The following is a 59,526-nucleotide window of genomic DNA, read 5'->3' on the forward strand; positions in this document are numbered from 1 at the left end:
ATTGCTCTGCACAGAGAGACCAGTGACGCAAGCCCTGAGATTTCAGTCACCGGCATACTTAGTGCATTCCCCTTTAAAGGCAAGTCTTATTCTCGCCTTGCCACGCTGTGAAACTTTCGTGAGAAGCTCAGCGCACGTATCGGGATTGACGCCTGAAACGAGCCGAAGTGCTTCTTACGCCTAATGTTACTAGCACTGCAGTGCGTGGTTATGACTGGAAGTCTATTATCACCTGCACACTCTGAATAAGCATATTGCATTCTGGTAGGGGCACCGCCACTATCCCTATATACTAACAAGAGACCTCTGCGTAAAATTCACGGTTACCAAGACAAAAGATCCTTTCCCGTCGCTATTATTTTGCAGCTAAGATTCGCATAAAGCCAAGGAGGCCTACCAATTTTCTTTGATCCAACATGTTAAAAACACTAAATTGCACACTGTGAGAAGTGCGTTTTCTAACGACACATAATGTGTCCTTTTAAAAGGCCAACCCTTTAAAACCGGTGCTACTGAAAACGAGACATCAGCTCCCAAATAAATGCAACTTTTAAGACGAAAGTGTTTTATGCCGGGGTCCACCACGGCTCCACTGACACATTTCCGTCACGAATATGACGTTGTAAAATATAAAGACCAACACAGAGCAAAGAGAAGAAGTTCCGTCACCGGGAGTCGCACTTAGGACCCCTTGATCCCCAGCGCGAAACGATTCCGCCACAGACGGCACGTTCTTCGTCATACTAACGGCGTGCTATTTATATACACCCTTTGCCGGTGGCGGTACTCAGAGATTCGGGGTACATCAGCTTGTTTTCGTTATCACTAGCGAGATGGCGCGATGGGCTCGAAGAGCGTAGGGAGCCTACTACGGCCGGTCATGTAGGCTCCCTAGAAGAGCGCGCTTTAAAGGTCGCCGCCCCACGCGTCGCGGTGAGCGCGCGCGTCTGCAGGGCGTGGTCGCTCGTGCGCGCGCGCTTATTTGTGTGGCGGTGCCTTGTACGTTTTGCGCTCTCACAGCAAGCCTGCGTTGAAGCTACAGAGAGCGCGAAGGTTACTTTGCTTACTGCAGCGGCCGCTTTTGCGAAAGGAGAGCGCTGCTTACAAACAAATAAGGTACAGCTACCACAGTTCGCGCTCATCCTGTCTATACTTGCGCGTTCGTTTCGTGCGTCGTCTTTTGTATTTGACCAACGCGCTTTAACTGTCGAGCTGGGACAGTTGTTAGTTCGCGCTCATCCTGTGTATGTTCGTTCTGTGCGTCCTTTCTGCTTGAGCAGCATGTTGCAAGTTTCTAACTGCTTGCCGTTCTTCGCGTGACATTACAACTTGTTGCTATAGCATTCATTCCGTCGCCCTCGTGGCGAAACAATGCACAACAAACGCTCATTTACGTCTGTGAGGACATGTTTTACTTTCGTGTTATACCGATTCCTATGATAGAGGGATCAGCCATGTTTTTTATATGGTATCAATGAATATTTATTTCATTGCCTCTGAAAACACATTTAAAGGCAAGCGAAAAAATCCTCCATTTCTGGGAACCTATATTTTGCATAAAACCACTGCACAGTTATCGTGGTGTCATCAGCTTGTAAGCTGCTCTTAAAGGGACACTAAAGGCAAATATTAAGTCGACGTTGATTGTCGAAATAGCGGACCAGAAACCTCATAGCGCTACTTTTGTGCCAAGGAAGTGCTTATTTTGAAATAAAATCACGTTTTAGTGGTCCGCATCGCTTTAGCGCACTTCAGATCAACCGCTTGAAAGCGGTCTTTCTCACGTCACTGTTGCCATTCCCAACGTTGCCCGTCTTTACTGCGCGGCGGCGTGCACTGGCGGCGTGCACCATTCGGGCATCGGGCAACACCACATGCATGCTGCATTTTGTCGTACTTTCTGTCAGAGCGACTTTCACGAGCGCGCAATACACAGGCGCGCAAAACACAGGCGGCCGTACGCGATACCGAAACTACCACTGAGACGCGACTGCGTGAGCGAAGCAGGGCGCCGGGCGAAGCGCAGTTCGGCGAAAACGGAACCTTTAACCACGCGCGTCGTTCGCCATAGCAATGTCAAACAGGTTCTTTTTTCCATGAATCAAACAGAAACGAAAGCCTCCGACGTACCACACGAGCTCTTATACCTCCGTGTGGGTCAGACCTCCCTGGTGGTTTAACCCGCCGAGAGGAGGTTACGTTGCGGAGGCTTCGTGTTGGGTTTGCACTTACCCCTCCGTGACCACCCTTTGGGCGCAAAAGTACCGCGGCCCGTATGGTACATCGTGCCCATTTTGCGACGCTCCAATCAGCGATGTAACTGTCACACACCTATTGTGGACATGCACGGGTCTACAATTAAGCCGTCGTCGTCACCTACGTGCAACAGGCCTCAGGCCTGGCCGACCACCCGACCTTGACTGCTGGATTAGTGGACCTCACCACCGCTCGTTACTGGACTTCATACACGAAGCAAATTTATATGTGTATTTCTGAATAAATATTATGCCTAAGGGCAGACTTTCGAGAAAAAAAAAAAAAAAAAAAAAAACAGAAACGAACAAGCAGCATTTTATTACGTCTCTTCATGCACGGAAGGCTCTTTTTTTATTGCAGCTAGTTTGATTACGAGTGATTAATTGTAGTCGGACTCTCTCACGTCATCGCGATCATTTCCGAAATGTCCCGCTCGTGGCACTCATCGTGTGATACATTTGGCCTAATTTCCTGCTGTTGATAATATTGCCATTTCAGCTTTTACTCTGGGATAAATTGTTGTTTGCCTTCAGTGTCCCTTTAGGCATCGCTTTCATTGGTCTCGGTCTTTCATGTTTCATACGTTTTTCTAGGCTGTATTCACTCATGAGTTATACGTTGCGCAAGTGAACAAGAGAGCCAAGTGTGGCATCAGTTCTTTCAGCGTTTATAAAACAAAATGCTAAAGAAATCTTCAGGTCCCTACCGCATGCTATGCGAAGCCATAAAATAATATCATTAACAGGCGTAAAACAACAATTTTTTTTTCGTTGATTTTCGAAGAAATCAAAAATGCATATCTCTAAAAGTATTGATGGTCACACGATTTATTTTTATTCACTCAATCCTCTTCTGCGACTTTCAGAGATCAACAACATCCCAATTCATTCTCAAGGAGAACTTCTTCTTGGCCAAGTCCGTGTGTTTTAGAAAGCATATAATTTCCGAGAGGAGGAGAGGTTGAGCAGACGAAAAGACGCCATTTAGGGTTGCAGAGATAACGTCTTTTCTTCTACTCAGCCTCCGCTCTTCCCTGAAACCATATTTGGTGCTAAAAGGACGTACACAGGAGACGTGGACAATGACACTGGTGCCGCCCATGTCATCGTGCCATCGGACGCTGCACTCACACGACAAAAACGAGTGTTTGGCATCGAAATTTCCCAACGTATGAATTTTCCGGGTGTCTCCGATTTTTCCTGTTGGCCTTAAATCTTGTCCTGCAGAGGGCTTTGATCCCACTTCCTCGAAATTCAACCAAGATTTCGCAAAGAATGTTATCATGCTACAATAATTTTGCATCGCAAGTACAACGCGTCCATCCAGGTCACGTATGTTCATACTTTGCGAACATGGATACGCATGTGAGGACCCCGAGTTCAATCCCAAGCTCCGGAGGAGTGGAGATATACATTCTTTCATTTCCTTATAGCGGTGATCGTCCAATGTGACAGACGGACGGACAGTTTTCTCGTTTAGTCGGCATAGAAATTCCTACACATTTAAAAGTCCACAGTCTCACCGCAAGGGCGAAGCAATAATTACGATAGCAACAAAATGTAATGTTATAAGAAGACTGGCAGCTAACTCTTTGTATCCGATATCGCGTAGCTCTACAAAGCGCTGGTGTAAAAGAATACGGCCATTCCAGGGAGAGATGCTATTTTCGCACAGTCTCTTCGCGTGGAGAGCGCGGCACGTAGAAGGGTATACAAGCCGAACGCTGATGCCTGCCGAGATAGCGCGCGCGCCCTCAGAATGAAAGTTCACAGTTGCTGCTCGAGCGAGACCCCCCCCCCCTTCCCCGTGTCCCTTAATGCTCAATAAAGAGGGGCGGGACGTTTCCCCTCGGCTTGAGCATTCTAAGGCCGGGTCGTTTGATCTCTTCTTCAGCCGCGTTCATCGCCCCAGCTCGTGCGCGTTCACCCGCGGGTAGAACATACAATGCTCGGGGGGCAATGTTATCAATTTGGACTTTATACGGAACGTGACGGCGACGGCAACAGTGAAGCCGACGGCGTAAACCCGTCGAGGGTATCCGTATAATTTCTATCGCAATAAAAGCTCACAGGGCCCCTATGCACTCGCCTGAGACAACTCGAAGGCGAAATCCATCGGTGTGACTATTGTGTCATCATAACGATGATCGTAACCTTCTTCGTCTTCGATGGTGGCAGTCACAATGACGATATTAACATTATTCATTATCATCATTACGATTTTTAGTGCCATTGGTGTTGGCAACAATGCCTACTATTTTTCCCGTTTGATGAGGCATGTAAATCTTACGCCTTAAAATAATTATTTATTAATTATTTACTTAATTACTTAACCACTCAAAGAGGCCTCAAGTGTTTTACAGCCAAGCTGTTAAACTTTCCGTTATGCCGCGTGGCGTAACCTGAAACTATCATCATCATCATAAAACGGCACGCGATCTCTTCGTCCTCTTATTCATCTTCTGCTTCACTACTGGAGCACGTGCGCCGATTTGTCCGGCGTGAAATTGCAATAACTATGATGGGTGAGAGAATGAGCGCAGACAGAGAGAGAGAAAGAAAGAGGAAGATAGATATACATAGAAAGAAATGGAAGAAATAAAAAGATAGAAAGACAGAGAAACAAATGGACAGAGACAGAAAGAAATAGAGAGAATCAGACGCCACAAAAAAGAGAAAGCCACAATATAAAAGTGAAAGCTACAATATAGAGGTGTCCCACAGGGAAATGTGCTCGCCCCAGTTCTTTTTAACGTGGTCCTCCTCCTATCGGCATGGAAGCTGGCGGTAATACACCAGGCAAAATACATCATGTATGCAGATGACATTATGCTTTGGTCAGTGCACCTTGGAATCAGCTCTCAAGTACAAGCTATGCAAAAGGTCCTCGACATAACTCATAACTTGTGCACCCAGATGGGGCACCCAGTTTATGTCGGATGCGAACAAGTATGGACGTCGTATACTGGGAGTCTGGCCTCTGCAGTTAATTTTGGATCAGCAGCCGTTACATGAAGCTTCAAATCTTCGTGTGCTTGCCCTGTAAAATCACGCCGTCCGATCTGCAGGACCTTGGGTCAAGAGTGCCGAACAGCAGGCATCAGAAACATACATCTCATACGACGGATTGCGAAGAAATCTGGTGGCGCTAACTCCAACATGGCTAGCCTCTTTTTCCGTTCCATATTGCAACCGAGGCTCGTCTACAGCGCCCAGTTTATCACCCCATGCTGGCAGAGTGGGCACGTTTAGAGGCGATTAACCACGAAGCCATTGGGCCATAACTGGACTGCCACGTAACACTACGTTAAGAGTACTGCAACACGAGTCCCAACTGACGAACCACTGACGAGTTAGTACACCAGCGTTGCTGTGCGCGCGACCTCAAGCAATCAACGTTCTGTTCGGTTGCTGCATTTGCGCGGTACATGGGCAAAGAAGTTCACCATACACCTTCAGAGACGAGCACTATTGCCCCGTGGAAGAAAATGCAACTCACTGAAAACAAATTTCTTGGTCGCCTTTACAGACCAGTTCCACGGCAGGCGAACGGCCAAGTTTCCCGCCTGCTTCGATGCTTCGTGCCGATAACCTGGATGCCGCCACTGTCGTCGCCTATAATGTTGCTAGAGTGAGTGGCAGCACCATTCATACCACTCTTGTATGCCCAATAATACGAGAGGCTGGCCAGACATGCTGGTATATTGCGGATCCCGCTCCACCAGCTCACCTTGCTGAGCTGGCTGCCATACGTGACGAACTGGCAGGGCTACTACCTTTTCTTCTACCTGACAGATGCTCTCAGCTCATCATTCGTACGGACTCGACGCAATCTATCCACGATATACGACGAGTGTATCGGTCTACATCACTCTCGGATAGTATTCGCCCTCTAGCTGCCCCCGCATCTGTGCGTATACGTGTTTAGTGGTTGCCTCGAGCCGCCTTGCGGGACCTTGTCAAAACTGATTTGGCAACCCATCCACAAGTTACACCACACCCACTACCGCATTTTCCTGAGGACGCTAAAGGACAGATGCTCCGGCAAAAAGAGAGCCTCCGACGTACCACACGAGCTCTTATACCTCCGTGTGGGTCAGACCTCCCTGGTGGTTTTACCGCCGAGAGGCGGTTACGTTGCGGAGGCTTCGTGTTGGGGATGCGCTTACCCCATCCGTGACCACCCTTTGGGAGCAAAAGTACCGCGGCCCGTGTGGTACATCATGCCCATATTGCGACGCCCGTGATGTAACTGCCACACACTAATTGCGGACTTGCACGGGTCTACAATTAAGCCGTCGTCGTCACCTCTGTAAAACAGGCCTCAGGACTGGCCGACCACCCGACCTAGACAGCTGGATTCGTGGACTCCACCACCGCTCATTACTTGATTTCATACACGAAGCAAATTTGTATGTGTATTTTTGAATCAATAATTATTATGCCTAAGGGGAGACTTGAAAAAAAAAAGAGAAAGAAAAAAAGCCGCCAGATCCCACGCATTGTCGGAATCGATGTAATGCGTAGCAGCCAGCAAAGAGCTGCATACATCGTCTTGTCTGTCATTGAGGAAAATGTGTGCCACTCATGTCATTTATGTTCGTTACACAGTAACGTCACGCAATACAAATTTCGGGGTCGACGAAGCTAGCGAAACAGCCACCAGCGCACCATGAGCGTGGCACGTAAGTCGTGCTGTACATGACATGCGTGTCATGATTTTCATGTTAACTCGTGTTATTTATGTTCGTAACACAGTCACGTCGCGCAATACCAATTTCGGGATAGATCAAGCTAGCGAAATGGCCACCAGCGTACCATGAGCGGGGCACGTAAGTCATGCTGTACATGACATGTGTGTCATGGTTTTCATGTTAACTCATGTTATTTATGTTCGTTACACAGTAACGTCGCGCAGTACCAATGTTGGTATATATCAAGCTGAGCGTAGCATATATATCATGCTGTACATGACATGCGTGTCATGATTTGCACGTTAGGACCTGTCAGTTATGTTCGTCATGCGCTCTTGTCATGCCGTATCAGTTTTGGTATTTATCAAGTTAACGAAACGGCCGTAAGAGCACCAAGACTGTGGCATGTATATCATGTCGTTCATGACACGCATATCATGATTTTTATGTTATGACTCGTCATTCATGTTCGTCATACAGTCATGTTATGCCATACCAACTTTGGTGTATACTCGATTAACGAAACGAGCAGGAGAGCATAAAGTCGTAGGCGGCACAAAGTCGTTGCCCCATAAAATGTAAATTGAGTGGCATAAAGTGACATAAAAAGTCGACGACAAAGGCAGGTCCTCAGGTCCATAATGTCTAAGTTGAAGTTGCCGACTAGTAAAAATGGTTTGTGCTTGCAGGTGTTTTATATTGTTCTTTCACAATTAGGATTTATGTCCGTCTATTGTAAATCTTTTCTATATACACATACACACACACGTGTAATGTAAATTGAGTTACACAAAGTGACATAAAATGCAATAAAAAGTGGACGACAAAGCTAGGTCCTGAGGTCCATAATGTCTACGCTGAAGTCGCCGACTAGTATAAGGGGTTCGGTTTGTTGGTGTTTTATACGGTTCTTCCACATTTATGATTGATGTTCATCTAGTGTAAACCTTCTTTTATTCACATACATACATATATGTTTGGATTATAGCAACGGTTTTCTGTATACCGTGACAGCCGATAGTGAGAGCCGGCGGCAAAGGAAGGTTCTAAGGTCCATAATGTGTAAGTTGAAGTCACCGACTAGTATAAATTATTTGTGCTTGTAGGGGGCTTTATATTGTTTCATCGCAATAGTGATTCCTATTAGTCTTTGTTAAACATAACGTTTCGATTTTAGACGGTGCTGGACCTTGTAACATCGCGCACCGTTCGCAACTTTCTTTATTTACACGGGAGGCGCAGTATTTGCAAAATCACTCTTTTGTGTACATCGTGGTTCTTGCGAGCTCTCATTCTTCATATAGGACACATCGTAGGCTTTCTGGCTGTTTTCCGGCACTTTGATCCCATTTTACGGAGCCAGGCGTCCAAACGAATGTGGCAGCACTCGCAATAAAGCAATATATATTTTAAAAGCAGGGCTGTTTACGCCGACCGTTAGTCCGTGCAGAGCGAGCAGAAAACTGTCGTCCTCATTAATCAGCACGCGCTCTCTTCTTACTATTCATTTCCTGCTTCGCGCACAGAACACGTGGGCTGACTTGTCCAGCGTGGAATGCAATAGCTCTGATGGGCGACAGAGAGTGACGAAGAAAGGAAGAGATAGGAATAAAGAGAAAGAGATAAATTCTTGACGAAAAAGATTTCTTGGCGAAGCGGGATTCGAACCCGCGCACCCGTGATCCGAAGGCGAGCGTCCTCACCACTCGGTTACCCAGGCACGCTAGCAGAGGATAGCATAGCATTGTACAGTATAGTATAGCAAGGGGGTGGGAAAGGGTAGTGAGGGTGAGGAGGAAAGATGTGAGGGTGACCAGGAGGGAAAGAAAGAGACAGGATAGTAAGGCATAGCATATAAATATAAAGAAAGAGAGAGAGCGAAATAAATGAAAGAAAGACAGAAAGAGAAAGAAAGGGATAAAGAGAGAATCAAAGAAACAAAGTGAAAGAAATAAAGAGAGAGGGAAAAAGATAGAGAGAGGAAAAGAGAAATAAACAGAGAGAACGGGAAAGAAGCACATAAAGACTCGATAAAGAGAGAAATAGAGAAATGGAAATAAACAAATACAAAAAAGTCATACAAAAAATAGATACCATGTCATATCTGAGGTTTTACACACAGAAAAATATAGAGAGATGAGAAAAAAGAAAGAGAGGAAAAAAATAAAAATAAAGAGAAACAAATAAGGCCGCCAAGCTCCGCACTATCTTCGGGCTTGGCACCACTGGTGAGAAGCTGCGTTAATTTTTTTAGTCAGCTGAACTTGGGGACCGCACTTCTAAGTGATTGCGGTACAGGATATGTGGTAAAGTATATATATCACCCACTAAAGGTGATCTTTTCAGACCTCCCCGTGTGTCTTGTCGCGTAACATCGAAGTACATTTTAAACTCGATCTAACGAAACGCGATTTTACGAATTTCCCAATGGAACGAAGAAATTTTCATCAGCCGGCAGGTATTCATAGGGTACAATGTTGTCATCAACCCGATTTGTCAAAGCTAACTTGGCCACCAAACTCGATTTAAAGAAGTAAGTGAGTAAAAAAGATGTGATTTCATTCGAATTCTTACGCAGTGAGATTTTTGCTTGAGAGTTCGCTCTAAAGCTAACTTTTTAAATGATCTAGCGGCTCAGTCACAATCCTAGATTTATTTCGTCGAGACTTCCTGCTATGCCCATGCACGGGACAGAGGACTCAGCAGTCGTTAGCGCTCTGTGTACCCGATGTCACTGGGGTGGCGTGGTTGCTTTTTTTTTTATTGACATGATATAAAAAGATGATGGTTTCTCTTAATTCATGACTTATGCGACCGATGGTACTGTTTATCTCCTCGCAACTTCCTTGGTCAGTTGTTCGCACAATTAATCACTGCATTCGTTCTCAGTGTCTTTGCGTATCGAGAGCCTCTCCTAGCTTCCCTTGGCCATCTACCTGGCGTGAATCGCCTGTACGTGGAGTCACCCATATAGGCGTGCGCAGAGTTTTTCATTAAGGGTAGCGGGGGGAGTGGGGTCGAAGTTTCACTTCAGCGCCCCACTTCCCACTGGTCAAGCAGGAAATAAAACCAGGATAACAACGGATGCGAAAAGGAAAACGAAAAGCGATGACTTTTTGCTCACAATTGCCTGCGGTTCGTCCCCGGCTTTCCGGGGATGATTGTGGGAAGTAAACAGTTCTTGGAATGCGACATCGTGCGCCCTCGGCAGCCAATAATGTCAAGAACTTGCATGACCATCACCCTGCACATTAAACAATGACGGGACAGTTCTGACCGAGAGGGAGTATGGGGCAGACATTACGCCCCTCCCCCTAGCAGACTCGAAGGGATGGTCGCCCTCCCGACCCCCCTGTGCGTACACCTATAGCGAACTCTTCGCGGGCCGCCCTCGTGGACTTTTACACGCGCAGCCGTCGATTTGCGACAAATACGATTCCAATAACGTCGAAGTCTGGGTCAGTTAGTACATGACGCTGAGGCAAAAACCAGTCAAAAATACGCCGCACAAGGGGAAGAAGTGACACACACAACGACTGGACCCTGCACATTAAAGTCGTTGTGTGTGTCGTTGTGTGTGTCACTTCTTCCCCTTGTCCGGCGTTTTTTTTACTGGTTTTTGCCTCAGCGTCAAATACGATTCCGCGGTAGCTATCTGGAGTCTCTACGTTACAATTGTATACATCGATGTACCGCAAATTTCCTTTCTCGAGTTTAGAAACTTCATAATCTCACACTATAGGCCGAGCATAGCCATCAATTCGTTAAATCGGCTTTAACTGCACAGCGATAAAAAAGCCCCCATGCATATGTTTGGAATGAGGCGAGGAGAAAGGAAAAGTGGTTCTTGAAGCAGGTGGAAATGGCGCTATCTTCTGCATCTCTTTCGGGAGAACGGCTGAACGACACAGTGGAGCGTTTGTTTGCGTTCTGCAATCAAAATAGTCACTTTGTATATACATGGCAGACTCATCAGTGATATAAGAAACGAACAAGCTTAGGGCCCGCGCAGCTTGGGCAGTGCCCAATCCCCCGGGTGGGGGTGTGAGCCATTGATGAAATATTTATTTATTTATGTCATCATCACTATCATTTATTGCTGTCACGTATCTTAGAAGTTCATGTTATTTATATTTTTACCTCTCATTTTAGTAGCGAATGAGCTGTAGTAACATTTTTTTCAACAAATTGGGAGGGCTTGGTCCTGCATATTGAAATCATGCGTGCTACGCAGACCAGTCGACCGCAGCGCTTTTTTGCTTGTGTCGACGCATCTGCGACCAGGTTACGCCCTTTTTTGTTTGCAGGTCGGACGGCACAATACGCTATCCAGTGCACCGTAGTATCTATATAGAAGTAATTGAATATTTCTAATAATAATCCGCCATGTATTCTTCATCATTCAACACTGGTTCTTCTGGTTCTGATTGCTTCCACGTGGGAGCTTTGCACCAACCAGGACCATACGCTCCCGCCGGATCCAGCTTGCTTGGATAGCCTTCGGCTTCATCTTCCAGGCTAGGTGAAGGCACCATCAAGTGGGCCTGGTCCCTCAGCGTGTTACTTAGACGCCTGGCCTCGCTCCTCAACTTCGTGAATAAGTCGTCCTTCTCGTAGGGGTCAGCTGCATTCAACGACAATAAATTATGAAGAAATCTGCAAAATTGCAAGAATGTGAGTTCAGCTTCCCTATAATATATAAATATACTCCACGTTCTGAAAGTGGCGCTGTAGGTATTACCAGTGTTTGTAAAGAAGCGGATGCCTGGTGGGATACGATTGTACAACGGTACTTTAATGAGTAGGATTTTATGAAAATTAGACTGGGGTTGGGGAAGTCACGTTCTGATCTGCATAAACAACGATTTTTCGGAGCTACAATTACTAAACATAGTTCTAGTATTTCAAAGTACGGCACAGAAGCAGGCGTATAAAACAACGATCAACGAGAAATGTGCAACAGAACATAAATTATCTTTATAGCGTGTTGTGTTAAACGTTTGCTACCTCTCGACCCAACCGATTCGGTTAACGCGACATTGGCATTCTTGATTATTTTATGATATCTAAATCTTGACCCAAGCTCCATAAAGAGCGCGCTTAAAGTGGCGCCTGAAGTGGGCTAACATCGCCACGGTCGAATGACTCTGCACTAGTCGAGATTCTACCAAACTATGAAGTTCCGCTGAACTTCCACAAAATACTCCCTCGCTTAAGAAAAAACACGCCTTCCTGGTGCAATATTTAGCTGCCACCTCCCCAATGACGCTCACCATAAACCCTGGCTTTCACATCCGAGAAGCGGCGGAACATCTTCCATACACGCCGGTTAAGAAATAAGTGCTAAGAATGATTGTATTCGGACAGGCCGCCACTGTAAGCTGAACCTGCCAACGTTCGACGCAAGGACCTTGTCACACGAATATAGAGTAGCGCAGCTACTCAAATAACTAGAAAGTGTTAGCTGGCATATTATTTGACATAGCGAGTTTAAAATTGGGACGCGCATACTGTACTGAATAATGATCATGTTCTGTGCTACGTAAAGCTCTCTGGGTAGATGTAGTATGGCAAGGCGTTTCCGACTTGCAAAGACATTGCACGTTACGCTGGCAACATAAATTAATCTGGCAACATAAATTAAGGAATAGTACACCTTTGATATTGCTATTACACAATGTAACTAATAGGTGGTATAAGTTCAAAGTAGTGCAGGGGTACACTCCTACATCCAGCTGTAACAACGAGGAAAGAACAGTTATGTGAGGATGATATATTGGCTAAATGCGAGGCGCGAACCTAGTACGCGATAGGCATGTGTGGCTTCAATGCGAAAGTAGGAAGAAGGCAGCAAGGATATTAAGCAATCGGCATGTATGGCAGTGAAGCTAAGAATATCAGATGTCATATGTACGTTGAATTCACCGAAAGAAGTTGACTGTTTATAAGGACCACACCTCCATCCGAATGCACCGAAATGGGATGTGAACTATGGGAAGCGCTAATGGAGAAACAAGAAAACGAAACAGATATTGTACTGTGAAGGGGCCGTATCGTAGTGCGAGACAATGAAGCGACAGACAATGTAAAGAGTACTTATCACTGGTTAACTAGTCAGGGCTAGGAGTGCTCTCATCCAGAAGCGACGAACAGCAAAATTGAGCACGGAAAAACAGACTATTCTACATGTCGCCGGGAAAAAAACAGATGAATTCTGTGTTGTCCTTGTGAACAAAAGCAATGCTTTAGAACATTATGATCACGGGATAGAAGAAATGAACGAAATCAAAGCCAAAGTCATTTCTCACGCAGCTATCGAAGTTAGAGGAAAAGCACTCAGACGAGATGTAGGCAACCTCTTCCCATCTACAAACGATTAATGAAAGAAACGAGAAGAGGTGGAAGTGATAGCTCAAGATGGATGGATGAATAAACTTTATTTCGGTCCCTCGGAACGCGCCCTAGCACGTTGCGGGCCGCTCCCACGTCGGAACAGAAAGACCAAGTCTCTCTGCTGCGTCGCGGGCCCGTTGGACTGCCCATAGTTGTGCTTCGAGTCCGGAGCTTGTAATAGCTTCTTCCCATTTTGACGGCGTGATGACTTCGCCGCCGTGTAACGCGGGGCACCGCCAGAGCATATGTTCGAGATTAGCGATATCTGCGCATAATGAACATGCATTAGTTGGCTGTATTTCAGGATAGATCTTGTGCAATAGCGCGGGGTTAGGGTACGCCCCGACTTGAAGTAGCCTGAGTGTCAGAGCCTGTGGTCTGCTTAATTTTCTGTGTGGTGGAGGGTACTGTCTCCGCCCCAGCTCAAGAAATAAAATAAAATTTTCAGAACTGTCTACACTGATCAATAAAAGAAATATCAGTTTTAAACTGAATTACAGCATAAAATATGTAGATGCAGCAGTGAAAAATACGGCAACATAAAAACTGCCATTTGGAAACTGTGCTGAAAGGACCAAAATGCGTGCCGTGAAAGACAAGCATGATGATGTTCCTAGCAATTTAAATTATATTGTTAACATGGCAAATTTCTTATATCCTCACTTTTTCAGTTCATAGTTCTGCCATACAATTTATGTGGTTAGAACGACCCTTCAAAACATTCCCCGCAGGAAAGTGGCCGGTGAAATCGTTTAACAGTGCAGTTGATCAACGATAACTGGAATTGGACAATTTTGATGCTTGTGACCTATATAGACAATGCCTTGCGGCTTCAATTTTAGGAGTGAGTGTTGAAAGAACGCTTACATACTACCAGTACATAAGAAGGCAGGCATAATACCAGTGCGCAAGAACAGTGCTCACGATGTGATCTCATGGTGAGCCTGCTCCCTCCACCTTTACCTTAATAGGCTGGAGAGGATGCAGTATTGGCGCCTTCACTGGCTATAATGTCGACTTCGAACTGGCGCCACTTAAGGGTTCTACGTGTCCGTTCTATACTGTTCCGGTGATCGGGGGCAAGGTTCTTGCCGCCTAATATGGAAAAGTCCAGGTTTGCAACTTCAATGTGCCCGTCTCCTAGTGCAAGCTGGCCTCCGCTGCAGTGCCGCAACTATCCAAGACCATTGCATGCACAATAACAGATTCCCAAAAACACTCCCTCAATTCACACACAACCCATGCCTTACATCGCACATATAATACATACTAATATAGCTGGCATTGAGCCTTAAGGGGAAATGTGCATTTAAATAAAGGAATTAACGTTGCCTAAGTAACGATTAGCTCGATATTTATTGTTGGTTACCTCACTAGTCTTCGTGCTTCCTACCGTTCCATGTTCATAAAAACCGTGTACGACACGCCTTACATCTCCCTATAAAGTTTGCAGGCTCGATAGTTATCCTCCTGTTACGTCATCTATATGAAATGAACTTGCGCCATTGTTCTGCAAGTGAACAGCACACTTAATGCCAGAATGCGCAACTGCTTACAAAAACGTGGAAGGTACATGGCATGACATGCTGTCTAGAAATACACGTTGCGGTGCTAGTCGGTTCATGTTCAAGTACAAGCCACAAAAGTAAGGCTGTTTCTGCGCAAGGAAATAACGAGGGAAGGGGGAACCCCTTCCCTCGTTATTTCCTTGCGCAAAAACAGCCATGCTTTGTGGCTTGTACTTGGAATACTTGCATCCTCTCAACAGTGCGTTGATTTATTTACGGGGTAGCTCTGTTTCAACTGGCACTTGTAGACTTAACTGATCGGAGCTTTAAAGGCAGCTTTTACAATAGTACCTTACATTTTACTGCTATTATCCAGAACGCTTGCTTACCAGTGATATTGTAGAGAACCGATATCTGCGAATTGTCGACCGATTCCGCGCTCTCCGTCTCTTCCTCCGACTCTGCGTACCACTTGCCAAAGGTCTTCGACGGTCTCATAATTAACTTCAGGTCTCCGTCTCTGAAACAAGAAGTATTTAATTTACTACGCTATTTTAAGTACAGGTGGTAGAACTTTACTCGATTACAAAAGAATAACGTAACCACCATAAAAACGACGGCGCTGCTAAGCAGAGCTATTACTACGCTTTTTCTTTGTTGCGATTTTTGAATTAAGACTCCTGTTTTACTGGCTACTTTACTATATGTCCAACTTTCTGCTCATGCCTATATTTGCCTCCTCGTTTTTAACATTTCCCTCTGCTTTATGTCATAATAAAATACAGAGAACGCTTCTCATAACCGGCAAGATCGGAAAATGAGCGAGGATATACTTATTTTACACATGCATGAACGAAATCAACGGCAAATTGTAAGACGAATAAATTTCAAGCACGTTGTGTTAGTGTACAGGATGAAAACTGTAGCGATATTTGCGTAGAGCAAGCATTCTTCGCGCGTTTGTGCGATGAGTATGTGATACGACAATTTTCTAGCCATGCATAGAGAGATGACCTAGTCGCATTTTCTATGTACGCGGACGTAAAAGATACAACAAAAGGTGCGCGCGCCGCACGACCCATACACAAAACTACGCAATTCTTATTGCGAGCAAGAGCTCAAGAACAATACAAGTCTGTCAAATAAAGCACAATTATGGTTTCATACGCAGAAAACTTTGCTGGCGTGCCTTATAGGGGCTTTCACAGTTACTTTGTTTAAAAGACTTGTGAATAGTTTAGACTGATTAGGTCTATCCTTATTTTTCGAATTACTTATTAGGATAGTGGATCTCTCTAATTCTATGTCACCTTTCATTTCGCATCTCTTGTATAATAATTTGCGTATAATATAGGCAGAAAGGTGTGGCGACACCTCAAAGCAACTTTTTTTTTCAACACAAAAGTGTTTTATGCCGGGGTCCACCAAGACTTCACTGACGTATTTCCGTCACGGAAATACGTCAGTGAAGTTCAATCAACGGGTATCGAACCCACGAGCGCTCGGTCCGCAACGACAGATGCCGGGCACGCTATCCACTGCGCCACGGTCACAGACTCTACAGGCTTTACAAACGCGCCTTTTATATCTACCACTCTCCCGGTCGGCAGGGTGGTGTTGCCCTCTGGAAGCGGTAAAGTAAAGTAATTCGTCATTACTGTGGCCTCTGCGATTAGCACCTGCAACGCGTTACACGTCCGTCCCATTCGGCGCGTTATCCATAGAAGTTCAATATTGTCAATGTCCTAACGCACCGCGAGGGGGCGATCTTAGCCCAAGCGTCGTAAGAGCGTCGGCCTTACTCATAGCATTACGCTAATCGAAACCAAAAATAGCTCTGCGACGCGCGCCTGCCTCACCTGGCTGTAACACCGCGTTGCCCGCTCACGCGCTCGCCCAGAGAGAAATCGCGGCCGGGCTACCGTGCGGCCCGACGCGCTTTGCGTTTCCTTCTAGTCCAGCCGTGGTGTTCAATCACATTTAAACGCGATAGCGTTAGAGAGCTCGTGTCGCAGAAATTCCGCCGTCGGCGTCGATGTCGGCACCGTTGGTTGTGAGCGAAAAATCGATAAAGAAGCAAATAAAATAAAGAATAAAAATTTCGGTCTCATTGAGGATCGAACCCGGGCCGTTCGCGTGGCAAGCAGGTGTCCTACCACACAGCCACGATGTTACTTGCAGCTGCTTCGGAAAAAATACTACATAAATGCCATGTAGTGGAAGGAGTCTCCCTAACGCATTTTGATCGACAGGTGTCACGACGAAAACGAGCACATTCGGCGATTTGTAGGCGCATTTGGGAGGCCATCAAACTACGTCGAAAAAGGCCGGGATAGTGCAGCCATCACCGCTAAAAACACACACGAACTTTCAAACAGCTCTAAAAATGGACAACTACGTCCATCTAGTGGTAAACATATCAAGCCAACGCCGGCTTTCCAGAGGAGACGTCGATCAAGCAAACAGCAAACGCTAGATAATGTGCTGCCATCTGTGAGGCATTGTGAGACTCTTTATGGCTTCCGAGATGGCGAGCGCGCGGCGTGTATCTTGGAGGCCATGCGACTCTTGCTTTAGAGCAAAAACCTGTACCATTCGCGCGCGCGCGCGCGCGTGTGTGTCTGTGTGCGTGTATGTGTGTAACAATACACATTAATAAGTATGCACTTAGTGGTTGAAGTGCGCACTAGGGGCCGGATTTCGCTATTGCGTTCAACTCTTAAAGGCGAAGCTTAAGGGTCCCCCAATTTTTAACATGCCGCGGGATGGCGACAAAGTTCTGCGTCCAATATGCGACGCTCTTCTGGCTATCACACCTCGTTCTCTGATTACGCTTTCATCGTTAACTACTACAGCTACCACAAGGGTTTGTTCAATCATTTAACATACACGTTAGTCGTCAGGATGGAGATGTACCACCAATCATCAAAGTGGGTGCAAAACGTTAAACGGTGCTATAGCTGCCAGACATCAATATACATTGTGCAAACTCTGTTATATCAATGTACAGTAAACATTCAGTTACTTCTGGAAGGGCACGCTTTACTTTCGTGTTATTCCGATTCCTACGATAGAGGGATCAACCATCTTTTTTTTGCAATTTCCCAGTTATTGTCAGCGAAGGCAAATCGTATGAAGACTTCATGCGATTCTTCTCTGGGTCGAAACGGTGGTACCATTTTGGCGACGCTATAAACCTAGCTGTCTGAATAGCGTAATAAGTCTTTGTGCTTTGCCAGGATTAGTGTCTGATTCCGCTTGTCTCATAGGCTTCTCGTATTTTTTCATATCCCTTTTCCTGGTCACAGAGCATGACCCCTCTTAGCAATATCAGCACGTGAAGAAATGTAGCAGCTCACCTTAGCGTTGGTCATCTAATTTACATGTCCTGTGCGAACCGATGCAGTGCTATTTCTCAGTGAGTGTAAGTAATTTTTTAGAGTGCGTGAGTGTTTCATAAGAGCTCATTGGTGGTGGTAACAGGATGGTTCCTGGTCATGTTCAGGGGTGGTCGAAAGTTCCCAGGCCACGCTGCCCTAGAATACATGAAATAGCGGCCTGCAAACTTTTGAACCCCGCAGTAAATAGTTGCAATACATGTGCACTCGATTAGCAGCGGTAGTGAAAGCTTCCTTGCGAACAGTCCTTGTGTGTGTACTTTAAGTAATTGATTAACTTGTGTTCTAGCGCATTGCGCTCTTTTCGAATGACTCTCACCTGATTGCACCGACTAGCTTTTTTTCCCTGCGGTCTAAGTTGTAGATAAAACCCGATCTTGGCGCATCCCCAGTTCCGTCTCTGATTATTGGCCAATGGTCGACGCCGTCAATATCCGCCCAAGTGCTTTTCACACCGGTCGCACTAAGAAGCGTCGGAAACCAGTCGACGGCGTGCATAACACTGTAAAAAAATCGACGTAATGATGTGTAACTAACATACACAAGAACATTCCTACGTGTTAAGTGTCATGCATACGATTCAAGCGAAATGCGTTACACTTGGTACTATTAATCGCGAAAATCGAAAATCCAGAGTGTGATTGATGGTCAGTTATCTGTGACGCTCACGCGCTGTCTCGTGCGTTACGACAAACCGTGCTGTTGGCTGCAACACAATAGCTTTCTACACATAAAAGTTGCAGGATGACACTTCCGAGAGAAAAAAATATTTCTGCAATTCACTCTGGACCATTCTCGCATTGTTAACCTACTGCATCTGGTACGCCATCGTACATCTTACATCTACAATGGCGTACCTATCCTCCTACACTGCGGTGCAGCGAAATAAATAGCTAACAAATAGCGCTACGCTACCTTGCAGCGTAATTCGCATTTTTGTGCAATATCAGTTGCACTTTACCTTTGCTGCATACTACTAATCCTAAATGTTCAATGCCTCACGCACGCATCAAATGTGCTATAGGGCTTTGTTTCTTTTCCAGTGGCTCTCACCTGATTGCACCGAAGACGTTTTATCCCTTTAGTTCAATATTTAAAGTTAAAGTTTTCACCATTTTCTCGAGTGTCATACTGCTAGCTGCTGCCTCGTCAAATGTATATCTTGTTTCCCGCGCTCGAATAACGTTCTGTTGAGTTTGAGTACTAGGAAAGGCTGAGTTTTTTCACTTGAGTTCATTGTCGGTTGCTCCCTTGTAGAATTTGGAACAAGAAAGATTATGCTTCTGCAATGCGTTCTGCATTCCATGGTAGGCCGCTTTTGCTTACTGCACTGCTTTTGTAATTTACGGCTAGCTTTCCTGTAATAAGACATTGCCCAGGCTGTTAGCTGTTGTTTATACATTGTCCACAGCTATATCTACACGTGTTAGCAAAGCTTTGGACGCGTCTTTAAACAGTTTGGGATGCTCTACAACCGATTCAACATTAGGTATACAATATTCGCCTCGACATACAGAGGTGTGGGTCAGCGGTAAAGCGAAGTAAGTTAAAGCATAAGTTCCAAATAAACATAGAAATACAAAAAGGGCAGAAGTTCAGGGCAAGATGGAAGCATTGAGAGATGAGAAATTTGTGAACACGGGGTGTCACTGGAGCCGACGTTTCGACAAGCGGACTTGTCTTCTTCAAGGCAGCTACTACTTTCCTTAGCGCGTGCGTGTATATGCTTAGTACCCTCTCTCCCAACACAAAAAAAGGAGGAGGAAAGTGCAACTGTGAAAGTAGGGTATACTTGGGTGGTGGGGGAAAAAGCCGGGGCCGGCGTGCCAATTCGGCACTCCGGCCTCTGACCAAGGGTCGTGCATCGCCATAATATGAAGTTAACGATATGCTATTGCATGCAAAAGTAAACCCTCACTCTACTGCCCACATATCACCTTATTCTCGTCCAAGTGTAATACCTGCAAACACCTTCAAAATGAAGTTATTCTTTAAAAACCGGGAGTGATTACGTCCATCATAGAGAATCTAGTTTCACTTGCACTAGTTCGAAAGTTATCTGTATTATCGAATGCTCGTATTGTCACAAACAGTACATTGGCGAAACAGGACAGCCTGTTAATATAATATTAAACGGGCATCGCGGGGACACGGTGAAGGAATTACCGAAAGCAGTGGCACAGCATTTTAATGTGGCAGGTCTCAACTTCAACGATCTCAAATTTTACATACTTCAGTGAAACTTGCGGTCGCCGAGAGACAGAAAATATAAATAGCCATACCTTATTCACAGTTTTATACACCCCAGCCAACAGGTACGAACGTCTCAAAGGGGGCTCTTGAAACCATGCGATATCGTACATGCACAACTAAAACAGTGAAAATTAAGCTTTTCTTCCAGGAATTTCTAACAGTGCTTATCACCGTCTAGTTATCATTGTCAGGGGAATCAGCATAATCGGCAAATAGGCATATTGCTGTCAGGCAACCATAATTCAGCGAAACACCTACAACCTTTCCACCCTTTGGCACGAATACCCCACCACTAGGGCTGGGCAAAGATACATTGAAGTTGCATCACGCAACAAGTATTTGAGATACAGATACTAACTTAATTATTGTATCCAATACGATACCTTCCAAATGTATCTTAACAGACATTTGATATATTCGCAAATTTGCTATAGATCTACATAATGTAGCAGCAAGCGTGTATGCACAGAATTGTTTGTTTAATAATGTCTTAACTGCGACCAAATGTTTTTCATTCGAATTAAATGTCTGTTAGTATTTCAAAGGTTTTTTATTTCTTTCTGTGAGTGCTTCTATTTTATTCGAAATCAACTTATTGGGGTTGCTTTAGCTGAATAACATGAGAGCTCTTCCTGCAATGAACTGGCAACGATTTTTGCTTGTCACTTATCGTGGCGATTTAACTACAAGAACTTCAATAAGAAGCCTCCGAACGATGGCCCAAATACCATTGGGGAGTTTTATCTTGTGTGTAAAGGTACTACCTTTTACACAATATTGGATCACAGGGCAGGTGTACACCGGCAGCAACGCCAGTAGTGACATCTTTTGTGATGCATCGTGCATATATAGACGACGTAAAACTGCAGTGACTTTTCATATTCTACTTATCTGCTAGCGTAAAGTTCGTCAGCGAAACACTCAGTAACGTGCAAATTTGTAACAACATTACTCCTACGAGAGAACATGCCCAGCCGAGAAACGTCTCAGACATATTGTATAGTTGTCCAAAGCAACGCAGGCAACAGCCGCTATTCCCACTTGTCACTTATAGCTGTGATTGCCTGGTGAATAATAATAGTAAAAGCACTTAGGGAGGCCTACAAAATGAAAACATATAGGTATATCTAAGTAAAATAGGAACGCTGTTCGGTATCGAAAAATCACAGTGAATAAGTACAGAAATACGACACCGGCAGTAACCTTAATAACTATCACAATTAAGCATAAAGTATCCTGAACCCGTTTGTTAAGGCAGGGGTCTCAAACTCACCTAAGCTAGCGCGCCGTACTCACGAAATTTAGGCTCCCGCGAGTGCTGGGAGAGTGATGTTAAAGCAGGGAAGGTGGGTGAGTTTGTACTAACGTTGCCGTTTGAAAGGCCTTTTCCGTAAATCATATATGGGTCATTTCTGAAGGGGATATGACATTAGCTTTCGAGGAATGTATGAATACTGATTTCCAAAATGACTGAAATCTGGACTCTGATTTTGAATGCAGTTTTTGTTCCGCGCTCATGTTTTAACACATGGTGACTGCATATCGTGGCTAACAAAAAATGCTTGAGGCCTGTCTCGTCTACGTACTAAGAAACTAACACACACACACACACACACATCATATATATATATATATATATATATATATATATATATATATATATATATATATATATATATATATATATATATATATATATATATATAATATATATGTTTTTCTGATAAAATTTGTGCCGTTTTCCTGTGCCACTTAGAGTATGGTGGCAAAACATTCTTGCTTGAAAAAAATCTTGGCAATCTTGGCGCCCCCTCGAATTTCGCTTGTATTTGTCAAATGGTGCCTAATAGAAAAATGTGTAAAAAACCTATTTTTGTGTGTTGAGCTTCGAAACCACGCTTGCGCTATCGCAGAGGTTCTGTTTAGTTGTCCTATTCATTAATTCCGAAATTTTTGTGTTTCAGTACGAGCTACGTATCTTCAAAAACTACAAAAATCTTCAAAGTTCGTGATTTATTCTTGAGCTATCTGGAACTCTTCCTAACCAATCTTAGTAATGGTAGGATTTTCAGGAAAGTTTATTTTAGTAAAAAGGAGGAGGAGGAGAAGAAAAACGGAAAGACAGGGAGGTTAGCCAGTTCTCAGACCGGCTGGCTACCCTGTGCTGGGGAAAGGGGAAGGGGGAGTGAAAGATGATAGAAAAGAGATGTTACAAAAAGAAGAAAAAAAAGAACAATAGTTTGTAAAAAATTGTTTAGGGGTAAAATAGACTTCAAATCTTTCCGAAAAAAATTGTGAAATTAGAGAAAATGTGCGATTTGTCGCATGTTTGACTGTATTTTTCGTTCTGATGCGTTCCAAGTAAAAATCCTCGTCATGCAGCGTTAGCTAGAAGACTTCATGTTTATGTAATGAAGAAAGTCTAATCAAATCATTTTTGTTTTAAGGAAGGAAATAATTTTTGAATTTGGTCCTCCGAAAGCGCCCTGCATTTCTTTTTGTTGCCACTTCGCCGCAAAGCACGTGGTAGCCCTTGCAGCTGACACTCGTCACAGGCAGCGGCAAGATGCGAGATGTTTGTCAGTGGCTCGTGAGGGGTCGAAAGTCTTGGCGCGTTGATGACAGGGCGACGAGTAATGAATTCGCGTTACAACTTCAGCTTGCTTGGCGGGCCCTATGGGAAGTATGGACGCCCGAGAGCCGCCTATGGCGTCGTTGGCACAATGTGCTAGAGGGCCGTCTGCACAACCCGTATAACCGGAGAAAAAAGTGTATACAATGCGCATTATTTCTTTCAGTGTGTGTATGCTAGTTGTGCATACACTTGTGAAGACAAATGTTGGAGATAGTCGTAGTATGAAAACTAAGCAGCGACAAGAGTGTAAATGAACGATTCATGGCTTTTACTCTTTACCAGTCTTGAATGTGTTGAAGGAAACTGCAAAAGTGATAGTGGTTATTATCGCTGTAATTAGTGGTATATCCCCTAATTGACTAAATGCGGCCGTCACTAGGTCATGCTTCCACCAGGTAAAATGCAGCTTCAGTAAACAGATGAACCGGCTCCGCGAAACTCGGTTTCCAATGACGTTCTTGTCTCTGTGACTAGTACAATTTTGCGCTGGCTATAAATGGAATTGGATGGTGGTGTGCAGGTCATTGAGCGGCAGAGGGTGACCGATAAGTTTGGGGTTGTTCCATATTTGCATGGAGTGCCACACCGGTTAAAAAATTTCGGCAGATCCCACGCCATGTGGGAATTGGTTTCATGCGAAGCACTCAGCGAGTAGTTCTATGCTGCATTTATTGTTTGAGCCAAGTGTTACAAGGTGAATCGACATGTTTTCGTAAATACATTAGTTGTGTGTAAATCGTCGGCTTACCAGGCACATCGACAACACTGGACATTAAAGGGAAACTTATAGTATGACGTAACGTCAGCCCTCATGTTAGAGCGCATATGACAGTATTATCAAAACGTAGGCATTTTACGATGCTATGATGTGAATATCATACGTAACTTTCGTTAGCGTATCCCTCCGGAGTCGAGCAACGCTTGAATAATCCTTGCTGAATGATAGGAATGCAAATGTAATGTTTCATAGACTGCTATGAAAGTGGAGCCAACATTGTAACCGCAATTGACGTTAACCTAACATGGCGCCTGGGTTGTAGATGTACACAGTACTCACTGATTCAAATGCAACATCAATTTTGTTTGTATAACGACTGGTATGCGCAATTCCTCGAGATCACCACAGCATGTCGCGAGGCATCTCGTCTCTGAAGATTGTGTTGGCTGTGATCTCGTCGAGTCGAAATTACGCCGATATGACCCGAACTGAAGACGGTGGGAACGAAAATAAGTGTGTTACCTAGCCCTAAATTGTCCTATTTCAATCCATGAGTACTGTACATATGCAGGGTTTATTGCTTTTTTTCTAAAAGTTTTTATCTAGATAGATAGATAGATAGATAGATAGATAGATAGATAGATAGATAGATAGATAGATAGATAGATAGATAGATAGATAGATAGATAGATAGATAGATAGATAGATAGATAGATAGATAGATAGATAGATAGATAGATAGATAGATAGATAGATAGATAGATAGATAGATAGGATAGATAATAGATAGATAGATAGATAGATAGATAGATAGATAGATAGATAGCTAGATAGATAGATAGATAGATAGATATAAACACTCAAAGTGCCAAAGGTTCGCTAAGAAATGATTCGCATTTAATACCTGACTGCCACGCAGAATTCTTGGGTTCGAAACTTGTTGGGCTTCTAAATTTATGCTTTGAATTCGTAGGGTCAACGCTGCCGATGTCGGTTTTTCTTAGTGCTCTCGTATTCAAATTACCGATGCTGTTCTCTCTGTTCCTGGGTATAGATGTAAACTGTCAATCACCTGTAGCGCATACCCGTGTACCGCGGCCCATGGTAAACGGGTATGTGCCACACGTGTCTTGGGGAAAGGGTCTGACGACGTACGCTGCAGGCTTTTCACGTTACTCATGTCATGGCCAGGCAGTCATATTCGTCAAATCCTCTTACCCTCCAATGTCAATTTTGGTCTACACCAAGTTAAGGAGGCGATCACGAGAGCACCCAGATGTAGTCGGCTAGAGAGATAGGTAGATATATTAGATAGATACGCAGATAAAAACACCGATATGACCAGAACTGCCTTGGGTTCGCTAAGGAATGATTCGCATTAAAAACAACGGGAATATATGCAAGCCGTTTAAGCGGCTCTCTATACGTGATACGTCGGCGGGTTCTATTGGAGTTTCTCAAGCAATATATCGACACGACGTGGTATCGGCACTGGGAAGCACATTCAAGTACCTTTCAATAAAAGCACTTCAATTTACATGGTCTGCTACGATTTATTAGCGATGATTTGGCGTCGCAACACCAGAGGAATTGTGAAATGACAGAAAGTAAATAGCAAAACATGGGAAGGCGATAGCAATACATGGGAAAAAATGGATTGGTAAAGGAAACGCTATGGCAACACAGAAAAGCACTAGGGTGACGGAGAAAAACACCAGCCTCACTGTTTCGCGTGCGTTAACAATGTGGAGCAGCACCAAAATTTTCACTTACTTGCCATCAAGTTACGGCAAGGCGCCGTTAGGTGGAGTCACGTACAGATGTCCCTAAATCCTGGGAATGGGAGTGCGTATCCCAAAGCCACGTGGTGGGCAGAAAGTGTCATAACGCAAGTTGTCACGCGGACGTTGAATGGCAGAAGGTTGAAGTGATCGTTTAAGGTAGACTTAAAAGGCGATGTAGGTATATTCCATTGTCTTCACTTTGAAGCCATTGAGTGAATTGTGTTACACTTATTTTTCTATTGCCTTCTATTCTTTCCTCTTCTTAAATCGCTGTATCCATCTTTTCAAGCCATTGCTTAACTAAACTGCACTTCTTCGTTCCGTCAGAAAGCATCAAACGAGAAGAACGTTACGAGAAGAACCGTGAAAATATATTCGCAATATCACCTCATACACCATGCTTTCAGTACGTATACATGCCTTGAGCTTGTGTAGCCGGTACTCTGGAGCACAGGCCCGGCCACTATTGCTGGAACCCTCGTTCCTCCTTCGTAGAGCGTGTTCTTGTTACCTCGTAGAGGCCAGTTACTTCCACCGTAGAGCACTTGTCCACCATTCTGTAAGGCATCACAGATGTTTGTGTACATGTGTTTCTTAATTACGTGGAGCAGGTTCATTTGCAGACAATGCCTGCAGATACCGGCTATAAGAACTGATGGGCTGTCTGTACGTTTCTTTGAGGCGCCAACGTTGCAGGCACTACGCCAACGTAGCGAGGCGAGCTTATGCAGGGCCGAGAAAACGACACCAACACCCACGTGCATCCCGTGCAGGTGCGTAGCCAGAAGGGGGGGGGCGGGGGATTGGGGGGGGTTCAACTCCCCTCCCCCGAAAATTTTCAATTTCGCTTGCCTATATATACACGCACGCATACAAACGCACGCACAAACATACATAAAGTATAGTTGAACGTCCCCCTTCCCCGAAAAAAATTTCTGGCTACGCCCCTGATCCCGTGCAACCACCAACTGTTGCATAGACAGAGGATCAGTTAGGACTCTGGTGATTTATTTTCTCGGCCCCGCATAAGCTCACCTCGCTAAGAACGGAAGCCTTGTTGTGAGACAATACGGTGAGTGTAAGGATAACCATCGTAAGTCCGTAACCGTTTTATGGATTATGTGCGCAGGGTTGTCTACAGAATGTTTCGGTCGTGGGGTGCTTGCTACGTTGGTCATGCTGGCAGGATCCTCAATGACCTTCTTCGTGAAGATTCAAATAACGTCCGATACATGAAAGGTCGTTTTCAGCCACTACATTGCAATAAGGGTGGTTGTCTTCCTGAATTTACCTACACAGCAGCTTTGTACCGACAGAAAGATGACCGCACCGGCATAATTCTAGCAGCGGCTCAGATGAGGTGGGAGGAATGTTCCTGCATGGGCAAGACGTCCGTTTCACTATGTGATAAGAATGGACTTTTTTGGAAGGTGTGGTTTCACGCATTCGGTGGTCAGTATTACTGTAATCGCTACGTTAACTCTGTTTCAACACGTGCTTGCTTATTCTATTTTTCTTAGACACTTTAAACACTGTCTGTATACATCTTGCTTCGTTTCGCAGAAAAGCTTAGTTGAAAGTTAGCGCTTGTAGTTGTCCCCTCTTGTCTTGTGTCGTATTTCCGCGTTATTACGCTAGGGTAGAGCTGGTGGCTGGTGGTGCAATACACCGCGCATAGTTCGTTAGCTCGAGCCCCTGCGTGACAGCCTCTGTGCTGATATACCTCATCTTCATCCCAAATTATATTTTATTAATGATACGTGGTGGCGCCATAGACTACCTGAGACTGTGCCTACGCAAAAATTAATTCTTCACTATAGTAAGCCGTCTATAAGTGAGTTTCGCTCACTTTACATGATTTCATAGGTTGCCTCGCCACAACTACTCAATCTTTCCTCTTTAATGAGTATAGTATGAGCAATTATCTATGCTTTACGTGAATGCGTCTTATGTAGAGAAATGATACCGGTATCCCGATACAATGTAGTATAATTGAATCTGTCGGCGAGATTACTTCTCGTTAGAGGTCCATAAATGCCTGGTAGGCATCTTCGCACGTGGGTATTGCTTGAAATGAGGAGGTGAGCTCCTCCCTAAAATGCATCCCGACCGTCTGAGTGCCCCGAAATTCCGTGTATGTTTGAGAAAGCCCGTCTATTGATAAAGTGACACCTTTTAAAGCAGCACCCTCACCAGTGCGTCTAATACTCCTGACACACAGGCAAAAGTAAAGTAATCTGCAGTAAACCCATTTCGCTTCCCTGAAGGACCCTTTGGAGAAAGAATTCGCGGCGATGACACACGGTACCGCATTAAGTTTTTTTAGGTGGTTCGTAGCCTCTGCGTTTAGATCTGGTTAGCTAGATGAGCACGACAAAAAAAGGGGGGGGGGTGCTCTTTAAATCACAAGGTTGCACTTTAAATCACAGGGCTGCACTTAAAATCAGCAGGAGAGAAAAAAATGAAAGAAGAAACCATGCTGTCTGTTGAAGTTTTCGTTGACGGCGTCCATCGTGCACACTCAAATGCACCATACTATCAGAAAAGCAAATGACGCTGCCGGAATACGAGGCCTATCAAAAATACTGGCGTGACATCAGACTCATTGCTAAATTTAGGCCCGCAAAGTTCATGATGTGTTAAAATGCGGGACAAAATTTAGCAATGAGCCTAATGTGACGCCAGTATCTTTGATAGGCGATTTAGGGAGCATTGCTTGCCGTGCTGGCGATGACGAACAGAATACATGTATATGGGAGGGTGTGGATTGCTGGCCCCCAAAGTGTCGCTATGATTGGGCGCCTGAAAATATGCTGAGGAATTCGGTTCAATACCTAAAACCAAATGACCTTGCCTTGCTCGCCTTGGACAAGGAAGGCGGATTTGTAGTGCTAACCAATTCAATATATTGTAAAGAAGCAAGAGCAGCAGTAGATAAGAATTTCGTTCTTTCCAAATACCCTTCAGCACAGCTGAAGAATAAAGCCTTAGCGTTGTGCAAGGACTTGGAAGACTTAGAAAGTGCCTATCAGTGACAAAAAACGACCAGTTAAGCCTCTTCTTCTCCGCTAAGACTCAAAAAGAAGGGATGCCACTAAGGTCGATCGTGACGGAAAAGGACTGTTGGCAGGGTGAGCTTTCGAAGTTCCTTAAAAAGCATCTCATTGTTTTGTATACTGATGATCCATTTGTTGCACTTAGTTCAAGCTCGGTCATCCAGTAATATGTCAGAGAATGAAAAAACGGAGGAGTGTTTGCCTTTTCGGTAGACGTAGATCTATTCTACTCTATTCCACAGGATGAACTATTGATAGTGGTTAGAGATCGCATAGAGAATTTCGGTCCTGTTGCCTTTCAGAACATTTCGGGGATTTGCATTGACAATTTTCTGGAATTGCTCAGATTTTGCCTATCATCTACACTTGCTGATTTAAACGGCGATGCATTCATTCAAAGGGACGGTGTTTGTATTGACTAAGGCATCGCGCCAATTTTAAGTGATTTGTTTTTATCAAATTTTGACAAGAAAGTGAACGCGTCTATTGACAAGATTTGTGCTGCAAAAATTTTAGATATGTCGATGATTCCCTGATTTTATGAAAGTCCTGGCTATTGATGCTAAGGATGTAGCCGTGAATAGTGTTCTGGAAGCTTTCAAAGCAAATTCATGCGGGCTAAGGTTCACACATGAGATGCCAGTAGAGGGGGGCTTGCAATTCCTAGATCTCCGCATTAAGTTTATTGAATGTAAACTCTGCTGGGCATATTGCCCCCGAAGTAAGAAACCCATCCTCAACTATAATTCGGCCCACTTGAAGACCGTCAAAAGGGGAATAGCAGTGAATTACTTTCGAGCCGCCCTGCAGAAAACCTGTGAGGACCAGGTGGCCTAGAGTGTGATGTACCAGGTTAATAGACTGCGAAGCGCGAGGTTCGCTGACGGCACCATAGTGTCTGTAGCGGAAAGCCTCATTTCCGAAGTGAAGCATGCTCGACCAAGCACGGGGCTCAGTGAGCAGTGCAGTCAGGTGCGTCATGTACCGGTGCCGTACATGCACAAAGTGTCGCACCGTCTCAAAAAGCCAGCACTGAAGTGCAGCGTTTCTGTAGGTTTTACTGCGCCGACAAAACTCTCCAAGATGTGCCGCATTGTGAATGCCGTGGAGGGTGTTCGCGCCTGTGTAAAAATGCATGCCACGCAGTTCGTAGAATGCTCCGTTGCAGTAGTTTACATGATTACACTGTCATGCGGTAAGCTCTACATTGGTCAGACGGGACGTTGCTTAAACGACCGTTTGAGGGAACACCGTGCAGCTGTCGGTGCTGTCGCGGCTGCCGTACATCTCGCGGACCATTGCCGACGGTGTATGTGTACAGCGCAGTTTAACTGCACCCGTGTGCTCAGGCGCTTGAGAGGACAAACAGACAGAGAAATTTTCGAGGCTTTTCGCATAAGAAAAGCGGGTGATCGGTGTGTGAGTGCACCGTCACTGGCTCTCAGCAATAAAGAATGCATATTCTTAGAAAGAAATATGCGCACGGAAGAGTTTGGCTAGGTGTGGCACGTGTGGGTTGCGTAAGCATGGGAAGGGTTATAGTTAGTGACGTTTAATGGGGCGTGCTTGAGTCATATTTTGCGTGTTGCGCATCCTTCTACCCAGCTTGTGTTTTTCGTGTTTTTCTGTGAATAAATGCTCAGTTGATGTTCGCGCTCCATCCTGTCTGTCGTCTCTACCTTGTCTGTGGTTTTTTTGCGCCATTCAGTCATGTCTGCAGTTAATTCTAAAGGGTTTTCGAGAAAAATATGGACATATGTGTCCCACTGACCACTGAAAGGCAGTCGTTTCAGAAAGAAAATGTACATTTTTATTTTTTATGCAAACTTGCTGCTGCCTTAAAAGCCCCAAAGGACAAAGCCTACAAACACTTAATCTCTGTCACAAAAAAAAGGTGCACTAAATATTCACTGTAAATCCACTTGCTACCGGCACTGGGGCAGCAGGTGTGGGTACTAGGTATGCCTGCAACAGTCTAATTTTTGTCTGTGGAAGAAGCTCAAGTGTACTGAAAGACACTTTCAGTACACTCCACTGAAAGACACTTTCCTGCGTGAAGCCGAATGAAAATTGAATACTGCAATCAGTTGCGCACAATGTTAGACAGGCTACGCTTTCGGAAATATATCACTGAAAGTTTGGCAACCTTGCATTGGACAAAATTTTGAGGAAACTGTATGGGTAGGAGCGAATCAAATTTGGTAGATCCCACATACCGTGGGAATCGATGTTATGCGAATCATGCGCGGGAAAGTGACCGTGGCGTATTTTTTCACAATGAGCGAAATGTGATGGAACGATGCTGGAGAAATGTGCAAATGGTATACGCACACACATATGTGGAAGAGTCGCACATGTGTTATATAACCAGTTATTTACAGTTGCGCAACGATGACAACAGCAACATGGGTGTTACCAACACCAGACGCGGTAAGCTGATATGTAGGGCTTATATTCTTCTATACTGGGTAGCACGAATTCGAACAAGACAAAGAAGCAACACAGATGCATAGGACAGTCGCTACTCGTATTCAGAAAAATATCTGTAGATATGCACACGGCCCAGTGGCACGCGCAGGCGCACTGCACGTACACGTTACAGTCACAGTTGTAGCTGTTACAGTTGCGCTGAAGTTGTTATGCTTATACTTGTCCGTTATGACGGACAACGCACGCACGTTTCACGAACTCGTGTGGATGTCTGGAAGGTGTACTTGACAGTTTTTGAACAAGGTCATCATCACCGTGATCAGTGAGGACGAGCAGCTGGACAGGACTTGTTATCGGATCCGTTCGTGATCGTCACTAGAGGGGTCTAAGTGTAGTGAAGTGCGAGGATAGTACAGCTGGTGGAAATCGTGGATGCCCCTTCCGAAGAAATTATATGTGATGCCTCCTGTCCTGGACGTGACAACGAGGTCTTGCGATGCCCTGTTCACATCCAAGCCGTCTTTCATGCAGTGGAGCAGGCGTTGTTGAGTTTTGATAAACCAATGTTCATGTCGCCGGTAATGAGGGGCACGGTCCTCTCGGCAGTGTTATTGTAGGAAGCATTTCCGTAATGCACGTGGTCCATGCTGCCGACCACGTCGACGATTGGGTGGTAGCCGAGTGTCTTCCAGGGGTGTTCTGTCTTCAGCTCCCTCAATTTATTTGCGCCCACCGCGGTGGTGTAGCGGTTACCGCACTCGGCTCTGAGCTGAAGGTCGCGGGTTTGATCCCGGCCGCGGCGGTTGCACTTCAGTGCACGTTAAAGAACACCAGGTGGTCATAATTTCCTGAGTCCTCCACTACGGCGTCTCTCATAATCATACCTTGGTTTTTGGACGTGAAGCCCCAACTAATATTATTATTATTATCAATATCTATGCTCGCGATTACTGCGTTGATTGAGACTCTGTAGCAGCTGTGGCACATACCCGCTTAGCATGAACTCTAGTATGCGGGTATGTGCCACACGCGACTGAGAGAAACGGTTTCATGACGTACGCGACAGGTATTTTGCGTTATTCATGTCATGACCAGTGAATCGTGTTCTTCATACACTGCTCCTCTGCAGTGCGAACTTTGGTATATTACAACCTATGGAGACGCCCAGGAGAGCGCCCAGACGTAAGCGGCTAGATAGATAGATAGATAGATAGATAGATAGATAGATAGATAGATAGATAGATAGATAGATAGGATAGATAGATAGATAGATAGATAGATAGATAGATAGATAGATAGATAGATAGATAGATAGATAGATAGATAGATAGATAGATAGATAGATAGATAGATAGATAGATAGATAGATAGATAGATAGATAGATAGATAGATAGATAGATAGATAGATAGATAGATAGATAGATAGATAGATAGATAGATAGATAGATAGAAACGGCCAAAGTGCCTGAGGTTCGCTAAGAAATGCTTCGTATTTAAAACCACTATAATCGCATATTTAAGAACTCGTGAGCATGAAATAAACTTTTCAAGCATACCGCTCCCGCTGAATCGGGTGGAGAGCGTGCCAAAATCTGATTGATAAAGGATACAGCGTGTGCATGCGGAATGCTTCGTTTGAAGCACTAATATGTGCTGGCACCTCGCGAAGAAGATAAAAACAACTACCACAACCGCTTTCTAGAACATCCACGCGTTCCTACTAAAGGTCTGAGAGCAATCGAATCAGTGGTTTGGATCTCAAAAAAATAGAACATGGCGAACAAAAAAGTGGGACATATCATTCCTGCTGTCCGACGAAGGATCAAGGGATACGAACTGAATGAAATTAAGTGCGCTGCCCTCGACGATCGCCTGTTCCCGAGAGTGCGCGATGCTCGACGTGACCAGGTCTATCGCGAGTGTAGTGAACTAGAGAATCGCGAGCTCTGGAAACCTTTTTCAGCAAAACTGATCTAGCCTACGATTTATAACCGCCGTTCCGCTTCCTACTTATCTTATTTACGGTTTTCTTACTACTTGTCTGAGTCTCTCTGATTGAATATTTGCCTTTCTTCCGTGTTTCATTTCTCCTATATTCGTTTCTTCGAATGTTTTCTCCTTCCGAAAGAGTAGACATGAGTTGTGCCCCTCTGGGTGGCAGTTGTAAACCTGCACCATCTTTTTTTTTCTCTGTGTTCTTTAATGTGCATATATACATATGAAATGATATTATTAATTGGAGATGTAAAACAAGCGTCACCTGCAATAATCAAATATCTGCGGAATACTTCCTTCGTATGGCTTTAGAAAATTCAGTCATATTTTAGTCATGAATGCTCATACACAAAACAGTGCAGTGAAAAGATAAGGGCCCTGCTGTATTGCTGAGCATACAAAAGTCACAGTTTAACCGCAAGGGCGAAGCAATGAATGCGATAGCAACAAATTGTAGTGTTACACGTAGTGAGGCTGGCTGCTAACTGTTTTGTATCCGATCTCGCGTAAATACAAAACGCTGATGTAAGAGTATACGGCCGTTCCAGGTAGAGATGCTCTGCGCATAGTCCCTTCGCATTAAGAGCCCGCTGTGATGGCTTTCGAGATAGCGCGCGCGCCAGTGATCGCGACCGCGCCCTTAGATTCGAAGTTCAAATTGGCTGCGCGCGCGACAACCCCCGCCCCCCACCTCGCGCCCTTTACATGGTCGTTAAAGACAGGCGAGGCGTTTTCTGTGTGCTTCGACGGCAGGCCTCCCTAGCGGGGTGATGTTATCACACGCACCCTCCGAGCGAAGGAAATGGGTCGGCTTGTTCAATCTCTGCTTCAGCCGCCAAGTCGCCCCCTCTCGCGCGCTTTTACCCGCGGTAGAACATACAATGCGCGGGGGGGGGGGATCTTATCAATTTGGACTTTATACCGGAAGGACATGACGGCGACGGTAATGGCGACGGCAAAAACCCGTAGAGACTATCCATATAATTGTTATTGCAATAAAAATACTAAACTAAAAAGTTTCCATATATCCGCAAAATAAATATCTGTTGCGGGAATAGTGTCTTACATCACTCATGAAGACGAAGAGGCTATTGTTCCACATTTCCACTTTCTTTAGTTTTTCAACGATGAGTCCCACCGAATCGTCCATGGCAGCTGCCATTTCTGAAAAGATCGCAAAAAATGTACTTTTATGCCACAATGATCAGAAATTATTACAAAAGCGCTATTTCTTCCTCGCACCTTCAGTTGCAAACAGTCATCTAGACTGAATTAAGTCCATGCTGCTTCAAATTGGCATCGAAATCCTAAAATTATTCGAACGCAGTAACGCACCGCATATTTTCAGTCGCTTCTTTGTGTAGCTTGAACACTTAGTTCGATAATCATCTGGCACCTGTAAGGGCGCGTGCACAGCTTGAAAGGCCACATAGAGAAACACAGGTCCGTTTTTCTTTGACTTTTCTTCAATTGTGTCGAGAACGTTCTGTGTTATCAGCGTCTGAAACAAAGATCAGGCATGTATTAGGTGCACACCTGTAAAATATTATCGCCAACACTGAGTGCATGTAGTGCAGAGTGTTTACTTTTCAGACAATGCAGATTTTCTAAACGAAAGATCCTGTGCCAGTCAGCGTCTTGTTGTTTTCGCACATGAATTCTACGTTGAGGCGCAAATATTTTGCCGCCGTTAAAGTGTCACTGAAGTGAAAAATAAGAAAAACTGCTCAATGAACGTCTTAATTATACACTTGAGAGCAGTAGTTTATGGGAAAGGTTGTAGGCCGCCGCAGTTTATGACATACCGATTTTTTCAGAAATCCTAATGTTCACGCATGATTTGAGAAATTCACCATCAAATTGTAATTTCCATATCAAAATTCCCTGCGCCTGGAACGCTGGAAACGCGCCGGCCACTCTGATAAGTCACACCGGAGCTACGTGTGACGATGAAGTGACGAAGCTTGAATCAAGGTGCGTCGCAGCAGAATCTAGTCAGAAAAAAAAGGCACGTACTCTGAAAAACACAATTAGACGGCTTATTCCTTGCCTGCGATGTGTGCTGCTCATCTGATAACATGAAGCAATACAGAACATCAAAAACGAAGACGAAAAGCGGGGGACGTCACACGATTGATTAGAGTTAAAAAATAACGTGGTGAACGGAAGGCCATAGCTGATGTGACAGAAACGAAAAAGAACTTCACACTCATTACCATGCGCATAAACTTGCACAAGGGCTAGAAAATGTTGGTTCCCGCTAAGGAGTCAATGTTATCTTTTCAAGGCTCTCAACAGATGAGCGAAAATCTGCGCACTGGAAGCAAAAAAAAGCAGAGAAAAGCTGTGCCGTAAAAACGTTCCAAAAGTTGGAAAAGCTGTGCCGTAAATCACAATCGTGGCAGTTTAGGGGCATTGGTAAGACATGATCAATAACTTTTAGGAGCCAGCGAGACGAGTACAAAAAGAACACGTAAGAAACACGGGCGCTATGGTTTATTTGTGCTGTAAACCATGTCAGTGTGTTTTGTGGGCAGTACGAGTTGTTTAATAAATGCTGAAATTCTGTGGACATCGGGACACACTGGCACGGACGGGGGAAACGAAGCCGCTTATGCGGTCGCCGCTCAAGCGGTTGGGCTTGACTATTTGTGGTGCACCCAACACCACAGCTTGTCGCCAAACCTCGCACACCTCAATCCCTACCTAAAATGTCAAGCGAAGGCTCTCCTAGCAGAGCACTTATGCATTATATTCGCCTAAAAATTAAAACCGACAGTAAACGAAGGCGATTACAAGCTACACCAGCGCATCTTAAGCGTCAAGGGTGGACTTAATCACCAGCATGAGATACTAATGAAGAAGGTTATGGCCAATGCAGCATGCGCATCTCGTGTACTTGGCAAACGAATCAGAGCCAGACGAAAAATTTCAAACACTTCTCCTCGGTGCCCACACTGTCAGGAATTACGCAGAGCAGATTTGCACCACCTCATTTCGAGTTGCTTAGCTTTCTCGCGAGGAAGGTTAGACATCCAACACCTGCCATGTGATCACATAAGTACGTTAGAAAATGTGCCACAATCTAATGATGAACTCAAAAAGCACTTGCGAATTATGCTAGTATAAGTGACCTGTTTGAAGTGGTGCAGAAGTTTTCCAGCATCTCGTGCGAGAGCGACTCTATTGAACAAATACCGAAGACAGATGCAATCCTGCGCATTCGATGAATTCACAAGAAGTGATATAACTTTAATATATATATACTTATGCTTTTCACCCAACAATTACTTCCTTACCTATTCCCACACTGCGGCCTAGAGCCGTCCTCTTCCATGAAATAAAGGTTGAATTCATTCATTCATCGCATTACATTACCCTGTGGTCTTTGTTATATTGGACAAACAGGCCGCATTATTAATAAACGGCTACACGAACAGTATACCCAGTCATTACAGATTGACTTCCTCATTTGCTATCCCACTACACATATTGCGGTTGTACATGCGGTTTCTCCGTCACTGCGGCTCTGTGTAAGCACTACAACCAGTCCACACGAGAAGTATTGCAAACTTTTCGTATTTGCAAGGCTTGAGATTCTTTTGTTAATCAACCCTGAGTGATGTTGTAGAAAAAATTGCTTTCATTATTGATGAACTAATGACAGAAATATTTTTTTCTGAAGTTGACCTCACTTGACATGCGCGGCCCCTGCGTGCAAGTTCTTCTTTTTCTACAATGGACTTTCAGCTGCTAGGCATACTGTGTACCTTCCCTCACTTTTTAACATCGCTTTTCCTGCGCCGTTTTTCTTCAAGAAATGAACGCGCCAACTCGTCCAACTTGCCATTCTGCTTATCTATTTCTTTCTTAATAAGGCTATTCATAGGCGCAGGAAATTATTTCACCTGTCTGCAAGAAGAAGCACCGCTGTGGTTGCGCTTGCGTTTATGTTGAATAGAGAAAGAAAATGTGAATAATGCGTTTTTTTTTTGCAGATAGCGCTGAATATAGAGATAAAAAGCAAACACCACACGCAAAGGTAAGGCGATCTGGTGACTCAAGTCAAACGAATTACTGCTTTCCACGAAAAGATACGGCTGTGAGGCGCCTTTATTCAAACGATTTTCATTTAGCTTGCAGTGTTCCTTCACGAGATAACAGGTTGTTGAAACCAGATGTGCTTATATAGGCCACTACTTTCATAGCAGCCGTCTTTTCTGATGGCGTCAAACTTGTATACACGTAAAGCTCGTTCTGTGAAGCATCACGAACAAGGACGCAGACCGGGCTGTCAAAACTGCATGTGATTTTCTTGAGGTTATTAAAAATGGTCTTTGGGTTCCGACTTTCTGCACAGTTGTTGCAATATCGAGCATACGCAAATGGGCTTTTGTTAACAAACAGAAGCTTCAGTTGCAGGAGAGAATGGTGCACTAGCCCTCTTCGCCTCAGATTTCATCCCACTCATCTCGGGCTGGAAACCAGAGCAGCCCCAGTCGTAGCAGTGCAAGTTATATGGAATGCACTTTTGGTTGTATGTATGTAGTAACTGCTGAACTCGAGCATGCGTAAACGCATTTTCATATTTTAATAACAACAGTACACTGATATCTTTGCCGGGCCTCTCTCAATGCATATTTATCTCGTCTTCCAACATCCCCGCCTCCTCTCGAAGGTGCCATCTAGGTTGCCCACTGACCCCCTTGGGGTAAAAATGAAAGCCTACGCTCCTGTTTAGGAATAATGGATAATAGATATAACCATTACGAAAGTGGTTCAGGTACTATGAAAGTCGAAATTTTAATGGTTTTCTCAACGCTGTGTGTGAGTTGCCCCGTGCTATTGATATTCACACTACACAGCAAGTTGTCTGGGCCTTTTGGCAAAGTTTACAAGGACTCCGGGCGTGCTCGAGAAGGTTTGTTTGGACAGCAACATCCATAGCTTGATATATATGGCCCTCACGGTCGGTTGAACAAGCTTGGCGTAATAGTAACATCACATCAGCCAACTTATGTCTTGTCTCAACACATTAACCAGAACCATACACTTTCACTATTGAGATAGATGCAGCAGTGGATCACACCTTATTGACTTCTAGCATGTTTTCACTAACACAAAATGTAATGATAGTGCAATACAAGAACAGTGGCTAACTAAGATATGTTTAATTTTGTGGTGTGTGTGACTCTGTGTAGCGTCATTATTCGTCAATTTGCTAGCAACTATCCTGCAGAAACTCGCACAATGCTGAAGGTGAGCAGCTCACAGTGTATATTTTGCGTACTCACCGTGGAATAAATTCCTCTTGCCGACTCGTCGACGGACTCATAATTGCGGTAATCGTATCCTTCAATCTCTGGACTAGTTCTGCCTCCTGACGTCATGTGGGTGAAGTAATCTTGAGAGCCTAGGTAGTAACCTCGGAAGGAATCAAAGCCACGACGAGTCGGCGTCAGCGTCCAGTCGCAGTAACCCAAGTGCCACCTGCCCCAAATGATACCGGTCTTTATGGTGAAAGGTGATAGGTAAGAAGATGGACTAGCGTTCAAAGGAAGCATTTTTCCAGTGGATGGCTTGAGTATTTTCATACATATACAAAGACTAAAAACACAAAGTAGCGCCAACAGCGTGTTCGTTGGGGCTGGTTGGTACGTCATGAGAATGCTTTAAAACATCGCGGCATGGGACTAGTACCCTGCGTTCCCTAACTCGTCCCACGTCACGGTACCCGCCACGGTGGTCGAGTTGTTATGTTGCTCGATGGCTGACCCGCAGGTCGCGAGATCGAATGCCGACCGTGGCGGCCGCATTTTCTATTGAGGCCGAAATGCTTGAGGCCCGCGTGCAAAGGTTTAGGTGCACGTTAAGGAACCCCAGGTGGTCAAAATTTCCGGAGACCTCCACTACGACGTCTCCCATAATCATATCGTGGTTTCGGGACGTTCAACCCCCCCCCCCCCAATTCTTATAATTATTATCCCATGTCGCGGTATTTTATTTTCTTCACAGAATAGCATTTATCCTATATATCAGTGAATACACCATATAGGGCTCTAACACATGCCCGTACACAGCTACAGAGTTCGGCAGAGTCACATTTTTTTGCGTACGCTTACATGTTTACGTGTGGGTCTGTGTGCGCCTTATTTGGTGCGTTCAGTGTGAGCCAACTTTCCGGAGAGCTTCAGCTTTTTGGATAATAATCTTTTACTTTCTGTGCTCTAGACACCCAGTATTAATAATCCCGTTACTTTCCACGTGTGTAAAAACCCTGCCGAAGCTTTGCTTAATATTACAAGGATCCCCACAGCACAGTTGCATCACGCTCAAAATGCGCATAAGCTAAAAATAAGGTGAACATCGACATCGTATAAATGTGTAATATGCGCAACTCCGCTTGATTTATATTGAAATCAAGGTGTGATCTTGCCAGCCGTGGTGGCTTAGCAAGTAACGGGTTGCATTGCAAAGCTCAAGGTTCTATTCGTCACCGCATTTCGATGGACGTGAAATGCAAGGATACCTGTGTACTTTGATTTAGCGCCGCGTTGAGAAATCTCAGGTGGTCAAAATTAATCGGGAGCCCCCACTGAGGCGTGTTTCATAATCGTATCTACGTTTAGGCACGCAAAACCCTAATTACATTACATCTGCAGATTGGACCTGATATTTTGAGGTCTTGATGGTGTTCATAAAGCTGTTCTGTTTTGCTTGTTAAATGTCTGCTTTGACCGCCGGAACACAGTACATTTATTTCATAATTTGTCTCGTGCTGATGGCGAATCTATTGTCCATATGCTCGATTTCTCCTTGATGATTTCAGAAACAACACTTGCACGGTAAATGAGTTATGGCTTTTCCTTAAAGCTGATGTCTATGAGTGTACACAGTGCTCTGTGCCCAAAATTGCAAAAACATCCGTGCACCGCAACCCACAAATTTCCAGGGAGGCGCTATACGCTTGCAGCGAAGGCTCAAAAGGTTAAAAATGAAATCAAGAACAAATATATAGCTTTAAATTATGTAATTGAAGAAACTTCAAAACAACTAAAGCAGAAAAGAATTTGTGACAAAGAAATATATTACAAAACGCTCTTGCCTTCCTTCATTATTACGTCTCCATAGAGATACTGGCGCCAAATCTCACCTAAATCTGGGGTCACTAGTGAATTCATGATACACGGAAAATGTGTAAAAGACGAGACTGCCCTCTGTTCTGCATTGAGCAAATATTTCAAGTCGGTGTTCACAAAAGACAATGATTGTATTCCCAACTTTTCTGTATCGCTTCCTGCTATAATCTGATGTTATTTCTTAGAGTGGTGTGTCACTTGCTCTAAAACGTTGATATTAAAAATTCGCCGGAACGCGATGGTATACCAAACGCGTTTTTGAATCGTTATGCAGAATGGTGTGCTGAGTACTTGTATGCTGTATTGACCAGATCTTTACGTGTCGGTGCCCTACCACATTACCGGAGAGCGGCCGAAATCAAACCTTCGAATAATGAGGCAGAAAGGCACACATTGAGAATTACAAACCTGTATAAGTAACATCTACACCACGGAAAATTTTGACCGTAGAGCTGTTTAAGGCGGCCGTTAGTCCGTGGGCCGCGAATAGAAATTTATCATCATCATGAACCAGTACGCGCTCTCTTCGTCGTCTTGTTCATCTTCTGCTTCGCTCCTAAAACATGTGCGCCAATTTCTCCTGCGCGGGATGCAATAAATCTGATGGGCGAGACAACGAGTAGAGAGAGAGAGAGAAAGAAAGAGAGAAAGAGAGAGAAAGGAATAGAAATAAACGTAGAGAAAGAGAGAAATTTTAGCTGGGGAAAATTTCTTCGTAAGACGAGAATCGAACCTACCGACGATCCGAAGGCGAGCGTCTGAACCACTTGGTTAACCAGGCACGCTAGCAGGGCATAGAATAGGCTTGTATGGTATAGTATACCAATGGTGTGGGAAAGGGAAGTGAGGGGAAGGCGGACAGATGTGAGGGTGACCAGGAGAAAAAGGAGGAGAGTAACGAAAAGCATTGAAAGAAGGAGAGAGAATCATAGAAAGAGAGAGATAGAAATAGAGAGTGAGAGAAAGAGATAGAAAGAAAGAGGAAGCGATAAATACAAAGAGAGAGAGAAAGAAAGGGAAGAAAGAGAAGGAAAGACAGAAAGACCAAGAAAAAGACGGAAAGAATGAGAGGAGAGGTAAAGAAAGAAGTACAAGTAAACAGAGGCACAAGAGTCATACATAAAAGAACAGAAAGAAGAAATTAAAAGAAAGGAATAGAGGAAGAACGAAAGAGAAATTTCGAAAAACTTGGTAAAACTCCAACATCCAGGACTACCTACGTGACAAAAGCTCGTCAACGCGGCTTTTTGGGCGAGTTGGTTATAGGCTTCAGAATGGGGCATAGCGCTAACACACACGCACGAAGAAGAGACAACAGGACAGGCGCTAACTTTCAACTGATTGTTTATTTTCGAAAGCAACAGTATAAATAGATCCGTACGCGAAAGTTCTACTCATCGCGCATGAAAACCTGCCGCGTCAAGAAAGGCCAATACATTAGCAGTCAACGCCACCGACGGGCAGCTGACACAGCTATCACCGGCCCTCGCGATCAAGGCGGCTTCCACAATATCTCTCGTAGTCTTATCGGCATTCCTGAATACCACTGTGCCTTCTTTGAACAACGCTACACACCCACAGTCATTACAATGCACAGACACGTGCCCATATACCAGCTAATTTGCCTACATGCCAGGCATAAGTCTAAAAATTCACCCGCAAGCCAAACACCCAGCACAGCATGGAACGGGAATGCTAGAGAAATACCACCATGACCCCACCCCCATCCCTACCCACACTGTTGTAGTATTCAACTCACTAGCTCCAACTCCAATGGCAACGACAACTATCGAAAAGGGCAAAATAGGCACCCAGGTGACGTGTGCTCCTTGACTAAGGAGGTCACCAAACCAGCAGTATAACCAACGAAGTTCATGTATCACAATTTTCGCCTCTCTCTCTCTAGCTCTCTATGAAATGCACATAATAATTTCGTTATCAATCATAGTTTAGCTGATAACGTAGCTTTTTCTTCTCTTTCTCTCTCTCTCTCTGTATTTGTCGCTTCCGCTTTCTTTCTATCTCTTTCTCTCGCCCTCTATTTCTTTCTGTATCTTTCTTTGGTTCTCTCTATCTCATTTGTCTTTCATTCTCTATATTTCTCTTTCTTTCTATGCTACGCGTCACTCTTTTCTCTCCTTCTTTCCTTCCTCCCCACTCTGACTTGCCTTTCTCACCACTATGCTATACTGTACTCTATAAGGTTATTCTGTGCACTGCTGGCGTGCCTGAATAGCCGAGTGCTTAAGACGCTCGCCTTCGGATCGTGAGTAGGCCGGTGCGAATCTCGCCCGCGAATAATTTCCCCCCCTAGAATTTCTTTCTTTCTCTACCTTTATTTCTTTTCTTTCGTCCTCTCTTCCTCTTTGTTTCTGTGTACCTGTTCTGTCGCCGGTTAGAGTTGTTGCATCCCGCGCCGCACAAATAGGTGCCCGTGTTCTGGGAGCGAATCAGAAGACGAAGAGAGCGAGTGCGGGTTCGTGATGATGATAATTTTTGTTCACGACTAACGGAATTCCTCCGAGCTTAAAGAGCTCCGTTCAGAGAACTGTGAGAAGCCAGATGGGGGTTAATGGGGTTCTACATAGAAAGATTCCAGTGTTAAATTTATAAAGCTTTTAGCGGTGCACCAGAAATCTGGCAAGATTCGGTGAGACCTAGCCGGACATTACGAGACCTCGTGAAACATCGAGAGGCCTGTTGAGATATTGCCGGACTCCGCCCACACGTACCAATAGGATGCTGCGCATTAAATTGTGTGATCTTGTACTTTAAAACGGAATTAATATACACCTTCATTGGTCCTAATTAAGTACATTAATCGTTTTTTTCGCTCCTTGCCTGTTCTCTTGGAAATAAGCATCGATGACCGACACTTGTACGCACTTTCCAAAGGCGTGGGTGGTGTAATCTCGACGCTTGAGTTCCTCGGCCAGCGTCGTCATCCCCAGTGGCAAACCATAAGGCTCAAGAGGGCGAATGCCATGTCCCTACAAGCAAGAAATCGATAGAAAAATGAAATAACTGGGCTGCAGTTCAACTATGCAGCATACGTGTCTCCATAGCTATAAATTTTGCTCATATGGGAATGGTTATTATATGGCCTTAGTCAATGATCACATAGCAATGATTTCGTTGCAACTTAGGGAGGCTGTTTTAGGGGCGAAGCTCCTTAAAGCGGCACCCGTTCGTCCCCATCGCAGTGCGTAACCAGTCTTAACGCTAGTACCAGATCTTGACCTCCAAGGTGGTGCCGGTGGGAGATTTCTCCTGTGCGTTGTTGAACAAAAAAAAAGAAATTCGCAGCGTGCGCGTTAACTAAAAGCCGAATTCTTCTGTCTCTCATTCCCGATTAGCAGCCATTGGCATGTTCCAGTAGGAAACGTTAGTAGAAGTACAAGTGTAAGTGTTAGCTAAAAGCCGACTTCTTCTGTCTCTCATTTCCATTAGCAGCCATTGTTTACCTCCAAGGTAGTGCCTGGTGAGATTTCTCCTGTGCGTGATTAAACAATAAAAATTTTGAACAAAACGCCGTTGATTGATGAAATAAACCAACGAAAGACGCCAGATGTTTTCTAAAAGCAAAACGAAAAGACTCCAGCTGCTTAACGAAAGACGCCAGATGTTTTCTAAAGCCATGGTTTTCTAAACAATGAAAATTCACAGCGTACATGTAAAATTAAAGTGAGCTGCAAGTCGTCATAACTCTCATCGAACCTTTAGTATAAACGCGCCCGACCTCACGTCGGTGATGATGTACTGGGCAGAATTCACGGAAGATTCACAGTTTACCGATGAACCTCCTCAGCTTCGCCCACTCATCATCATTCACTCCGTGGATATGCTGTGATTTTTTTTCATTTGTACGTTGATTCGCTGGTGAAGACACGAAAGAGGCAAGTCGTGTAACTAAGGATACAGCTTTGTGACACAAACATTCTGCGAGCATTCCGTTCTAAGCCCCGCCACGATGGTCTAGTGGTTATGGCGCTCGACTGCTGACCCGAAGGGCACGGGATCGAATCTCGGAAGCGGCGGCTACATTTTCTATGGAGACAAAAATGTCTGAGGCCCATGTGCTTAGATTTAGGTGCACGTTAATGAACCACAGGTGGTCGAAATTTCCGGAGCCCTCCGCTACGGCATCTCTCATAATCATATAGTGGTTTTGGGACGTTAAACTCCAGATATTATTATTAGCATTCCGTTCTAAATGCCGCTCCAAATTGAATTTAAAAAGGCGGCGTGACGCGATAGATTAGTTTCTGAGAGTAACTGATAAGTGGGTGAGAGCAGGGCTTCGGATAGCAGAAAAAATGAACACAACGCAGCTCAAGTTTTAGTTAAATAATGGTACGGTGTTGACAACTGAGGTGCATAGTTCAAAACATGCTTTTACGGCGATAATGTGAAGATAAGGTAATCTTGACGCATACACAGTAGTCTGTATTATTTAGCAATACGAATGGGAATGTTACGTCGGAATTGTCTTGATTTTCGGCCTAATGTAAAGATCACTGCAGGTGAAGCGTCAGAATTATTGCTGTGTAAATTTCGGCGTTTGTTACAATGTGTCATCCTGTTTCCGTTATCTCCTTCTGACAATAAAAATTTTGTTGCCTTTTTAATAGGGCTTAGGCTCCTTGTTTCTTTTCATATTTTACTTTGTGCGGTCAACTTGGTTTGTCTGGTGCAGGAAATACTGTTCAAACTCAATATGACGAAGTCATGAGTGCGCTCGAATTATTCTGTTAAATCGAGTAGTTCGTAAACTCGACAAAGAAATTTTTCGGTCCTTGGAAATCTAAAATGGTTGCTTGGCGTCACCCGAAAGCTATCGCGGCATTTTATTTGCCACTAATACACGCATGCGCTAGAGGAATCTCCGCGAGGGCAGCCCGAGCATGAAGCCTCCCATGTCGAGGCGATAGAGGCGGGGTAGACTCAGCTGTAGCTATGACAAGCTACCGATAGGCTATAATATGAGGAGAAGGAATGCATTTAATGTGCGAGCAGGCAGAACAAGAAAGTTGCGAGCAGACGATCAGTGTCATCTGTCGCATAAACCAATGAATAACGAAAGCAACCACCGTGTTCCTGTGGGATTATTTGCGGGGACGACAAACCACTATCGCCCCTAGCGCCACTTGGTATGTAAAAGTGCTACCGACTGTTAAGTCTGTGGTTCATTGCACGGGCGCGGCGTGCAGCCTCATTAAAATAAAACAAGCATGGTGACCAGGGCGGCTTGATGTTTTAACGCGATAGCGTTACAGCGCACGTCCGAATAAAAGTGTAGAGGGTGTCGACTATTCTATTCCGCTCACATGTGGCAAAGAGTATGTTGGCCAGACAGGCAGGTGCATGAACGATCGCTTGCGAGAGCACCGGTACAATGTCGAAAAAACTCGCCTTGTCAGTCCACCTCGCTGCGCATTGTGCACGTTGCGGTGGCAAGACACTGTTCAAGCGCGTACATTCGCTGGCCGAAAATTATGACCAGGTAACGAGAGAAATTATTGAAGCATCAGAGATCAAATATAAAGACGCTGTAAGTTGCCCTTCAATCTGTTTATCAGAAAAGGAAATGACATTGTTGTCGCGACAGCCGCCTGTTTGATTTGCTGGGTCAATTGCCTCTTGTGCCCCTTCTCCCCCCCCCCCCTCTCATTTTCCTTCGCGCGGTGTCGTGTGTATATATATGCGATCACGTGCAATAAACACTGAATTGTTAGTGAGCGCTGTGTCCCCTCTTTCTCTGTCGCCGTCCGTGTGCTTCTTTGCGCTACTCTTCAGAATTATGCACTACCAACTAGCGCATCAGACTCTCCTTTTGAATAAAAGCCGTCTGTGTAAAAACAAGAAATCAGTTCATATTTGTTCACTTATATCCGTAAAAACTTCGTCAAATTGTGTTCAGTTCCATAAAAGCTTCAGTAACTCGAGTCGATGAGAACATTGAACTGTATGGGTACATGTCGCCGATTTGACATTTTTTCGTAAAATTGGTAAATACGCGAAATCTGGTTTCGATAGATTGAGTTTGAGATGCACCAGCTTTCTTCAAAAAATTTTATAAAGTACTACGTTGAATGCCCCCGACTTACATTTGGTGATTTGAGGGGGTGTGATGATACTCATAACTATTTCTTTTATATTATATGGCATAGAATAAGAATATCCTGTCTCTATATTTCTAAACAATAAACCGGTGTTATGCAACTGTTGTCCAGTATGCTAAGAATAAACGGACTAAGTACTTAAAAATTGAATTGAGGTGTAGTTCATGGCAAGAACGAATGATACGGGTATTGGCCCCTTAGCACAGTCTCCCCAGTTAATGTCGGGAACACGATGCCAAAATGCACACTCATATGGAACATGCTCCACAAACCTGAATGCCAAGCTTGTACGGGTACCGACCAGTCAACAGCGCAGCTCTTGTTCTGAAAGTGAACAGCACATTTGAACTTTTGAAGTGTTCCTGATTGATTGCCAATAAACCAATATAACGGAACGACTTGCCAGCGGCCGTTTACGGCTAACGAATTCAACAACCTAGCAAATACCAGAAAGAGCAGTGAAAATAAAGACAGAAAAATATCCTCTTAAGACCTAATAATAACTGTTGGGATTTAACGTCCCAAAACCACGATATGATTATGAGAGGCGCAGTAGTAGGGGGCTCCGGAAATTATGACCACCTTGAGTTCTTTATCGAGTACCTAAAAGTACACGGGCCTCAAGCAATTTCAACTCCTTCGAAAATGCGGCCGCCACGGCCGGGATTCGATCCCGTGACCTTCGGATCAGGAGTCGAGCACCATAAGCACTAGACCAAGGGTTTCAAACACGCTACCCGCATACCTTTCTCTAGCGGCCCGGCCCACACAAGGCTCTCTTCGTCACATATATTTTAAAGACGATAGTCTTTCTTGGGGAACTTAAACGCAGAAATTTTGGTCTGTCTTTCTGTCTGTCTGTCTTTCTGTTTGTCGGCACGTCCCTCGATTCAGCCACCCTGCCAAAGTTGAACCACTTGCCCAAGGGCCAGCCGTCTTGAACTGGTACGACTGTTCATACTTGTGAACGTTGTCGATCAAAAAGTAAATATCATGCATATCTGAGGTGCAACATCACTAGGTAAGTATTAGGTGGCGTGTTCCTTTAATAGAAAATGCATACACACGTAATTTTAAGGACCCTAGTTTCTTAAGCTGCGCTGAAAATGCATAAGAATGGAAGCTTGAGCGAGTTGGTATGCGTTCATCTTTGTTGAAACAGCGCTCACTAGACGACGACGAAGTAAAAGAAGGCACAGGACAGGCGCTGCCTTTCCTGTGCCTTCTTTTACTTCGTCGTCGTCTAGTGAGCGCTGTTTCAACAAAGCTGAAAATGCGACTGCGCTGAAATTTGCCTTCCTCCGTACCCCAGAGCAGTGGGAAGGCATCCTTCGCGAAGGCGCCCCCGAGGTCTGTCGGGCGCTCGTCCAGCGGGCCCGGGCTATCGCAGAGGTTGCCATAGGAGTCCCGGAATAGGGACCCTCCCCGTTTTCTTTGAATTTTAATAAAGGAATGTTTCCATCCATCCGTGCCCTTCGCACGAGCTCATTGTTGTGTTTCGGTTTCGGTTCTGTATTGCACTGTACGAATGCCATGGGTTGGTGTTGAAAAACTTTAGTTTTGAGAAGGCCAAGAAGGTGAAAAAAATATTTAAAACATCAAAAAGCAGCGTTGTCGGCGGCCTTCAGGCTGCCGGTTGTGGGCGCCGCTCTGGCGTTCCTGTTTTACCCAGGCGACGTGTAAATAAAAGAGTGTGTGGAGAGTACTCGTTGAGTGCGGACGTTTCTCTGCTTCAGCGCTTCGCGCCAGACCGCGTTTTCGGGCTGGCTGGCGTCCCCGCCGGTCGCTTTGGCCACCGCCGGTCTTCGGCTGCTGCTGCGCCGGGACTACCAGCACGCAACACAGCACTCATGTTTCCCGACGTATTGCCAGATGGCGTCCATATCTCACACAGCGCCTCTTCTATCGTCTTTACACGACATTTGCAGCGAAGCACGCAGATACGCGGCCAATTTTTTCTTATTTATTTTAGTAGGTACACTGACATGACTGATCTGAAGCATTCCTTTCGTGGGGCACCCAATGCGGTCATCATTTCGATAAACATAATCGTAGAACGGAAATTCTATATTTCAGAATCGGCGTACAGATTTTAGTCATCCGCGACATCTGTATCGATTTGTCTCTGACGCGAAATCGGAACTGACCCATATATGACATGGGAAAGACCTTTCAGTTAGCAATGTGCCCCCACCCCCCCTCTCCCGGTTCTAAAGTTCTTTACTGGCCCGGCTCTTGAAGGACAAAAGGTCGTGACTGCGGCCCCCTGGCTGAGGCGAGCTTGAGACCCCTGCACGTACACCACCGTGGCGGGTGGTATCATCTTACACAGACCTGTTTTCGTGCGTTCTAATGATTTTCATCTGCAAAACGCCTCCGTAACTACGAACTAACGCCATATCTTTAGCTAAAGCACATTCCTTTATATTCACTGTAACCAAAACGATGAACCGGGACCTTACGCGAAGCATTGCTTTACCATAGACGCATTATGCAGAATTACCACGCTACCCCAAAATATATATCCTTATGTTAGAGTACATAAATTCCTGTTGAATTATGCCCAGAGTTTCGCAATTTTTCTAAATTGTTCCTCTACCACGCCTAAAATATTTCTTTGTTCAAGCTGGAGTGAGTTGTGTGTCTTGCTGCTTTAAGATAACCACAGTGAATTACCTTTGCCCTATTCTTCAGCCCATCCGCAACTCGCTAGTCGCGCGTCTTTGTCCGTGGCAGGCAAAATTCCCACGTAGATGACAGTTCGCGATATTTATGCGGCGTAGTCTGCTTATGTGATTATGTTCATTTGAGTGAGTATTGCTGAATATATGCAGCTAGCCGAGCAATTGTTTTGCAGGCACACTAGCAAGCAGTAGTTTTAACCGGTTTAGATAAACAACCATTTCTTTCACCCCAAAAAGAGCACATGAATTATACCATGCATAGAAACCATCACTTTTTTTCTGGCTTGTCTCTGAACATTGATTGTGCCTATTTTATGAAGATATTCCAATTACCCTGACAGGCACTAAGTTCCCTCTTTCTATTTTAGGTGGTACTACAGATCTCTCAATAGCGATATATGTGTAGTTGATTATGTAATAGAAACGCTAAATGTGGTCTGGTACGTAATGTGCGCTACCGCGTATTACGTGATATTTAAATAGTGCGGTCGCGAGGAAAAAGACCAACTCCTTGAGGCAAAAGACCATACCAGTTGCAGTTTACTGGGCAGTTGTCTACAGGGGATGACGGGTGAAACAAAGACACCCCCTCGTTAGAGTTTACTGACTAATTCATAGATTAATTCCTTCTGCAGTTAACTTCCCAACTTAACATTTTGGTGTCCTCACACTAATTACCCAATTGAAGATATCTCTTTCTCAAAGCCAAACCTGCTTTTGGATATAGAAAAATGCGAGTACTCGCGGAATACTGCAGTGACCAATACCGACTATCCGATCGGGCGAAGCCAAAAGCCCACAGAACGCAGTCGGCCGCTTCCCGTGAGATGAGGCTACTTCTCACATCGTGGGGTATCAGAAAATGAGCTCGCGGCGGTGACTCAGCCGGGCGTCATTGACGCACTACTCATCCGTCTTCAGTGCGGCCCGCCACGTGGGAGCCTGCCGCTCGGTGACAAGCTGATACGTTACCTGACTGGGCGCAGCGAGGAGGGCGCTAGATTCCGTTTTGCGCGATCGGAGAACCGGAATTTGTTGTGTGACTGTACCTCGGATACTGGGGCTTTCCCAGATGCAAGAGCTGATAGTGCTTGTACAGAGGCTAGCTTCAGCTAGAGTTGTCTTCTGGCCTTGTTGGTCAGACATATCGTCAGCGTTTAGCGCAGAGAATTGTGAAGACGCGGGCAAGAGGAGGGATACTCACAGGCGTATGTCCCTCCTTCTTCTTGTCCACGTCTTCATAAGTCTCTGCGCTAAACGCTGACGATATGTCTGACCACCAAGGCCAGAAGACAACTCTTGCTGAAGCTAGCCTCTGTACCAGGGTATGGCAATGATTTGGCTTACCTCAGCTTCACAATTATAGTGCGCACACTAGACATTTGTATACCTAGTAAATATTATAGTTGTCGACTTCACTTCAACTAGATTAAGCGAAATCAGAATTTGCGGAGTTGCCAATCTAACCAAACAATTTTTATTCGCCAGCAGGTACCCATAATGTTCAGTCAGCCCGTAATAACAAATCTAACTTGGCACCAAACCCAATTTAACGAAGCTTTTTCCTAAAACAGATCAGATAAAAGATGAGATTTATTCTTAATATTGACCCAGACAGGTTTTTCTTCGAGCGCGCACTCTAACGCTACCACGTTAAGATGTCTAGCCGTGCTAGCCACGACTCTAGTATTCTTTTGACGAGGTGCACGCCACGCCCATGGACGGAGGAACGGACTCAGCATTGGGTACCACAATAGTACAGACTTTTGGGCTTGGTTGGACACATTGAAGGAAGCCATAGCACTGAAAACACAGGGACCAAGCGTGTGTTATTAGGTCTTTTAAAAGCGAAGCTTTAGCGCTAAAGCTGGCAGTAAGACGTCCATTAACAAGACAGCCCTGCTGCGCCGTTGCTAAAAATAGCCAAGCCACCGCGAAGCCGAGGGGCGGCCGCCGCCGAGCCGTCGCCATAGCAAACGCCACAGTTTCCTAGACCATGTTTCAGGGACAGCGATTTGAACACATTCAGAATTTGAAGCTTTACGCATATTCCGGATACGCCCGTCGCCGTCTCTTGGCCGCCGCTTCTTCGGCCAAAGACGCTGGATCCAATCGCCGCCGGCGTCGCAATTCCCGTGCTGCACCACGACGAGCTGAGGATCAACCAGCTTCACTGTGCAAGCTTTGCGCAACTTAGTAAAAACTTCCCGCATTTTTTAGGAGCTTGGTCCTTATGCTCGCTCCTTGTCCGTTGTCGGCGGCGTGTACACTAGTTCTCATTGGTCCCGCCGGAGAGGCGCAGCTGCGCTCTCTCCGGAGATTTCAAGAATGCTCACTAGATGGCGCGCCGCCGCTCAAGGCGGTAAAGCCCCTTGATTTTCAAAGTAGCTACACTCTCCTCTACGCGCGCGTTTTCCTCCTCAATTCTTTTCGGATTTCTCCCCTCCCCTGGCCGGCGCGGTGCGCACGACACGCTGAACCCTCCACTGGCTCGCCACATACATGCTCCTGCGTGCGAAGCGCACCCCTCGCGCATTTCGCGCCATCTCGTTGGTGAGCAAGAAAGCACACTGAAGTAAATGGTGTGCATAAATAGCTCGCCGTTAGCATGCTGAAAGGCGGTACTCTTCGTGGCCTAGCCGTCTAACGCCGCGCGTCGGAAAGAATTTATGAATTATTTTTCTTTGAGGCTTTAATATATATATATATATATATATATATATATATATAATATATATATATATATATATATATATATAGTTCAGAAATATCAAGCACGTAGGAAAATTGTTCAGTAAAGGACTGACATTTCGGCCGCGGGACCGGCCTTCGCCGGATATCCGACGAAGGCCGGTCCCGCGGCCGAAACGTCAGTCCTTTACTGAACAATTTTCGTACGTGCTTGATTTTTTTGAACTTTTACTTCCGGGTCCTTTGTTAGCACTTTATTGTTTATGTATATATATATATATATATATATATATATATATATATATATATATATATATATATCTATATATATATATTATTGTCGCGATGCGACACGAGGAAAAGACAAGAAGACCTTTCGGCAGCGAAACAGCGTGTTGCAAATCAGCTGAACAGGCGGAACGTCTTCTTCGTCTTCAACTAATCACAGCCCCACTAGATGGTGTCCGTTAAAGCCCCCCATCGTCGTCGTCGTCCGCATGTAGTATACACGCGTCAATATATATATATATATATATATATATATATAATATACCCGCAACATCACGGCGACGGCGACAGAAGAAACCAGCTGATAGGGTCCATATAATTGCTCTCGCAACAATATTATGTGGAGTTTAACGTCCCAAAACCACGATGTGATTTTGAGGGACGCCGTACTGGCGGGCTACGGAAATATCGACCACCTGGGGTTTAACGTGCACCTAAATCTAAGCGCACGGGCCTCAAACATTTTCGCCTCGATCGAAAATTCAGCCGCCTCGGCCGGGATTCCATTCTGCGACCTTCGGGTGAGCATCGAGCACCATAACCCACGGAGCAAGAATTCTTGAGCAGGCGAAACTGTGCTCGAGCGGGCGTCCTAATAAAGTCACGGAATCGGGCACAGCGCTCACGCGCCCTCTGTCGTGAGAGACCGCTAGCGGAGAAGGAAAAATGCGCGCACCCTCTCACCGCGCTCTCCGACGAAGCTCGACGCCCGAATGGATGTGTTTTTGTGCGTCCTCGCCGGCTCCAAATTATAACGCGACAGCGTTAAAGAGCTCGTTTGGCGAAATTATCGGTGTCGGCGTCCGTGTCGGTGAGGCTAGCAACTGAGAAGGCGATGCGCACGGGGCCCGATTACGCTATCGCGTTCTACTCTTAAAGGCGAAGCTTAAGCGCACACCAAGTTTTTTCGGTAAATTAACGAGAAAAATAGCGTCACATACAGGAAGGTTACCAGCGTGATATATTTTGTACAATGCGAAATCTATAATTTTTGATAAGGTGAACTCAACGAGTGAGGTATAATTTATTTCAACGAATGATGGGACTCACACTATATGCCATCAATTCAGATTTAGGTTTTGCGTCGGCCGCATTTAGATGGAGGGAAAATGCTAAAGGCCCGTATGCTTACATTTAGGTGCTCGTTGCAAAACCCCAAGTGGTCGAAATTTCACGTTGTCTTTTTTGGAGAACAGCAGGCAAGTAGCTGGGACAGCGCGCAGAAAGATTGAAGGCACGGCGTCACGTAACAACACTGGCCGTTTCGGTTTGTCAAGGAGAACTTCGCCACCGAGCTCGCCATAGTAGCGCCGCCTGTCTATGTCAGTGTCCGATAAGTGCTTCTCGCAAACGTAGTCACGAGGCGTCAGCTGTCGGTCTTTTCTTGATGTGGCGCGAGCCCACGCTTCCAACCTCACCAGGTCACTAGGAACTTTGAAGGTAATTACCTTCTCCTTGCAGGACGCGTACCCACTGCTGTAGTTCGGCACGACACATTTACGCCCCATCCTGAAGAAGCACTGGTCGAAATCTGCAAAGCACTCTCATTTGTCGTGGCGTGAAAAGCGCGCGCAAACATCGAGGAGTCGACGCCGCCGGCGCAGCGCGCCGAAGCCACTGAGAGCGCTAAAGAGAAAGAAACCAGCAAATCGCGAAGGGCGATATCCCTCCCAGGGCCACCTACGCATGCGCGCGCACAACATGGGAGCGAGAAGCGAGGGGCGCGTGCATGCGGCGGCAAATGTCGTCTGCTCAGGGGCCACTACTAGCAGTTCGTTTCAAGCGCTGTGCGGCCTATAATTCTGGCAATATCGATTAGTAACTGCAGCTAAAAGATCTGTCATATGTACCCATTGATGTTACAGACAGAAATCTTAGAAATTTTATATTGTACGAGGCGCTATTAGGATTTCTATGCGTCGCGTCCATAGAAGAGCATGTAAAACATGGCAACTAAAGTTACTGTATATGCTACCTTAAGGTAGCATATACAGTGACTCTAATGGCAACAGGCCGAAAACGTCATCTGTCGTGCTTCGGCGTAAGCCGTATTCCGCCGTGACGCTATCGCGCCGCCCTCGCGCACTGCCGCGGCCGAGAGATTCTCCTCCTCAAATACTTCTTTCTCCGTGCCATAACCACTAGACCACCCTGGCGCGGCTGTCTTCATCCGTGTTATAAGTACAACACCTTGCAGAAATAAATATCAGTTGTGAGTAGCGCACCTTCTGTCATATTCATTGGTCTCTTTGTTTTCAACGCTATGGCTTCTGGAAGTTGGTAGCACCCTTACGTATATAGCGCTAGGGGTGGCGGTGGTACCAGTATATGCCCCCGCAGGAAAACTGCTGTGGTCGCTTTCATTATTTAATGGTTTACGCAAGAGGTGGCGCTGGTCGCAACCTTCTCTCTCGGCCAGCTCACACAGTCTCTGGATTCTCTTTCCCCGCCTTTGTCCGCAACTTGTCGTAAATTCACGCAATTTTCTACCAGGCCTGGAGCGCCCAAACATGGGAGGCTCCACCTTGCGCTCCGCGTGTGTTACTGACCAATAAAATACTGCGGTAGCTTTTGAGTATCGCTATATTACGATTCTACACTTCGAAGGGCCGAAAAATTGTTTTCTCGATTTTACGAAGTTCCCGTACTTAGCGATATTATTTGAGCATGCGCTTCACTTTGTTAAATCGGGTATCAACTGCGGAGACTAATTACCACGCATCGCCAAACATCGCATAGAAGTAACTCAGGATATAACGCCGAACTACCACTCTTTTACCTAAACATGGGTATTTCTCACCAATAATGTCTTCGTAGAAACATATGCTATGTAAAAGGGTGACTCCTTGGCGAGGATTCGAAATCGGAGATGAGGGAAGTAACGTTAGGTACTGTAAGAAGCACATCATATGAATCGTACGCTGGCGTATTGTGTTGTTCTACCACTGAACGGCTTAACGTATAAGCGCAAGTACGCATGTCAAATTGATTTGAGTGCACCCCACGTAAAGCGTAAACAGCGCTTTCTTTTAGGCTTGCGCCCGAACAGCACAGCAGTTCGTCGTATTGCCGCAGACGCATCTCGAAAGCCTATACGACGATCGGCAAATTATGGCTGTCGGTGTTCTCTGGCAGGACGAGCAAAGAGGCCGGTTAACGAATTATACATTACGTATAGCTTCACCGAATTCATGGCGCTGTTAATGTATGCGAACCAGAAAAACAGCACATTTTTTTCTCTTGGAGGCAGTGCACTCTAAGAAGAAAAGGCGTCTCCTTTGCTACACATATGACTCTCCCATGTATAACTGCCTTTAGAGAGGCACGCTGACTCTCTTTAGCGGAGTCGTGGGGTGTATGGCCATCTTTAAAAAGGCACGCTAACTCTCTTTTGGAGAGTCGTGGGGTGTATGACTCTCTTTAAAAAGGCACGCTTACTCTCGTTTGGAGAGTCGTGGGGTGTATGACTCTCTTTAAAAAGGCACGCTTACTCTCTTTTGGAGAGTCGTGGGGTGTATGACTCTCTTTAAAAAGGCACGCTTACTCTCATTTTGGGAGTCGTGGGGTGTATGACTCTCTTTAAAAAGGCACGCTTACTCTCTTTTTGGGAGTCGTGGGGTGTATGACTCTCTTTAAAAAGGCACGCTTACTCTCTTTTGGAGAGTCGTGGGGTGTATGACTCTCTTTAAAAAGGCACGCTTACTCTCTTTTGGAGAGTCGTGGGGTGTATGACTCTCTCTAAAAAGGCACGCTTACTCTCTTTTTGGGAGTCGTGGGGTGTATGACTCTCTTTAAAAAGGCACGCTTACTTTCTTTTGGAGAGTCGTGGGTGTATGATTCTCTTTAAAAGGCACGCTTACTCTCTTTTGGAGAGTCGTGGGGTGTATGACTCTCTTTAAAAGGCACGCTTACTCTCTTTGGAGAGTCGTGGGGTTGTATGACTCTCTTTAAAAGGCACGCTTACTCTCTTTTTGGGAGTCGTGGGGTGTATGACTCTCTTTAAAAAGGCACGCTTACTTTCTTTGGAGAATCGTGGGGTGTATGACTCTCTTTAAAAAGGCACGCTTACTCTCTTTTGGAGAGTCGTGGGGTGTATGACCATCTTTAAAAAGGCACGCTAACTCTCTTTTGGAGAGTCGTGGGGTGTATGACTCTCTTTAAAAAGGCACGCTTACTCTCTTTTGGAGAGTCGTGGGGTGTATGACTCTCTTTAAAAAGGCACGCTTACTCTCTTTTGGAGAGTCGTGGGGTGTATGACTCTCTTTAAAAAGGCGCGCTAGCTCTATTTTGGAGAGTCGTGCGTACCATGACTCTCCTAAAGCGAGTTAACGTGACTCTCTAGAGAGAGGTATACATATTAGAGTCACATGAGTAGCAAAGAAGAGCCAAAGGACACCTTTTTTTCTTAGTCTGGGCTACCACTATGATGGCGTGAAAGAAAATAGTGAAAGTAGACTTGCTCCTAATAGCTATTTTTCTACTCGGCCTTAGAATTGGAGAGTACACACGTACGGAGTGCAAGTCGGAAGCACGTAGTGTTGGTCCAGGATGACCCCTTCTTGCGCCAATGCCTGCAGGTTTGGGGTGTGCATCTTCTCGTTGTTCCAAGATATGTCATTCCAGCCTGGAAAGGATTGTTTCAATTCATTGATACAGCCATCGTTAGTTCTAAAAGAGACCCAAGGATACGACATCCCGAGTGCTTTCAGGATAAGCACTCCGACAGACATGAAGCAGTATTCAGAATACTCCATTCGCCAACGCCGTCGTGCTTGCATTCATATCACGCATTTCGAAAATTTTGCTTCAACAAAACCAAGTGCCGTCGCATAAGTTTACAAATAATACCATGTAGGCCAACGTTTTAAAAAGGTACCGGATAAATAATTAATTTCCACCGCGTCTCTGTCACTGGCATAAATAGGTTAAATATTCAATCATTCTAATCAGTTTTGCATTTTCCATTTCCCTGCAGCCGAGGTTATTGAGTGTAATACCACTGATTTTGAGGAGGTGAGACCGTTTTCGTCGTTTACTTGATAATACTCAATTAGATGTTACTTTAAAATGCCGCATAAGGCGTCAAAGACGATAATCCATAGCCTAGGTATACGAACAGAGGACTTCGCACAGACATGTTCCCGCCTCAAGTAAGCCGCTGTGTTGCACATGGTCGTCCATATGCCGGTAACGAAGCTTTTTAAACATTTCTGGCTCTTGTCTAAGCCAAGTTGTAGACACTAAAAAAAGGGAAGACAAGCGCCCACGAAATAAATATGTCAAAGATAATTCCTTATGTTCGGGTCGTCGCGATATCTCTGGCCGACAGCTGGTTTCCCAAGGGGCAGGTGGTGTGGTTAGGACGCCTGCGCATGGCGTCTGAGAACGGGACTATGGCCAGGTTCATACTGGCTTTTGCTGGAGAGGACAACGCCGCCAACGAGAAAGAGTGAGTGGCCCGCTCTTAGGACTTCGACGGCAGGGTAGAGACGTTCGAACAATGAAAGACGAAAGATTCTCCTTTGGCTTCTTAACCTCTTTTAAATATTTAAAATAAGCTTGTATCAATTTAGAAACCACCACGTCATCGAGTTCTCGACACCGCCCCTTTTCATAACAATAACAACGACAATAATAATAATATCTGGGGTTTAACGTCCCAAAACCACGACATGATTATGAGAGACGCCCGTAGTGGAGGGCTCCGGAAATTTCGACCACCAGGGGTTCTTTAACGTGCACCTAAATCTAAGTACACGGGCCTCCATTTTCGCCTCCATCGAAAATGCAGCCGCCGCGGCCGTGATTCGATCCCGCGACCTTCGGGTCTGCAGTCGAGCGCCATAACCACTAGACCACCGTGGCGAGGCATAACAAAGACAGAGAGGATAAAGTCAATGTAACAGAATCTGCCGCGAAATTTCCTTTTCTCGTATCACGACAATCACCTCAGTTAATCTGAAAAAAATCCACTTTTTCCTTTCCCTTATTCTTACGTAATGTTCCAATATACATTGACCGCTGGTTTCTTGGCCAATCCCCCGTTGTGGGTGTGAGCCAAATGCAAGGAACAAGCAAGCAAGCAAGCAAACGCCCCATTTTTGCGTAAACTCGCATTACATAGACAATTTTCGATGGTGGGCATGATCCATTTGTTCAATGAAAAACAACGAAAAAAAATGCACGCCTGGGCGAAACTCGCAGTACAGTCACAGCGAAAGCTGGAGGAGCGGCCATTTTAGAGATCGTTGCAAAACTCTCTGGGGGCCACTACTACAAGTGTATGTGCAAGGTACCCCTACGTCATGAATAGTCATAAGTTTGACAAATAGGCAAATACCCACTACTGGCCATTATACATCATTCTGCTGAGAAGAGAGGTACCCACTACGCGTATATAAGGCATCATGTGCACTTTGTTGATGCTGTGGCTGCTGACGATGAAGAATTATGGTTGAGCCTTTTGTAATGGTGGGCTTTAAACCACCTGGTCGTTACGGATATCGCATTTTATGACGCCTGGTGTATTTTGTTCTTCTGCCACGCTATATTACATCAATTAATTGCGATTCCTTGCGCGACGTGACGCCCTCTATAGACCCTTACTAAAGTACGCCACCTGACGGTGGGCGTTCGTCAGTTCGCTTCGCAAGGAGGAGCGAAGGTGGATAGCTAGCGGCCATCTTGACGGTCATGGGAAGCGAAGGCCAATCAAAGGCGTGAGTGCTGTGATGCTTTGGTGTTTGGCGCCCTAGTACTCCGTGTCATCCGTCTGAAATCTCACCGTTTGTCGTGCTTGAACGAGCTCTCTAGTACTCTCGGTTGGTCTTTCTGAGGTGCTTCACACGAAGCACAATAAGCAACATTTTGTACCCTTCCGCGGGTTGGACGAGCAGTTTGGCTTGACTGCCCGCGTGTTGCGGGACGTGACCCACAGCCAACTCGCGTGCGCGCCCGGAACGGGAAAAAAAAAGGCTCGCCGAAGCTACAAACTCTTCACCGAAGGGAGATGAAGGGCTGTCACTGTCGCGGAACTATGCGACCGCAACAGGTGAAAATTCTGTCTGCCGCAAGCCACACCACGCAACTATTTTCCGGACGCCACGCGTTGGGTATATTGCATGCAGTGGCGTAGCCAGGGGGGGGGGCACAACGAGCCCGTGCCCCCCCCCCCCCCCTCCCCCGAATATTTTTTTCCATGCACAAGAGTGCCACTCTAACCACATCTGCCTGCCCGGCCACCACTTCAAACGTTAGAGTTGCAAGCGTTAGAGTTGTTTTTTCTGCGCCAGATAAAACTGCGCCGTTTGTGCAGATTGAATAGCGTGTGTGCCCCCAAGAATAGTGAGTGCGATAAGAAGCATAAAAACTTCTTTCGTTGACTGCCTAAAAGGTACTGTTTATAAACTGCCTTTGACTTGTGGTAGCTATTATGTTGGCCAAGTGGACGTGCCGGGGTCCATGATTGGCTCCGGAGCATCG

General features: G+C 45.2%; 1 protein-coding gene across 2 annotated transcripts; it reads right to left on the reverse strand.

Annotated features, from left to right (window-relative positions):
* Positions 1-10,943: 10,943 nt before the first annotated feature.
* On the reverse strand, positions 10,944-56,668 carry LOC119373335 (arylsulfatase I; the record flags this gene model as incomplete). Of its 2 annotated transcripts, none has more annotated exon segments than XM_037643362.1 (10): positions 10,944-11,573; positions 15,240-15,370; positions 18,568-18,750; positions 26,059-26,195; positions 34,187-34,284; positions 34,456-34,621; positions 38,415-38,610; positions 43,146-43,249; positions 46,654-46,705; positions 56,557-56,668. In XM_037643362.1, coding segments are annotated over 10 exon segments (1,433 nt in total), but the record flags the coding sequence as incomplete, so codon positions are not given.
* Positions 56,669-59,526: the final 2,858 nt, after the last annotated feature.

The sequence above is a fragment of the Rhipicephalus sanguineus genome, chromosome 11 (genome assembly GCF_013339695.2).
Source record: "Rhipicephalus sanguineus isolate Rsan-2018 chromosome 11, BIME_Rsan_1.4, whole genome shotgun sequence".
Lineage (NCBI taxonomy): Eukaryota > Metazoa > Arthropoda > Arachnida > Ixodida > Ixodidae > Rhipicephalus > Rhipicephalus sanguineus.